This window comes from Glycine max, chromosome 5 (genome assembly GCF_000004515.6).
Source record: "Glycine max cultivar Williams 82 chromosome 5, Glycine_max_v4.0, whole genome shotgun sequence".
Taxonomy (NCBI): domain Eukaryota; kingdom Viridiplantae; phylum Streptophyta; class Magnoliopsida; order Fabales; family Fabaceae; genus Glycine; species Glycine max.
The window spans coordinates 1,048,195-1,120,283 of NC_038241.2; the positions used below are offsets into that span (position 1 = coordinate 1,048,195).

At 31.8% G+C, this 72,089-nt stretch overlaps 5 protein-coding genes across 8 annotated transcripts in view; 2 read left to right on the top strand and 3 right to left on the bottom strand.

Moving 5' to 3' along the window:
• Window positions 1-1,961, bottom strand: part of LOC100806857 (probable inactive receptor kinase At2g26730) — a 3,168-nt gene extending 1,207 nt beyond the window's left edge. Inside the window, exon 1 of the mRNA XM_014775393.3 lies at window positions 429-1,961. Within this exon, the coding sequence (XP_014630879.2) occupies window positions 429-1,713 (1,285 nt within the window). The 5' untranslated portion in view covers window positions 1,714-1,961. The remainder of the gene's footprint in view (window positions 1-428) is intronic.
• A 9,438-nt stretch (window positions 1,962-11,399) lies between these two features.
• On the top strand, window positions 11,400-18,449 carry LOC100816287 (sodium/pyruvate cotransporter BASS2, chloroplastic). Its single transcript, XM_003524475.4, has 13 exons — window positions 11,400-11,724; window positions 11,813-11,930; window positions 13,233-13,353; window positions 13,442-13,483; window positions 13,569-13,682; window positions 13,763-13,825; window positions 15,098-15,225; window positions 15,927-16,008; window positions 16,323-16,374; window positions 16,496-16,593; window positions 16,725-16,883; window positions 17,694-17,783; window positions 17,886-18,449. Exons 1-13 carry the CDS (start codon window positions 11,625-11,627, stop codon window positions 17,961-17,963), a joined length of 1,245 nt encoding a protein of 414 aa, XP_003524523.1. The 5' UTR covers window positions 11,400-11,624; the 3' UTR covers window positions 17,964-18,449.
• A 6,678-nt stretch (window positions 18,450-25,127) lies between these two features.
• Window positions 25,128-34,571, top strand: LOC100806326 (transcriptional corepressor LEUNIG). Of its 2 annotated transcripts, XM_003525605.5 has the most exons (18): window positions 25,128-25,260; window positions 26,032-26,129; window positions 26,239-26,348; window positions 26,813-27,115; window positions 27,204-27,295; window positions 27,409-27,496; window positions 27,590-27,665; window positions 28,998-29,047; window positions 29,700-29,999; window positions 30,131-30,286; window positions 30,376-30,615; window positions 30,888-30,987; window positions 31,137-31,246; window positions 31,469-31,618; window positions 32,552-32,704; window positions 32,800-32,916; window positions 33,798-34,001; window positions 34,116-34,571. In XM_003525605.5, the coding sequence occupies exons 1-18, from the start codon at window positions 25,229-25,231 to the stop codon at window positions 34,263-34,265; spliced, it is 2,529 nt and encodes an 842-aa protein (XP_003525653.1). In that variant the 5' UTR covers window positions 25,128-25,228; the 3' UTR covers window positions 34,266-34,571. The 2 variants fall into 2 exon arrangements, with proteins under 2 accessions (XP_003525653.1, XP_014630880.1); XM_014775394.3 differs by lacking the exon at window positions 25,128-25,260 and having other exon boundaries at window positions 25,421-26,129.
• Window positions 34,572-36,372: 1,801 nt separating this feature from the next.
• On the bottom strand, window positions 36,373-47,699 carry LOC100815410 (ABC transporter G family member 32). Of its 2 annotated transcripts, XM_003524473.5 has the most exons (24): window positions 47,252-47,698; window positions 46,904-47,024; window positions 46,692-46,780; window positions 45,282-45,366; window positions 44,372-44,531; window positions 44,214-44,290; window positions 44,031-44,084; window positions 42,957-43,047; window positions 42,565-42,866; window positions 42,199-42,480; window positions 41,595-41,911; window positions 41,343-41,503; window positions 41,153-41,256; window positions 40,848-41,007; window positions 40,600-40,719; window positions 40,413-40,504; window positions 39,997-40,329; window positions 39,591-39,881; window positions 39,168-39,251; window positions 38,935-39,068; window positions 38,633-38,860; window positions 37,844-38,015; window positions 37,497-37,751; window positions 36,373-36,924 (listed from the first exon to the last, which is right to left on the bottom strand). In XM_003524473.5, exons 1-24 carry the CDS (start codon window positions 47,524-47,526, stop codon window positions 36,655-36,657), a joined length of 4,257 nt encoding a protein of 1,418 aa, XP_003524521.1. In that variant the 5' UTR covers window positions 47,527-47,698; the 3' UTR covers window positions 36,373-36,654. The 2 variants fall into 2 exon arrangements, with proteins under 2 accessions (XP_003524521.1, XP_040871784.1); XM_041015850.1 differs by lacking the exons at window positions 36,373-36,924; window positions 37,497-37,751 and having other exon boundaries at window positions 37,844-38,026; window positions 47,252-47,699.
• Window positions 47,700-65,039: 17,340 nt separating this feature from the next.
• On the bottom strand, window positions 65,040-68,884 carry LOC100814349 (serine/threonine protein phosphatase 2A 57 kDa regulatory subunit B' kappa isoform). Of its 2 annotated transcripts, none has more exons than XM_003524471.5 (3): window positions 68,210-68,884; window positions 65,995-67,178; window positions 65,040-65,814 (listed from the first exon to the last, which is right to left on the bottom strand). In XM_003524471.5, the coding sequence occupies exons 2-3, from the start codon at window positions 67,153-67,155 to the stop codon at window positions 65,428-65,430; spliced, it is 1,548 nt and encodes a 515-aa protein (XP_003524519.1). In that variant the 5' UTR covers window positions 67,156-67,178; window positions 68,210-68,884; the 3' UTR covers window positions 65,040-65,427. The 2 variants fall into 2 exon arrangements, with proteins under 2 accessions (XP_003524519.1, XP_014630881.1); XM_014775395.3 differs by lacking the exon at window positions 68,210-68,884 and adding an exon at window positions 67,578-68,171.
• Window positions 68,885-72,089: the final 3,205 nt, after the last annotated feature.

Consider the following 72,089-nt stretch of genomic DNA (forward strand, 5'->3'; position numbering starts at 1 on the left):
CCCATTGGTTAATTCATTTAATATTAAATTAAAATGATGCCACTAATAAGTAATAATAATACACTAACACACATACTACCCACCTCCATTATCATCTTGGAAAGCAGCCCACTGCCCCCCATCAACGCTAATCACACAACAAACACTTCACTATAATATCAGCAATACTATTAAAATAATATTCCCAGCCTTCAAATTAAAATAATCTAAATTCCACGACAACACCCCACAAAGAATGAATATTCAATTCCCCTAATGAACACAACGAAATGCCTGAAAGGCAAGAGCAAATTAAACATAGTATTCCTACACCAGAACAATCAAATTGCATGAATTCAATAATTAATTAACTATAAACACACGCAATTAAGCGGCAAGGAAAATTCATCAAACAGATAGACGAATTAGGGATTTCAACAACATCGTACCGTGTAGCAGCGCAGACAGGCTCCCAGCGGACATGTAATCGTAAACGAGCAATTTCTCGTCCTTGGAGAAGTAAAAGGCTCTGAGAGGAACCACATTCTCGTGCTTAATCTTCCCCAGAACCTCCATTTGCGTCTCGAACTCTTTCTTCGTCACCACAACATCCTTCAGCCTCTTCACCACCACGGTGGTTCCTTCCTCCAGCACCGCCTTATACGAAGTCCCCACGCTACCCTTCCCCAACACCTCCGCCGAAGCCCTCAACAAATCCTCCAAATCGAAACTGTAAATTCCCCCTTCGAAGAACACGAGCTTGTTCCTCTCCGCCTCCGCCGAACCCCCGGTTATATCCTCCTTCGACGACGACGTCCCCGCCTCCGCCGGCGCGGCGGCCCGCGCAGCCACCACCGGCTTCGGCGGCTTCGCTGGCTGTCCCCGCCGCCGCCGCCTCAGACACAGCAACAGCAGCAGCAGCAGCAACGCCAAGCCGAGAACAGAGCCCACAACGATTGCGACAATGGCGCCAGTGGAGAGCTTCTTGGACTTCTTACGAGTATTCACCGGGGTTGAATTCTCCGACGGAGACGGCGCCGGCGCCGGGAAGAACGGGGTGCAGTCCTTCAACGGCGGTCCGCAGAGATCTATGTTTCCGGCGAAGGAAGCTTCCGGGAACGTAGAGAGTGTCTCGGGGATTGAACCGTTGAGATTGTTATAGGAAACGTTGAAGCTAACGAGCTTCACGGTGATGCTTGGGATTTTACCAGAGAAACTGTTGTGTTCTAAGAAGAGGCCAGTGAGGTGGGTCAAGTTGTTAACAGAGAAAGGGATTTGGCCGGTGAAGTTGTTGTTTGAGAGATCCAAGCGAGTCAAGCGAGTGAGGCGAGTGAGACTCGGAGGGAACTCGCCGGAGAATTGGTTCTTCTGGAGGTAGAGGCTGCGGAGGAAGGTGAGGTTGGAGAAATCGGAAGGGATCTCGCCGGTGAGGGCGTTGGAGCGGAGGCTGAGGATACGAAGCTGGGTTAAGCGGCCGAGCGAGGCGGGTGGGACCCGACCCACTAAATCGACGGCGGGTAAACGGAGCGAGTAAACGAAGGAGCGTGACGCGTCGCATTTCACGCCAACCCAGTCGCACGCGGATTCCGAGGCGTTCCATTGGAGGCGGTTCGAGTGTGGGGTCTGGGAGAGGAAAGCAAGGAGGGCTTGCTTGTCCTGAGTCGGCTCAGAGTTAACTCGGACACTCCAACTCAGATGCAGCAGGAACACGACAACAGTAATGAACAACGCCATTGGGTAATAATGGGTAGGGATTGGTTTCTTCAATCGGAATTAACGAAGAAGATGGCACTGGTTACACGGCGAAATGCCATAAGAAAAGGAGTGGTGGGAATTGTGTGAGTGGAGTTTCGGAAAAAAAGACCCAAAGAGCTTTTCTTATGTACTACTGTAGTAAAGACCAAATATACGTAATGTGTATCATCACACTATCACGAGCTTCAAAGAAAAAAAAAACCACTGTCTCTGCCGCTGGTACTAAAACTCCTTACGTTATTTGCTTTTTGGTTTTTAACTCTCTCGCGATGTGGTTTTACTTACAACGCTTTTTTTTTTTAACCGCTCCTGTTGTACCCCACGCGCTTTTGTCTCGCGTGCATACACGTTTGTTTTTTTACCAAGTTGAATTATGGTGGATTGAGAGAAGAAGAGGGGAAGGAAAATTCCTAATATGACCGGCTTGGAAGCAAACGTGGCATTCAAGGGGGCTAACAACTGCTTTAATTTAATCTTTATTTTTAAGTACTTTGGTATTGGAATGCCAAAGAGAAAACAAATTTGTGGCTGATGTGTTATAGGTTAGAGGGCAGATAGTAAGATAGTAAGATTTTGGGAGGGTTAAAACTTTAACGAAGGGGCCAGGTGTAAAGATTGTGAGTCTCTTTTGTTTTCTTTTACTTTTTGGTCCACACACTAGGAAACGTATGTGTGGCATGGCTAGACGGAAGAAATGTGGGCCTGGTTTCACCAAGCGGTTTGGGTCCGTGAAAAGGTGGAATTGGCTTCTTAAAGATATTATGAGCAACTCTTAATACAACTCAGATAATTAATCTTATAGTCTCGAATGAACGTTGAGCTTTGACTTGCTGAGATGGACAGTGATCAACCATTTTGATTAGAATTGATTGGGATTAATTAGGCAGTGGACAGTTACGCTTTAGGTTTGAATTGACCACAGCAATGTCAGTGTAATGCGGTCGTATTGAATAGCTCAATAAGCATTAATTTTGTGCATTTAATGAACTATAAGACCCATTTTATTTTACATTTAAGAATGTCTCAAATTATATTATTTTTTTATATTAATATCGAATACTTTTCCTTCAGACTTAAATGAAATTTAATAATTTTAATCTCTCATATTTCAATTTAATATTTTTTATCTTTCCAATTTGATTATATCTCACTTTTAATCTTTAAAGTTAACGTAATTAATATTACCTCTAATGTAACTAAGTATTTGATTTATGACGCTTTCAAATACAATTTCCTTCCATTTCAAACTTCAAAGAATTTGCAATTTAGTTAAAATTAACACTTATTAATAATTTTTTACTACCACAAAGTAAAATTTTACTTTTATAAAGTAATTTCAAACTCACTTCCATAAATTCAAACCATCTAAGGATGAAAATGACCCAACCCAATCCAAACCAAGGATGATTGAGAAAGGTTCAAGTTTTAAAAATAGACTTTTTAGACATAATCGAATTATATTTCGAATTGTCTCAATCTAATTTAGTGCTTAACATTATTTTAAAAGTACTTTTCTTGAGTCATATATAAGAAAAAATTAATATTATATATTGAACTTAAATATAAGCAAATCTCACTAATTTTATCTTATTTATGTTATCATTCCTAAAACATCATTCATTTAATTCTAATTTTATTTTCAATTACATTTTTATTCATAATATCAAGTTCTAATGAAAGACATTTAAAAGACAATCATATTTTTTCCTTTAGATTAGTAAAATTAAATGATGTCAACGAACTTTTTTTAATCAATGTAAATTAGTTATTTTTTCTTATATATGAGTTGAAAGGAAGTATATGCTTTTGAAAAATTGTATATTACTAAGAAAACTTTTTTTATATTCAGTAGACAATATTTTGTATAGTAAAGATGTTTATTTTAAAATATGTATTGTAAAATATATCTTAGTTTAAGTTATATACTTATTTTATTCCATAATATAACCATGTGTGATGTGAAGATTGACATGTTGTGTTAGCAAGTCGAGTTAACTTAGTCTTAGTCTTATATAATTTATGTCTTAGTCAGGTTGCGTTTGAGTTTAAATAGATGAGACAATCAAATTTTTTATTCAAGTAAGGTCAAGAATGACCCAATCAAACTCGTCCTCTCCACATCCCTGATCAAAAATCAACCTTAAACTAACATATTAGTTCATCACATGCTTAGTCTGTTCAGAAGAAAAAAGGGATTCATCTCACTTTAAACCCCCCAAATGACCAAACATGGTTCATTATGTTAAATCAATTAGAGAAAAAAGTGCATCATAACCACTACACGAAGGTCATTCATGGTCATTAGGAGGGAAGGGGAGTGAATACTAAAAGGAAGAGAGAAACATAATGAGAGAGAATGGTGGCAATTATGGTCACGAGACCATCAATAGTCGCAATAAGAAGAAAAAAAGAATATAAAAGGAGAAAAGTAGTTGGAAACAATGCTCAATGTTGCTATGGAGAAGATGAAAGATGTGGTGATGAAGATAAAAATAAAAAAACTAGCAATAAGTGTTAATTTTAACATAATTGCAAGTTCAAAATTTAGTGATTTTTTATCATAGAAAAATTATATTTTAAACTGTCATAAACCAAACATTGTAGCCATATCAATGATAGTTTTAACGACATCAACTTTGAAAATCAAAAGTGAGGTATTTCCAAATCAAAGGAATAATGATGATCAAATTAAGGATTATTGATGTCTCATATGGCAAGTTTAATAAGGTTAGTGGTAAGTTTAATAAGGCCTTCATTGTTGTGTAAATGATGTGTTTTATGTGGCCATCTTGCACGTTCTAGCTAGCAAAGAATGATACGCAAGAAGAGAAATTAGTAATTGTCTCAACTATTGATGAAGATGCTAGTAGGCAATTTTCGACAACAATGAGGCCATAAATAAAAGTGTCAACATTAAATCTTAGGTTGAATTATATAAAAGTTGGATTATGACATCAAAACAACAAATATACACAAAAATCCTAACAATTCATAGGTGCATGTAATATATAAGCAAATAATGGGGTGAGGAATGTTGGGAATCATTTTGCAATAAATAATTTCCACATTTTAAATGGAATTGAAAAGTGTGTAAGTCCATCATTTGATACAACTAATAACAATAATTTTATGCATGTCGGGAGCAAGGCAAAAATGGCAAAGGTAAAAAGTCATATGATGATATCAAGACAATGTTGCAAACCTTTGCTATATGTCAATATTCTATTATTGTCAGTACACCTTGCAAATTGTTAAATTCAATATGCAGGTTGCATGTAGCAGTGTATGTCCCAACAAAAAGCACATGCCCATTAATGTTATCTTCACGCTTCAATCCCACCAAATATTCAAGACTTTCATGAGAATGAAATTAAATCAATCATGCAAGTCTAAGGTGTTTGTACTCAATAGAATATTATTCCAAATTAGATGTTACACGAGGAGGGTGAAGTGACTAATGGAAATGAGATGATAGCTAAAACTTCTTTTGTTTGTAGATGATTGTGAGGGTTTCATATTGATATAAGGATTATTAATGCCTCATATTGTGAGTTTATTAGGGTTTATGTTAAACTCGTTTTGATAAACTAATACTAGGGAGAATTTGGTTTTGCTATCATTGGTTTCATGTAGAGTATGAAGGTTTTCCTTTGTCATGTCAATGACTTGACTTATTGGTCATGTTGCATGTTCTTGCTAAGAAAGGAATGAGCAATGCGCATTAAAAGAAATTGATAACCATCCTAAGGGGTGGTGGAGACATTGTCAAGGCCCATGGTGACATGACACATACAAATCATAATAATAATGAGGCCAAAAAATGCAAATATCAACCATAAGTCTTAAAAGGATCCATAGAGGAATTGAATTGTGATATTAGAAAATAAATAGCCACAAAAATCCAAGCAATCAATAAGTGTAGGTAATAAATGAACTAATAATAGGGAAATGAATTTTAGGAAATAATATGCAATAATTCCTATATTTTAAATGGAATTGAAAAGGGTGTGGGTTCCTCATTTGTTGCAACTAATAATGGTAACATTGTGCATTCCTAGAACAAAGCAATAATTACAAGGGTAAAATGCCATGCAATGATATCAAGAAAATGTCACAAATCCATGTTATAGATCATCATTATTGCTAATAACACTTTGCAGATTGTCAAATCCAACATTAATATTCATATGGATGTTACATGTAGCAATGTTAGGCATAACAAGAAGGACATGCCCACCGATGTCATATTAACCCTTCAACCCCACTAAATGGTTAAGCTTATCATGATCTTGATAATTAAATCAACCATGTAAGTTAAGGTGTTTCCTCGTAATAGGTTGTCATTTATTAACCAACCAAACCCACTTGACCAAGGGAAGGAAAGAATGTTATACAAGAAAGCATTACTCCAAAGTTACATAAGGAGGGTGAAATGACTAATGGATATGAAATGGTGGCTGAAAATCCTTTTATCCATAAATGATTGATAAGGTTTCATGTGTCCTTTAATTCCTTTTTTATGTTATTAGTTCCTCTTTTGTTAATATGATTTCATTTAAGAATTTTTTCTTGTCCTCCCTAGAATGTTAAAGGTTTTACTAATAAGAAAAATCATAAATACATTCCAGACTTGGTCGTTCAATATAAGTCTTAACTTATTTTCATTTGTAAAACTTATGTTTTTCTCAAACTCTAAAAAAGTTTTGAAACAAGAAAAATCACTCCTTGGTGGCCTTGAAAGTGTCTTAAGAGAATTCAAGAGTGATTTAAGGATTTTATAGTAATAGAAGTAGATTTTCGTATTATCTAACGAAATCTATATCATTGTCTTATTTTTCAATCATATTTTACAATTGATTCTATATAATTAATTATTAGTGTAATTAATTATAGAAAGATCTATTTTTGTTTGAATATGACTCTAAAAAATTACTTTGCACAACAAACTATTTAAAGAAAAAGTGCATGAAGTTATTTGTTTACATGAATAAACTTGAAACTTCTTTAACTTTTAGACTTTTTTTCTTCTTCCAAAATGTAGTTTTTTTGTGTTTATCATTACATTTTCATTAATTATGTTAAAATTATTTTTTAATTTTATTTTAATGTATTGTTATGTACCAAATTAGAGTACACTTTTTTAAGTAATATTTTTATAAAATTAGTCAATCTTTAAATCAGTTAAGATAGTGATTTAATATTTAGTGATTCAACCGTAATTGAACCAATATTAATAAAATAATAATAATTAAATAGTCTATAACATAATTCTTAAAAAATATAATATCACATAACTCTATAACATTAAAAACTAAAATAAATCAATTTTACAATTTATTTACTTTCAAAATATACATGAAAGCCTAATCAAATTAACCATAATACTTAAGTTTAAACTTTAATAAAATACATAACGTGCATTAACAATAATAAGTTTATGTTTAGAATTAAAAAAAGACAAGTTAATACAATATAAATTTATAAATATAAAAATATGAAAAATATAAATTAATATACATGAGTAAATTGTATGTTTGATGAGAAAAAATTAGTAATACTTGATAAAATTATTTATATCTATTTGAAATGTTTATCAAATATGTTTTTTTAATATTTTATATTAAATTTTAAAAGAATAAAATAAAAAATCATTTTTTTGGAAAGTACCGATTCAAACCTGCTTTTAGCACTTGTTCTTGGCCAATTTTGGTCGGTTTTTGAAAGGATTTTAACAATTCTGAAATCGTTTGTTTTTTAAGAGTGTCTAGATCGATTACCATTTTGGTTTCCGGTTGAATCGATCGATCTGTTTTTACAACTATGCTTTTAAGAGTGATTCAGTCTCAGTATGAATTTATGAATAAAAAATATTTTTTTCCTTTATTTAATATATATTTCAGAATTTTCTTTAAACTTTAAATTGATATGATACTCACGCCACTGCAAACTGCATTCAGCATACAGCTTTGCATCGATTGATTCTTACAATTTGTGTGCGGCACAAGAATGTGCACGTGTAGGGGAATGTTTATATAATTAACTTTATATGAAATTAATTCTGATTCAAATTAATATTAAAATAAATAATTAAATTCAAATGTTTTTGTCAATAATAAAACCTAATATAAATCTATTTAATGTAAAAATTACATAAAATCAATTTAAATTAAAAATGATTATTCAAGATGAATAAATGTCAACGTGAATATAAATATACACTAGTCAAACATGAGGAACTACAAAGTCTACTTACAATAATTTTTGTCAGACATTAAAAAAAAATGTTGCTCAAATTTTCAATATTTGAAATTGGGATATAGAACTTTTCGTTCTCGACGAGATCACTCTTCAAATCTCAGTAAAAGTTAGTTAGATTTTTTTTTTATAGTTTAGAACACACTTTGAAAATAATAATAAAACGTGTTTTATATCATTATTTTTTAAATAGTTTAAAAATTTATTTTTAAAAATTCATTTTTTAACAGAAATTTTTTTTGAAAACAGTTAAATGGTATTTTAATTCTAATTTTTAATTTTCTACGTTCTTGCTTACTTTTTGCCTCAAAAATGTTCTTGCTCACGTAATTTCATTTTTCCCTTTTGCACTATGCTTCTCCCACTTAGCTTACGAGGGGGATAGGTCGTCAAGAAATTTTTATAAACTTTTTGGTACATATTTAACGTTTTTTGGGTACATTTACTCTTTCATAATGTTAGAATTTTTGTTAAGAAATCATTAATAATAAAATTTATTGATGATCACAGGCTTCACAGCAGGGTTATATGAATAATATATTTAATAAAATCTTCTATTTTTAATTTTTAGCCGGTGCTTTGAGAATATTGGTTATTATTTGCCTAAAAATATTTGTTATTACTTTAATGAAAGAGTAAACTTTATGAAAAAAGGTGAACGAATTTGTGGAGGAAAGAGTCTTAATTAATGCATTAAATTGAATTGTTATTTTTATCATCTTACAATATATATTTTTTAAGGGATGTTATTGCAATATAATTTATGCAAGGAAGATACTGATAATTAAGTAAATAACATGGTATAATTTTTAATAAAATAGCTCTGTAACAACTTTCTCTAATGATTGGTACAATGAATTCTCTGTTTTCATTATGTAAGGTTTTGTTAAATGGCATTTTTCTTTATCAAAATGTTGTCCCTTCCCATATCGTCCGGCCTCTCTGGTTTCCTTATAACTCGTTTAGTTCACAAAAACAAATAGATATAGTTTTTATGGAAGTATTTGTCTATTATTGGCCATGCAAAACCCAAAAGCAGTGTCACTATCGACTCATTTCATGGGTGGCTGTGGTGTAAAATATGATGACACCATGTATTTTACAGTCTACATGTACATATATGTCAAACGAATGACACGACGAAAACAAATAATAAAAAGATTGAATTGTTTAAATTTCAATGAAAATTTTGTCTGTCTAATATTTTGGTGTTTTCTTTTCTTTGAGAATTTTGATTTCTCTAACTTTGTTGAAGTCGACTAAATTCGTCGTTCAAAATTTTGTCACATATATAATATCGTCTTTTGCAAATACTAGTTGACATTGTATAGATGAAATCTTTTATTTAACGTGATTTTTTTACTCCATTTTTATTTAAGATGATTGATACACTCGAAAGTGGATTAAATCTATTTTTAGATTTATTATCTTTTTAGTACTTAAATTTTTTATGATTTTTGTTTTTAGTCCTTTAATTGTTTTCGTTCTAATTTTTAGTTTTTTTTAACTTTTTTTATGTCCTTACTTTTAGTTTCCTAAATGAATTAAAAGTAATAATGAGAAAAAAATAAAAGACTAAAAATAAGAATAAAAAAATTATGAACTAAAACAAAAATAAAAAGTCTAGATACTAAAAACATAAATTCTAAAAAATTTATGACTAAAAAATAGTTTATTCTCTTTTTTTTTCATGTGTCTCGTGCTCTCGTCATTAACTTTTGTTTTGTATAGTATGTTCCATTCAATCTCAAATGGATCTTTAAAATGTCAATAAAAGATAAGATGGGTATAACCAAAAACAAGTTTTACTAGGCTCTACTATGGGTGTTAAATGTTCTAACCATCGCCCAATTTTGGTAACAAAGTTGGTCCCATACTTCGATAATATTTTGTCATAATTGTGTTTTGTCTTTTTCAATTGTTAGAAAACATTATTAATCGGTCAAATAACCTATTTGGCTTTTTATTTTATTTTTGTTATTTAATTTAGTATTTTATATTTTAAAAATTTTAATTTAATCTTTTAATCCATTTAAGATTAATGTTATTAATTATTTAAGAATGATTTTTTTTTGTTAAAAATAAAGTGAAGGAAAATAAAAAAATTAAACAAAAAAGTTAATTATATAAATGATTAACGATGCCAATTTTAAATAAATTGATTGATCAAACTAAAATAACAAAAATAAGATAAATGATAAAACTAAATAAAAAATAAGATAAATGATCAAATATTTTTTAAAAAAAGATAAAGAACTAAACATAAATAAAAAATAAGATAAATAATCAAATCAAACCTTTTAAAAAATAAAAAATCAAACTAAGTCAGAAAAATAAGATAATAAATTAAATAGGACATTTAATCTTATTAATTTGATGAAATGTGTTAAAGGTTTATTGGGAATATCATTAATACAATGAGACATATTAAAGGTTAATTGGCAATATTATCGAGATATTTAATTAGCAAGAATTTAAGCTTGATATATGATTGATTAGTCCTTAAATTATAATGTGATGACGTTTGTGAGCTCAATGTTCATTAAAATTATGAACTTGTGTTAAGCAGTTGACTTAAAATTCAATAGAAGTAGAATTTAACGAGATGTAGCTCACTTACTTTAATAATGTGCGTGACTTGTAACTTTTTTGACATCAAAGTTTGACTCCAAAAATAATCAATAGACTTCAAAACCTTTCTTGATCTATCTCCATAGTATAGAAACTCTTGATAAAAAGGCTTAATTTGTGATTCAGATATACAAGTAGAACTCCTAAAAGTTGAGCTCCAAAAAAATTGAGTCTATTTGGTCGGGATGGATAAGCTAAAACGGACTTATAAAATATAGACAAAAAAGAACCTATTTAGCTCAATTTTGTTAATTAATTTTAGATTATGCAAAATTAATTGTCTTCTTTTCTTCATTTTTAGTTACTGGGAAAATTTTGTGGTTGATAGTAATCCTATCAAATTCGGAAATGATTGCGTCCGTAATAAACACTTGTGGCCTAGAAAAAAAAAATTGAGATCACGCAATACACAACCTTGTTGGACCCAAAAGACACTGTCACGCACGTTATTAGAGACAGGGCAACAAAAGACATGGGTTTCTCGCGTTTCCTTTCCTGACCTGGTGGAAAGTCGCAAAAATGGTCCTATTAATAAATTTATTTTTATAAGATTTTATTTTGTCTGTTTTATGTATTAATTATTTTTTGATTAAAATATTTTAAATTATCTTTTTCTCTTTCGTATAAAAATTGAAGAAGATGAATAATTTTTTTAAAGAATAAAATTGAAAAAATATCATAAATTTAATATTAACTTAATTAACTAATTTTTTATAATCTTAAATTTACTAAGTTAATATCATAAATTTTTTTATAATTAAGAATGGAAGAAGTATCGATGAAGCACGGGATTTTTGTGATAATAGGATATCCTTTGGTTTCCACGACATCCTCAAACACCCGAAATTTGACATTCTCATGGTCATGGATAGTGAAGTGTTAGTAAATTCCCAAGTTCCAAGACCCTACCTCGCTTTCTGCTTCTGAATATCAAAAGTGCACACAACATAATCCACACCCTTTTCACCTAAACCCTCTAATTACCCTGTTGCTGCATCCAAACCATGTCTACCATCATCCTCAGAGTAGCAGGGACGTATGATGCACTGCTTAAGCCAAGCTTTCGTACCCCCACTTGGACGAAGCTTCATAATTCCCATCTGGGTATGCTGTATGCTTATTTGGAACATGGTTTCTCTTGTTTCTTTCCTTTCTTTGTTTATAAGTTTCGTATTCCTTTTTGTCTTTATAGAAGTGAAAGGCCACTCTTATCTGCCTGAGAGTGGAGGAAGCTGTGCAATTCGAAGCATGTTGCGGGGTCCAGTTGCTGTTTTAGAACTTCCCTTAAGCCTTCAAGCGTCCAGAAGAAGGTAAATATTTTGAAACCAACCTCTGATTCAAAAGTTAGTATATGCTTATTAAAGAATGCTGTACAAGCTATAGGACTAGTGCCAAATGCTGTTGACTGTAGTGAGAGTCATTGAGATGGAGGTGTCATGGTATGACTATGTCATCAAAAGGAATGTCTAATTTTTTGGTAGTTGACTTCTCAGGAGGGATTTGAGGGAATGGAATCAATAATGCCACTTCTACATTACTTGCGGGCTATGATGGAATTGAAATTCTTTCCAGAGAAGACACATATGTAGGCCCCGTGTTTTAGAATTAAGAATCTGTTTGGCTTATCTCAAAATAATTTGCAAAAGTGTGAAACTTTACAGCTATTATCTGAGAGAAGTTAGGGGAGCTTCTGTTTGCCATTATTGTGTGGAATTGTGGATGAAGTTTTTCAATCATTAGTTTAGGAAAGGTGGCAAATATTCTGTTAAGCTATTGTATGGATGCCCAATCTGTTTTGCACATGCATGGAATTATTGATTGGATTTATTTGCAAGTAAAGATTTGTGCCTTGGGCGAAAAGTTCTCAATTCTTCTATTTTAAAGTAGAAATGGGGGAGGGGAAAAAAAGAGGAAAACTGGAAAAGGCTAAACATCACAGTTAGTGGTGACTGTACACAATTGTGAAATAAAAATTTGTAGCAATGCTCTGCTTTTCAGCTGACGATGATATCCAAGAAATTAAAGTCATGCTTGATTTCTTATAATGAAAATGAAGGTATATTAGATTCCTTATGGTAAAAATCAAATGAGTCACACCAATTGTTTGAGAGTCTTAATTCCTGCGTTACAGACTATAAACTGAGGGTTTTCAATTTACTATGCTTTATTTTGGGCAAGATGGCCAATGCTTTTCCCATTGACTCTCCATTGGATTTTCAAGTTATTTACCTTGCGTGACAGCACTAAGTTACTAGACCTCAGAACAAATTATTTTATAGAGGAATGTATAAGAGCTTAATGTGAAAAAAGCCTGGTAAATCTTGATATCCTGATTTCTATGAAATATTTGTAGTGAGTGATGAAGCTACAATTTCTATGAAGAAGAAATAGTATATGCTTGTATTGAAAAAAACAAAACACTCAAGCCCTCTTTCACATTTCCAAAGGTTGCTTTTATTGATGAGTGTTGCAATGACAATTTGCAAGTGATTAATAACATATAAGCAGCATCTGGTGTTGGTAAATCTTTTTTATCTATTTTCTGGTGCTTGAACATTGACTTTCACATTCTTGATTTAAAGAGCTAATGACTTGTTTGTTGCTATGTTTAGGAACTCTCAAATATTTTGCAATGCTACAACAGACATCTCTGGAGATATTCCTGAAAGTGCTGGTGAGCTGAGCCAGTATGAGAAAGTGATTGAAACGTTAACAACTCTGTTTCCTGTGTGGGTGAGTCCATTTCTTCTTCAATATAGTATGTCAAATTTTTCTAATTTCTTGGTCTGTAGTCTGAGAGTTTGCTAACTTACATGAGCAGGTCGTCTTGGGGGCCATTGTCGGCATTTACAAACCAACTGCTGTAATTACTCTGATTTTTTCAGCTACGTACATGGTTGATTGGAAATATGTTGATTAACTGCTGTCAAGTTATGGCTATATTCCAGGTAACGTGGTTGGCGACAGATCTTTTTAGTCTTGGCTTGGGTTTCCTCATGCTCTCTATGGGCTTGACATTGACATTTGAGGATTTCAGACGCTGTCTGCAAAATCCGTGGACTGTAAGGGACAATAACTGATATTTAAAGAAAAAAATATTTATTTGTTTCTCCTTTTAAAATATATTTTTTTTTTTTTGCAGGTGGGTATAGGGTTTCTTGCACAATATTTAATTAAACCCATGCTAGGCTTTGCCATTGCAATGGTACTTTTGTTATTACCTGAGCACTTCCATGCTTCACTATCTCTTTGCTTCATTTAGATCAATTCTTGAAATGTGTTATGTCCTCTTAATTTTTATATTGCCTCCTAAGATTGTTGTCAAGACTCAAACATTCCACATTTTATATTATCTTTTGATTAGTACTTGTTTAATTAGAGAATTAAAGATATCTTTCTGTTAAAATGAAAATGATTATATTGGCCACTTGTTGGTTGTTTGACCCTTAATTCTGTTGTCTCCAACAGCAAGCTGAAACAAAGGCTATGCTATATTTCCAAGTTATTCTATATCTTCGACAAGGTTAATCCTACCAATTCTAGTGCAGTGGCAGAGTTCTTTCATGACATGATTAAATTTCCAAACCTAAGAAAAAAAATTGAATTTTTAGATAAACATACAGATTCCTTGGAGCTTAACGTAAACTAAGCATGTTACTTCTTGATGTCATTTGTTTTTTTGGTATGACTCCCAGATTTAATTTCTTTGAAGGAGAATGACATAAAACCTAGCTAAGTGTGGAGGATAATTTTGGGCTGTATAATCATATAATTAAGAGTTTTATTTATGTGATTATCAGGGTTTCTTTTCAATTTATTATCCTTATTAAGTTATAAGATCAATGAAAATCATGGTGAAGACATTTGTAGTTTCCATTGTCAAAATATCAAGAGACCAGAAAACATTTTATAGTATGATAAGAGCTTTTGTTTTTGGAAAAACATCTCTGCCTTCTACGGCCTTTCTTTCTTAAATAGACAGCAAAATATATGCTCTTCAAGGAGATGAGAGATTACAAGAGGCATACAACGAAGGGAGGGATTCTAGGAGATTTCCTATTATCGGAGATATACAGGGAAAAGAGAGATTATCGGAGATTTCCTAACAGCTATAAACCTATTAAAACAGTTAATAAATTACAGCTATAAACCTATTAAAAAAGGTAATAAATTACATTAATATACATTAACATCCATGGATATGGGTGTAGGACTTAGTATAGCTATTTAGGCCAAGTTTGAAATCTGAAATGGCTTGTTTTGATAACTGGTTGAAGAGACTGTAGTTCAGTGCTATTGTTGTTCTGTGTGTCGCTTATATTTACTAATCTTGGCTATCTGTGTAGAGAATTTGTGCTTTTGTAGTTAGATCCTAAAGTTTGTAAGATTGATAATTTATCTTATACTAGCTGGTGTATTTTGCACCATAAGAATGTATATCATGCATAATCCTCTAACATCAATCTCTGATTCCCAGACTCTAAAACTTTCAGCTCCTCTTGCAACTGGTCTTATTTTGGTTGCATGTTGTCCTGGATGTCAGGCATCAAATGTTGCAACATTCATAGCCAAGGGAAATGTTGCACTCTCTGTTCTTATGACAACGTATGTTTAACATGCATTCCCTTGTTTGTTTGTCTTTGTATTTTATGTTCTACTCAAAGTTTTATATTTTTTCTCATAGATACTGTTGCTTTTAAAAATATTGGTGATTTCTGTAATCTATATTCATGCTTACTACTTACACTTGTAAAAGGCATTGTTTAGGCTCGTGTCTTTCTTCCAATCTGTAATTTGTCATTTTTGAGTTGAAAAATCAGTTTTATATTTGGTTAAAGATTGATATCATAAATAATCTAGAATTGATGAATGCATTAAAGTCAATAATACTAATTTCTTATTTGTCATTGCCGGTAAACTAAAAACTGAGTTTCTAGTCCTTGTAGAAATTACTTTCAAAATGTGTACTTCTTATCACTTGAAAGGAGAAATAGAAGATTTTGGATTAATATGTTGCTCTAATCGGAGCTCGTGATTTTGTTCAATTTTGGCATTTCAAGGTTAGAAACTTAGAATACAATTTGAAACATGAAGAACCTGTGCACAGTCATCTATGAATGCAGAACAATTCAATGTAAAAATAATTGTGTCATGTTATCCCTAGAAGAAATTATTTTGGCTTTTATCATTTTGTGTATTTTTTAGCAGCAGCGAAGTTATCTGGTGTATATTGATGTTGTTGATTAAGAGAACTGCCATTTTCAGAAATTAGGTTTCTGAAAAATTTAATGTTATTCATTCAACAGGTGTTCAACTATTGGAGCTATTATAATGACCCCACTCCTTACAAATCTTCTTGCCGGTCAACTCGTTCCAGTTGATGCTGTTGTAAGTTGTTGCTTGCCTATTTTTTTGGCTTGAAAGGAATGTCAAAGAAGTCTTCATTTAAATTTTATAAACCAGCTTCCTGTTCGCAAGCTTTTAGGAAAATAAAGGATAGTTGACACTTGACAGTACTAATCATACTTTCTCCTAAGTCCTAATCAAGTGAATTTAGATACTGGATTTTGAATAGGATACCTTGTCTTTCTCAGTATTTTTCTGTTTCTTCTGGGATTTTCACATCATTTCTGTCGAACAAATCCTCTTGTATTTATTATTTTCACTTGTGGAGTGAAGCTGTTATCCTTTCTCTTTTGCAGGGCCTGGCACTTAGTACCTTTCAGGTTGTTTTAGTCCCAACGATTGTGGGAGGTAAGAGATGAATCTTTCAAATTATATGTGAGTTGGTTAGTTTATAACATGTCTTTATTTGGTTTATGATTTCACTCATAAAGATTAGGATGATCTTTAATATCTTTGCTTTATCTGGCAGTTTTGGCAAATGAGCTTTTCCCCAAGTTCACTTCAAAGATAATCACGATTACTCCTTTGATAGGAGTCATTTTGACCACTCTACTTTGTGCAAGTCCAGTAAGTTGACTAAGTTCAAGAAGACGAAGTTCACCAACAGTGTTCTCTGATAGCTAGCTGTTTACTTCATTGTAAATTATCATTGGTTGTTCTAGCTTTGCATGGAAATTTAACGTGTATTAACTTTTCAGATTGGGCTAGCTTCAGATGCATTAAAAGCTCAAGGAGCACAACTAGTATTACCAGTTGTTTTCCTACATGCTGCTTCATTTGCTCTTGGTTATTGGGTTTCAAGAATATCATTTGGTGAATCCACGTCACGCACTATATCTATAGAGTGTGGGATGCAGGTAAACCTGTTCATCATACCTCAATGTCTCATTGTTCTCTTAAATTGTTTTCCTAGGTTGAGTACATTTCTCACATCTGAAAAAATTGTGAATCATTCCACTTTTCCCTATTCATGTTGCTTTTGTTGATTATGTATCAATTCATCTGGAATTGGCAACTTAGCATACAGAAATGCATCCATTCATAGCATATATAAATGAGTTGGGAAATGATTTTGTTCTTGATACAATCTGATTATGTAGAAGGTATTTGAGCTCTCATACCAAGAGAAGCCTGAAATCCACCACTAGCTGGACCGTTCAATTGAGGATAGGCGTGCCTCGTATCTTTAGGCCAAAAATAATGGTTTCTAAAGGTCACACTCAATAAATAGACGTGACCCCTTTGGTCATGTCAGGTCACGCCTAGAGCTTATTGATGTTTCTTGAGTTCTTAACCAACTTTTGGACTCCTGAGTGAGTATGTTCTCAGATGTGAACACTAGTGTTTTTTTGTGTTTGTCTATATCAAATTGCAGAAAATGGACATTAAATCACACATGTGGACTATCCAGATCTTGAGTAGTATAGTGCTTTAGGAGAGAACAAAAAATGATCACATCTATATATTAATAATGTGAGATGACATTGAATTGTGTTTCTGGTGAAGGGTTGAGCAGTGTCAGTGATAGACATTTGTATTCTCAATGCATGTTTAAACTTGTACTATGCTTCATAGATCTCTCTTATCAAAACCAAGTAACTCCTCCAAGTAATGTTTTATGCTTGATCATTTTGTCTAACTTTCTATATTTACCTTTTTATCTGCAGAGTTCTGCATTTGGATTTTTGCTTGCTCAGAAGCACTTTACAAACCCTCTTGTAGCTGTTCCTTCTGCTGTTAGCGTTGTCTGCATGGCGGTAAGATAGGATATTTATCATGCTCTTAAGACTTTTTTTTTGTTTCTTGTAGAAAGATTTGGAAATCTCCATCAATGAATATTTTTCACTGTTTTCATGCAGCTTGGTGGGAGTGCTCTTGCCGTGTTTTGGATGAACAGACCAATTCCCCTTGATGACAAAGATGATTTCAAGGAATGAAAATCATTGTCTAACTTCCCTGCATTGCGAGCCTTAATTAATAATGTTATTTCCCCCTCATTTTTTTGTAGGACAATTGTTTTTATTAGTTGTTTAAGAAAAAAAATGATTTCTGAATTCACGTAGTCATCAACATCTTAGAACTTAGAACATTAAGAATTTAGGATGAGTTTACTACAATTTTTTTTGTAGGACATTTGTTTTTTATTAGTTGTTTGAGAAAAAAAAAATTGATTTCTGAATTCACGTAGTCACTCAACATGTTAGAACATTAAGAATTTAGGATGAGTTTACAACAATTTAAAACAGGGAGTGTCACAACAAGTATGCCCCTTAGTTTGTACTTTGTAATATTCCTTGGGGTTAATGTTTCTTTTTCCCAGTTGTGTTTAGAATCTGAAAAAAAAAGGATTGAATTTTAGGTGATGGCAAGCAAATATTCACCTATGTCCAGTATGAATTGTTATTATGGTTGTTTGTCAGTCATTGACTCTTCAAATTTTCTCCTCAACGGGCTCCTCAAAAGTGAAGAATTTGCTTCACACTCTCTGGCTAGATAGAATCTGCTCTCTTCGCCTTTTCTCCTTGGTTTCCTTTCTATTAGCCTTTGTGGATTTCTTGATCTCTGAATCAAAAATATGTCCCCTGATCCTTTACTTCGTGTAAATTAAAAGCATAGAAACTATTTCCAAAATAAAATAAAATCAAAGAAACTGTGAAAAGCAAAAGTATGGAGCAAAAAGGCAGAATTAATATATATAAAAAAAGATAAGAATCAATCAAATGGATTGTTACTATAAAAAAAATTCTGATAATAATTGTAAGAAAAATACTAGCAACAGCTCTCTTTCTAACACTCTGCAGGGTTAGTAGAAATTTATTAAAAATTATAAATTTTAGTTGATGTCGTTACTTATTTAATAATTTTTCCTCCTGTGAAATTTATTAAAATTGATTATTTTTAATAGATTTTAGTCAATGATTAGGTATGTTTGGTTGAAGGAAAGAGAAGAAATTGAGTAAGTTTAAGGTTACATTTCTTGTACTTTATTTTAATTAAAAAATTATTTTTTATTTTTATTCTCTAAGTCAAATATAATAATAGTAAGCACTGAGAGTGTTAGAGAAAATTGGCGCTATCTCATGGCGTGTGTGTGAGTGTTGTTGAGCGTCTGTTGAATAGGAAAGGGAGAACGCTGTGGAGTGTGTTAGAGAATTTCCACGTGAATAGTGGTTGTGCAGTGCTCGCTAGAATAGTAGAATGCTAGAACAACAAACATTAAAAAAAATCCAAACAAAAACTCTAAATTTAAGAATCACTAAACCCCATAAAAAAAATGAAGAGAGCCAAATGCACCTATTGCATTTGTTTTAATATTTTGATATAGGTCTTTTTGTTCTCATTGTATCATTTTAGGTTTAATATAATTTACATTTGAAAAAAATAAAGAGAGGCGCATATGCTGTAAAATACTGAACTGAATCAAAAATTAAGTTTAAACATTTTTTTATATTAAAATGGGGTATTTTCACCCAACATAAACAAGAAAATGAAAAATCAAGAAGAAAGCTTTTTTCACCCAAATCCTCGTCAGCCTGAAACAGGATAGCCAAAAAAATGGTTGAAGATGAAGGAACGGACAGCCCTCAAATAAAATATTCAAATTCAAAAACAAAATATAGTAATTACCACAAATAGTAATTATTAAAAGCTCATTAATTCTCAAGTTCTACCTATTGGAAATATTTTTTTGGTTTTTTTATTAAAATGTAAAAGACAAGCATAACCTCATTAAAAGTCAAAGTTTGAATCTCTAAAAAAATGGTAAAAGTTTGAAATTATTTATCTACTTATATATTAGACTAAAAAATGATTCCACTAACTCTATGGATACGGAGGTTTGATCAAATTACATCTATATAATTTTTAAAAATATACTCATTCATCTCATTTTTTATCATTTATTTTTATTTTTTTATATCACATCATGTGGTATATATCTTTTTCTTTTTCTATTTATTATTTTTTTATGTCTATCTCTCTTTCATCTATCTCATCCATCCCCAAAATAGGATAAAAAAGTATCATTATTTTATATTTTTTTCTAATTATTAAATCATTTAATAACTTTTAATTAAATAAATTTTTTCTTAAAAATTGTCATTAGATTAAAAGTTTCATTCACATGTATACAAAGAAAAAAATTTCATTCACTCAAATTATATATACAAAATTTTATATTAATTTAATTTAATACCCATTCATAAAATTAAAATTGACGCAATATAATTTTTTAAAAATATATTTGATAATTATAAAATTTGGGTTTAATTCATAGTCAATTTTGACTAAGAATGGTTAGAATTTCTCTATTCTACTATTTATTTTTTAATGAAGTAATGTGAATTTTAATATACGGTGACGGTGACGATGACTGTGGGGGTGGAATGGTGATGGTGATGGTGACGGTAGTAACGGTGAAATGATAATGATAGTGTTTTAAAACTTGAACTGGCTCGACCGGTTGGGTTGGTTCGATCGTGATCTAGATGTCTGGGTGGGTCGAGTTGCCTATTAGATCGCCCATATATTGAACTTAGTGCAATCCGATATGACTCGATTAGGTTGGTGATTAAATCGATGACCCATTCACCCTGTTGGGTGACACTGATGCCCAGGGGAGAAACCACACTGGGTCATGCAGGTCAAGTAAGGTTAGGTATAAAATTTTAATATTTCTAATAAAGATTAAGTCAATTAGTGATCAATTGGTTCAACCATTAACTTGGTGACCTAATACTTTGATTGAGTCAATCACCAGTTCAATTTTTAAAATTATGGGTGGTGGTGGGGTGGAATAGTGACGACGACGATGGAGGTGTGTAACATCTCATTTTTTGTAAAATAAATAATAAAAAAAGTTTTATTTTAAAATCAATAGAGTTTTTAGAAATTAAATAATTGAGATAAAATAGTTTTTTTTTTAATTAAAAAAAAAGTTTCATAGTATTAAAAAATAAATAGAGTAAAATGATGTTTTAGAAAATAAAAGGATGCTTTAATAGATTATTTATTTAATGAAATAGTAAAATATAGTTTCATTTTTATAAACTAATAAAATAAAATAAAAATAAAGTAAATAATAGGCTCAGAGTACCCTAACTATAAATATAGATGTATTAGGTCAGTTTTACATTTACTATATGTTTCTACGCTCTCTCTTCCTCCCATATTCGTTTTCCTTTTTTTCTCTTCCAAAATCCTATCTTTTTTCCACACACACTCAAACTTGTCCTAGTAAAACTACAAATCCAGACTCTTTAACCGTTGGATCGTCCTTAAATTTGGACACCATCTTTGGAATGCATTTTTGCACATTCTCACCATTGGGATTTGGGAATAAGTTATATAGAGAGAGAAACTCCCATTGCATGAAGATAGTGAAATCGAGGCTTCAATCCATTCTCGTTCTTTCTAACGCTTGAAAACTCTAGTAGAGTAACCAAAGGGAAAACTTGAGGAATCTTAGGGAACCGCTAGAGATGTCTCTATTGATGTTCGACTATACAAGTGAGCTCGTTTAGAGGTAAGGGATGAACTTATCGCAATTGGTGTTAGAGTAAACATGTTTAGGGATCCTTAGATGATCAAATTGAGATTAATTTTGGGGTGTTTTTATGTGTTTTAGTTTTTCCTGTACAATGATGACTGCAAAATTTTCATGTTTGACGGGTCAATTGATGCCCTAATGCGAATTGGATGGTTTAATTGAGTGTTTGACTTTGAATGTTAAAAAATTAGAAATTTGGAAATTCTTGATTCTTACATGTTTTCTTGAAATTGATTGACGGGCTTTGTTTTCCATGATGTGATCACATGTTCTATGCTATTAACCGAATGAATAAGAGAAAGATTATATGCCTTAAATATATAAAGATATATATATTTTTATATATATATATATATATATATATATATATATATATATATATATATATATATATATATATATATATATATATGAGAGACGTGTATTGTGAACAAGTGTGGAATTAATACGTTTCTCAATGTGATTATACATGTTATTGTGAAGTGTAAAGTGATGACATTGAGTTGTGAGTTATGAATTGTACAATTACACAATTGTAAGACCCTTTAAGGATGATGAGTTTTTGCATGACGAGTATTATGATGGAATTCACTGTGGGAACCCGACGAATTGAATCACTTTGGCACGAGTTAACATGATTTTGAAAACAATTGAGTATTTGTGTATATTGCATAGTTCATAGGTGAAGTATGTGTTGTGTCATGCATATATTAATACTATGTGATGTGTATATGATTTATGAGGTGTGATAACATGTTGCTTTGTAATTATAACATTGTGATTGAGGTTAAGTGTATGTGATAAGTTGACTATGTGTTAAATTATGAGATTACACGTGTATTGAGATGTTGTGTGCATTGAGTTGTGAGCTATGAACCACACAATCACACAGCTGTAAGACCCTTTAAGGACGACTAGTTAATGTGTGACGAGTTAAAATTATTTTGAGAACAATTGAAAAGCTGTGTTTTTTGTATAGTTCGTAGCTAGATTTTGCATGTTAAAATGTTTTATGGGTTGAACCTAAATCAGGAGGGAGAGGCCCTGACGAACTTTTTGGAGTCTAGGCCTTGGGGTAAATACACCCGGTTTGAGTGTGCATTTAAGCCTATGTTGATCCCACGTGGTTGGAACATTCTCGCAAAATAGCGTGACCATGACTGATCTTCCTATGATTTTACCTGGTGAGAGTGACTTGACTTGCCAGTGTGTGGTCTTTTTTGTCATGTACTCCTAGGCGCCTGGCGAGATTTTTCATTGACATGGTATCACATTGCATATAGGATTGAGTCTTAGTATATTTGTTGCATAACGTCTGTGTAATGATCATTGTGACTTGTTACGTGATGGTGGATAATGAATTGTGTGAGTGTGAGATGTTGTGTTGTACTTGAGATTTGTTGTTCTGAACATGTGATTAATGTGAATGTGCAAAATGTAATTGTTATTAAATCCTTTGGACAAGTGATGTTACGCAATGAGTGGTAAAATGATGCGAATTGTGCTAAGTTGATTTTGTTATACTTATACTATATATGCGTGTCTTTGTTTATTTCTACCTGTTTAAGAATGTGATAACTCACTCCTCGTATGTTGTTTGTGTTTGGATCCTATGATGATCTCGAACCTTGTGTTCGTGGGAGCAGATGACTAGGTGAGACACGATGCTTTGATAGAATGCTATATTAGAGCATTGTTTTAATTGCATGATGTTCCAAACATGTCATTTTACTTTATTTTATTTTGCTACTTAATTTGAATTCTTTTGTAAAGTTAAACGACCTTTGTTTTGAGCTGAAAATGTTTTCATACCCTTATTTGAGAAGTTTTTAATTTGGTAATCAATTGTGAATGTGAACCTTTTACCCATATGAGATCCTTTATATTTATCGAATAAAATCATTTTATGTAATTTCACATTTTTATGTATTTTATTATATAAGGATGTATATCGGGATAGAGGATGTCATATGTGACATAATGGTGGTAGTGACGATGGCGTTGATGTTTGGTGGTGATAACAATGATGAAATAGTGATAGCAACGACAATAGTAGGGGTATGAAATAGTGGTAGCCACAATGATGGTGGTGGAGGTAGCAAAGGTGAAGTGCAATGGTGGTGGTGGAATGATGGAAACGATAGTGGTTGTGGCGACAATGATGAAATGGTGACGATGAAAACAACAATAACAACTATAAGATGACGACAATGGTAATGGTAGGGGTAGGAGTAGGGGTGATGGTGGTGGTGATATGGTTATAATAGTTAAAATATATTTTTTAAAATTAAAAATCAAATTCACAATATTTTTTTTCCTGATTTTGATAATAAATATAAAATTGTTTTAAAATTAAATTAAAAATAAATTCAAGTCCATTTTTATCAAACACATTTTATTTTAAAAATTACATTTAAAAATAAAAAATAAGGAACATACAACCACTCTAGACCTAAGTTTAAAAATGATAATAACTTTCTTATTAGAATTTAGAAGGGATGACAAATTAAGATCTTAATTTATTTTACGTGTCTTTATTTTAAGTTAATTACGTTTTCAATTTAAATTATTTTAGGGAATAATTTATATTTTTAAAAAAGTATTTTAAAAGTAATTATTTCTTAGAAAAACAAATTATACCAAACATGATACAATATGCAAACACATTAAAAAAGTTTATAGACATGAATAGAGATTTATTTAAAATGAGTAATGTTGTACTTTCTTACAGTAGTTTTTATAAAAGTATTATATAAAAATAGGATTAATATATTAAAAACATTTTATTTAAAATAATACAACATGAATAGAGATTTATTTAAAATGAGTAATGTTGTAAGGAAATTTAAGATTATTTTGTTTAAAAGAAGAAAAAAAAAATACATGCATCCATGAAGAAATGACGAACTTCCAAACAAACCTACTCGAATGTCGTAGCATGGGCACTGTTGCGCGGGGAACAAGAATGTGGCGTGACCTGTGGATAAAGACAATATAAAAAAAAAAAACGCAAAATCCCTAACTAGAAATCAGAAAATATTTTTTTAGGTGCATAAAGAAGATGAAGTGAATATTATATTAAAGAAAATCACTCCTTTCAACTAAACTTACCTTTTAAAATAAAAATAAGATATATTAAAAATTTTAAAAAGTAATATTATAATTATAATATACTCTGAAACTGTAATACACATGTAATCCCTCATTTCATTGATAAATAATAATAATAACTTGAAATAAAAAATTATTTGTTCATTTATTTTTATATGCATCTCAAAAAGGTCATTTTATATTAATAGTTAATATTTAATTTAATACATCATTAGTGTTAATATTTTACCATATATCACAATTTATAATTAAATGAATTTAATTAATTTCTTATTATAAACCTTTGAATTAGTTTATTTATAGAAAACAAATAACGTGTAGATACTTTTTTCATTTAAATTTTTTGAAAACTTAAAAAAAAGAGTTATTTTAATATTTTTATTTGTTCCTGAAAAATCTAAGCAAACCTTTTGTCTCTCTCTATTTACTGTGTAGCGGGAAACATATTTTTTTTCTGACGCAGTCTCCATAGCCATACACTGACATAGCTTCTACGCTGCTCATCGCCAATATCAGATTTTTACGCGTTTCAGAGCTCAAACAATGTCTCAGTTCAAGTGGGAAGCCGATAAAATGTAAGGAAACCACTGATTTTTTGAACCTGCTTCCTTCTTTTCTATTTTCTTTTTACCCATTTTCTTGTTTCTTGTTCTTCCTCTTTGATTTCTCTCTTTTGGGTTTTGTTCAGTTTCTTGTATTGGTGGCTTCTGTGCTCCCCGCTTCTTCCCTCGTGTTTTTGTTTTAGGGTTTAGGTTTTTCGTGTGATCGTGTTGGTGTTGAGTTTTTGGGTTTTCTTGCACCCCCTTCTGTTACCTGTTCATTGCTGCTTGTGTTGCAAGCCTTTTGCATTATCTGCGTTTTATTGTTCTCTTGCGTCTCTTCTTTGATTTGTTTCTGCATTTCACTCCAAGCTTTGATTTTTCTTTCGGATGTTTTCAGTTTCGAGTAGTTCATGTGTAAACTTACCCACCACTCGACCTTTAGCCTGCTTTTATTTTTTATCTTTATTTTTTCGTTCTCTTTTGCATTATCTTATCAACTATTTTATGCATGGTGTGCTTTACATTTATGGCTTTATGTTTTACCAGCAATCACATTATTTGGTTGTTGTGCTTGTCTCTGTTATGTCACTTTCGAAAAGAAAATGCTTCTTGTTTCAGGTCATTGTCACGTGGAGTGGATGTTTTGTGTTTGTTAGACTTGACATTGTCTAGCTTGTATTTGTATCTGCACTATCCCCAGTCAGTCTTGTTGGTTGCTGATTGCTATCACTTTGATTATTTTATTATAGTTTTCTCAACATTTCTAATTAACTGTGTTTGCCAATTTTTGGGGTTGGGGAGCAGGTTAGATTTGTATATTCACGATTATCTCATGAAGAGACAGTTACATGCTACCGCAAGAACATTTCAGGCTGAAGGAAATGTTTCAACGAATCCTATTGGTAAGATAATAATATAGGCTTTTTTAGGGGAAAGAAATTAGGTATATGCAAATGCAACTGCTCTTCTAATTTACTGAATTTGACCTTTACTTTTGGCCGCATGCTCCAGCTATAGATGCACCTGGTGGTTTTCTTTTTGAGTGGTGGTCTGTCTTCTGGGACATATATATTGCCATGGTAAATCAGAAGCACCCAGAAGCAGCAGTTTCTTGCAGTAAGGTGTGTTTTTCTTTTTAATATACATCAATTAATCTTTTCCTATTTTGCATGATTAATTCCTTGCTATCCTTCTTAATATATATTCATTTTTATCTTCCTGCTTCTAATATTGGTAAATGGGAACCAAGGTTAAGTATGCGCTTCCTGATGATGCTCTTTCTTTTGTACATATGCCTATATGAATTTTTAAAAATCTCATGAAGCATGTGTGTGTGTATATTAGTGTAACAGTCCATGATTTGGTATTTATTATTTACTAGCCATTATTTTCATTGCATTTCTATTTTCTGTGGTTTTAAGATGATTAGACATTGACATCTGGCAAGTTAAGTTATTAGGTCACTGTCAAAACAAGAACTAGATGTTTGTTTCAATATATCTAGTTAGCCCTTATTTATGTGTTTAATATGCAGTACAGACCACAAATCATTAATGTCAGCTTTGTATAAATTTGAAAATGACAGAATCAACAAATTAAGGCTCGACTAATGCAGAATCAACAGGAGCAAGAGCTTCAGAATACAAACCAGAATCAACAAAATGAACAAATGCAACTCTTATTGCAAAGACATGCTTGGCGGCAGCAGCAGCAGCAGCAATTTCTGCGTGGATTTCATCTTATTAGTGGTAGTGCTAGATGTCCTATTAGCAATGATCCTTTGATGAGACAGAACCTGGCAACTTCTAATGCTATGGCAACAAAAACATATGAAGACAGGTTGAAGCTTCCACTTCAGAAAGATGCTTTAGATGATGCAAACATTCAGGTATCTAGTCTGTCTGGGATTATAACATGGCCCTGCTGTTTTTATATGATTAGAATCACATGTCTGTACTGTTTATTATATTATGCAGCAAAAAGTAGTTGATGATGTTGGTCAGCTTCTAAACCCAAACCATGCCTCATTGTTGAAAGCAGCAGTAACAACTGGTGAACAGGCTAGAGGGTGCGTGCCAATTGTTTTCTTTGATGAGAACACTTATTATTCATGTCGTCTTATTCTTGATTGCTTGTCTCAGTCTGGGCTGAATTTGCTAGTTGTCAAATTTCTGTTTGCAGACAGATATTGCTCAGTGCACCTAGCATTTTACAGGGGGATATTCAAAATGTTCAAAATCTGAACCAGAAACTTCCAGGGTCTACACAAGTAATTGTGAAAATTATTATTGTTTTGATTTGTATACAACCCAATTTCTAATTTATAATATTTTGTATTTACTGGTCTTGGCTCCTGAAACAGGACATAAAAAGTGATATGAATGCAATGATGAGGTCTCAAGCAGTTGTTTCAGAAGGATCCTTTATCGGTTGTCATGGTACTCTTTTTGTTGTTTCAAATTAAACTTATTGTTTCTAAATTTACTTTCACTTGTTAGTGTTTCAATGTAGACTTGGTAAGTTCAATAAGGGATCTTTGAAGATATTCAATCTTTTGTTAATTTTCAGCTAGTTATCACTCCTTTTTTTGGAAGTGCAAGCTATTTGTTTTATTCCTGTTGACTGAACATGATTGTACATAGTATCTATGCTTATCAAGAGTTACTTGGAACTGTTCTTTCACGAGGATATAAATAGTGTTTGGACACTCAAGACATGCAAAATATTTTGAATATTGGGTACGGTCCGTACGGATACATCAATTTAAAAAAATATTTGACTGAATAACTTAATGTTTCTGGTATTTGTTCAAAAACATATGTCGGAAGTCAGAACCTTGGTCATGATTCAAAGCTTTTGAATGGCTGAGGCAATTGCATCATTTGCTCAGGTGTCTTCAGCTCTGTAATTGACTTCAACTGTCTCCAGTTTTCTTATGCTTTGTTTTCTCAACCAACATCGTCTGCAAATGCACCTCCTTTTTTATCACTTATGCAATTTGATTTATAGTTTATTCCTCCCTCCCAAAAACTATCAATTCGAATTAACATAATTACAATATAGTTTAGGAACTCTTTTTAAAGTCTATATATATTTGATAATTGTTCTCTTTGGTTATTGTTCACATCGTTAAAGTAAAAAAAACATTATATTTTTAGAATCTGTTACATCATACCAGAGATATGAAATCATTCACTGGTGACCTTCCCCTGGCATGCTAAGCTTTTGGGTGATATGGTTTTCTGAACATAAGTCCGTTTGGTGTCAAATGGAAAAGTAGAAATTATGATGCAAAATAGAAGTTATGGATTTCCAAAGTCTAAATTCAATTATCTTCTTGCACATGGTTCTTGTACCTTAAAAATTGCTACTGTAAATGAACTTTAAGGAACCTTACTTATTCAATGACATGCTGTTGTTTTCGAAGTTAAAGACATATCATAAATATAATTATGAAATAAGAATGTGATGCATGATTTTTATGCTCATTACTATGAACACATCTTCCTTGTCTTTTTAAGGAACATCTAAATCAATTCAATATTTTCCACTGGCTTTTCTAGGCTTTTTAAGCTATTGGACCGAATACCTCAACACAAATATGTCAGCTTTGATATCTTGAAATACTTAACATTCCCTACTATGAATCATAGTTGCTTTATATGCCATCTTAATAACAATATCTCTTGGATTTGTATTATATTGTAATTGTGATGGTTTGATTTTAGAATTTGCATTTGATTTTTAGTTGACAATTATTCTCATTTTAGGTTCAAATCAAGGTGGTAGCAATTTGACTCAGAAAGGATGGCCTCTAGAAGTAAGACTCGCTTTGACCTAATTCTCCCTAACAAAATTAAAATTATGATGCTGTTTCTATGTTGTTTCCCGGGTCCATCTTTCTTGGATCATTGATTTGTCAAATTCAAATTTCAAACAATAAATCTGAATATATTAGGGAATAGCATGTGGTGAAGACGTGCAATGTTGCTACATTTATTGGATTACATTGATAGATAACATTGTCTTTTTCAACATAACAGTGATTACTATCTTTGTCTAGGAATTCATTAAGGTTGAAGATTGGACACTATCCTTAGAAAATAGGATTGTGCTATTGAAGCAAACTCTCTTTTAAATCCCTTACAATAGAGGGGCATTACCTGTCTGGTTCAATGGTAGGGGAAGCTTCTCTGCTTGGCTTGGGCATAACTTTACTGTTGGCCTCTGTTAAGTTTTAATTTATAATATGAGAGGCCATTGTAAAATTGAAATTGCCTAAATTGGCTGTGATATGGATATTTTAGTTTACTAAGTATTGTGCTTTAAATTTCATCGTTGAGGAAATATAAAATAACAATATAAGGCTATCTATCTCTTCATTTTTTCTTTCATCTAGGTAATGTAGGTACATCAATGTTCTTTCTACTGTCCAAGCAATCCTATTTATGAATTGATCACAACTATTTTAGGGACTGGATGAGCTTCGCTCGGGATTTCTCCAGCCAAATAATTTAATGCAGTCTTCACAATCTTTCAGTCAACTTTCTCTACGGCAGCAACTTATGCTTCAGGCACAACAAAATTTGATTTCTCCTTCTGCCAGTGATTTTGAGAGCAGAAGACCCAGGATGCTTGTTAATGATCAAAACATGGCTCTTTTGAAAGATGGCCAATCAAATTCTGTAGGTGATTTAATTCCCAATAACAGGTCACCTGCTCAAGTTTGTTCCTCAGTGTTGCCCCATCCAGACTCAGATATGTACCTTAAGGTATCACCTAGACAATTTCACTTGTGGCTGATTTGGATTAACTTCTCCACCACTTAGAATGTATTCCATCAGAAATTATTGCCTCTGGACTGCCCCAAAGTATTTATTCTATAGTAAATTGTCTTTTACAGCAACAAATTCAAAAGAGCAGTCAGCAGCTTCAACAATATTCACAGCACCCTCTTTTGAGCCATCAATCTGAGTCTCTCCAGAAGCAAGGAAAAGATGGTCCTGGAAGCATTACAGTAGAGGGCAGTGTGTCCAATACCTTACAAGGAAACAAACAGGTTTTCATCCGCTGCTTTTGAACAGTATTTACTGGCTGCAATGCATATCTAGGTCTTTTAATCAGTTTGCTTGCTCGTGTCATTTCAAGGTTTCCAAAAGTATAACAGGGCAAAAGCGAAAACCAGCATCATCTTCAGATCCTGCCAATAGCTCTGGAACTGCAAACACTACAGGACCACCTACCAATTCACCTTCAACAGCATCTACACAAACACCCGCAGACATGATGACAGTGTCAACTCTGCATCAGAATGTTCCTTCCTCTAAGTCGTCATTTATGTTTGGTACTGATGGTTTTGGATCACTTTCATCAGTGCAGAATCAATTGGTCAGCGTCTCCTTCATAAGTATTTTCTTAGGATTATTTCTTATATTCATTGCCTGATTTGAGAAGAATATTTTCTGAAAAACATGTTTGTGATATCCTAATACTGCACCAAGTTTTATTGAGAATTCCTATTTCTATCTTTGTCACATGGAATGCTTTTTATCTATACTACAATAATGGACTGAAAAAAGATAAGGTTTCGAAGCATGGAAATATCTAGGCACTCTAAAAAAACTACATGACAGCAAGGCAATTGAATTATTATTTCGCAGGCTGATATGGATCACCTTGGGGGTGATGGATGTTTTGGTGACAATGTCGAGTCATTCTTATCTCTCGATGAATCAGATGTTAGCGAAAAAGTTGGCAAAGGTATGATAAATCTGATAGATGAATTATCTGCCCTCTCTTTTCCCCCTTCCAAAAATATCCCAATCCAATAGGCACTTTGTGGTTTGGATCTTATGTGACTATATGGAAAAGCCTAAGATTTCTAATTCAAATGGTTCACTGTTCATTAGAAGTCGCATTCAAGAATATGAAGCATATAATGGCAAGTTCGCATAAAGTTGAGTGTTGTCACTTCTCATCAGATGGAAAACTTCTTGCTACAGGTGGCCATGATAACAAGGTATGTGCTAGATTGATCCAACTTTAGCTATGAAATGACCTCCATTTCAGTAGAAATGTTGCATTTAGTGGATGTTGGAAGAAACTTTGGTTTCTTGATTTGAATTTGAATTTGTTGTGGTGAAATTTGTGGTTATGAATCTTGGACTCCATTGGTTGGTTTGACAAGTGAACCAGCCAGGTAATAACATTGATGAAATTATTTTTCTGCTGTGTGGTGCAGGCTTCTTTGTGGTGCACAGAATTGTTTAACCTGAAATCAACACTTGAAGAGCACAGTGAATGGATAAGTGATGTTCGATTTTGTCCAAGCATGTTGCGTGTTGCTACATCCTCAGCAGATAAAACTGTTAGGGTTTGGGATGTTGATAATGTAAGTCAAGATTTTCATTGGTCAAATTCAATTCTCTTTTTTCAGAGTTAAGTTAATTTGGTTAGTAAAGAAGTTGAGAATTTTCTTATGATGTACAATTTATGTTGTGAAATCACTAAATCCTTTAGCCTCTGTTTGAATGGAGAGAAAATGAGGGGGGAGAGAGAAAAAGGGAAGAGGGAAATTTTGATATTTTATTTTGTAAGGTAAACTTTTCTTTCCTTTTTCTCTTCAACCAAATAAAAGAAAATACACTGTTTTTATCTCCTGTTTTTCTTTCCTCTCTTTCTCCATAACCAAACATAATGTTAAAATATTACATTAGTCTAATCTTTTTTTTTTTTTTTTGCACAGCAAAAAATTAGTCTAATCTTACTTCTTACATGTCTTAATGTTAATCACATTTACACCCTATTTTTTCATTAGCCTTATATTTCTTTTATGATCCCCCTCTTTCATTTGTTGGCCATTAAAATGTCAACAACTTCATAAATTGTTATAGCCTATAATTATTAATGAGTTTGATATGAAAACCTGTTTAGAACAATTGGAGAAGTAGGGTATGGTCATAAATGATTGAAAGTAGAGGAAATAAGTCAAAGATGGAGGGGATTTGGTGTCTTCTATTGCTGGAACTTGTCAATAAATTACCCTGGAGTTGGTTCCTTACTTTTTTTCCTGTATGTATGCATGCTGTTTGATAGCCAGTAAATTTTAGCAGTTAGCTTTAATAATGTAACTGTGTGGTGAAAATTAACTTTGCTGGTATTAGTGTGGAAAGTTGTCTAGCTTCAAAATTTTATGATTTATCATTTGTTTAGTCTAAGGGGTGCATCAGATATTTTTCTTATATCAATTTAGGTGCTATTAATTAGGTGATACTTTCTTTTATTTTTCTCATATAATTGATGGAATTTTGATCATTCTTTGCAGCCAAGTTATTCTCTTCGAACATTCACAGGACATGCAACAACTGTGATGTCACTAGATTTTCACCCTAGCCAAGATGACCTTATTTGCTCTTGTGACAATAGTGAGATAAGATACTGGAGTATTAAAAATGGTAGTTGTACTGGGGTTCTCAAGGTATGAAATCTAAAAAAGTTGTTAAGCACATCCTAATTCTCAATGTATTGTTATAATTTGATTGCAAATAACTTATTTTTCCAATATTTTATCAGGGTGGTGCAACTCAGATGAGATTTCAACCTGGCTTGGGAAGGCTTCTTGCAGCTGCAGTGGATAATTCCGTATCCATTTTTGATGTGGAAACCCAGGGTTGCAGACTTAAATTACAGGTCAGCTGTGAATTTTGTTTATAGTACCCTTATTTACTTGTATTTCTGATGCTAAGTTTTAATCAATCATAAACAACACTAGAACTTCCAGTTTTAGATTATTTTGCTATTTACCTAAAGATAGATTCATTTTACATTGTGTACTATGTAAAAACTTAAAATTATATTATGTCCTCTTTAATATTAATGTAATGAGATGACTGTATAATTAACATCTTTTTTTGGTTTCATTAAGCTTCAGTTTTTTTTTTTACTTGATAGAACATTATGGCGGAAGTTGATCCATGTAGCCGACCCCACCTAGTGGGATAAGGCGTTGTTGTAAGCTTCAGTTTTTTCAAATATCTAATCTAAATTTTTTGTTTTATATTATTTAGTCATTCCAATTTTAATTGCCTGTATGAAAGATTTATTTTATATTGTATACCCCATATAGAAACTCAAATTATAAGTCCTCTTGGTCATACTTTACTTATCTCCCGATCGAACTCCGAATTAGTCAGGATTTTTTTCCCTTAATGAATCGGAGGGTTATGAACAACAAATTATACTAAGTCCTCTTTAATAACATCTACTACATGATTAAATTAAAGGTTCAATATTAAATAATAATAATTATTATTATTTGTTTGAAAAAATAGTTGAATATATGTAAAGGCCTGTGCAAGGCACAGGTGGAGAGCTAGTACAATACAAAACAATAACGTCTCGTTCCATTTTGTGTTGTTCGTGTGCCGGACATTAATTTAGTTATTTTTCTCAACATGATCTAGAATTTATCCATTGATGCCACCTTTCTCTCTTTTTTTCTCCCCCTCCTTGGAGTGAAACTCTTGACTATTGATTATTTATCAATCTTGTTCTGGTGCTCTCCATTTTAGGGCCATACTACTGTTGTCCGATCTGTGTGTTGGGATTTGTATGGAAATTTTTTGGCTTCTCTTAGTGCTGATATGGTTAGAGTATGGCGTGTTGTGTCTGGTGGCAAAGGGGAATGCATTCACGAGTTGAACGCATCCAGGAACAAATTCAACACCTGTGTTTTCCATCCCTTCTATCCTTTGCTGGTCATTGGCTGCCATGAGGTATAAGTTATCTTCTGTCTTGTAATTACTATATCAGAATAAAACATGTTATTATATCTGTGCACCAATATAAATTATCATCCTTTTCTTGATGTGGAATCGTGGGGATTTCAGACTCTTGTGCTGTGGGACTTTGGTGAGAAGAAGACAGTGACTCTGCATGCACATGACGATGTTGTATCTTCCTTGGCGATGTCTAAAGTTACTGGGTTGGTGGCTTCAACTAGTCATGACAAGCATTTCAAGATCTGGAAGTGTGGCTAGCACTTTTGCCTCGTGGTGCTATTCACAATGTAGATAGATATTCCTTAAGGCTTCACCAAACACACTATCTGTTTTTTTTTTGTTGCTTCTTCCTTATATAAAGGTCCTGTTTAACAGTGAAAGGGATGTTTTGGATTTTGACCTGATCCCTGATTGCTTATACCCATACGACCCTTCTGAAAAGTTTCCCTACACTTTGGTTTAGAAATAGAAAAAGGGTATACAATGAAAGTGGTAAACCTCAAAATACATATGCTGATACATGTTTTGTAATTTTACTAGGGAAATATCATGCTTTTTTCTTTAGCCCCCACTCTCTCGATCCTATTTATATATGTTTTTTTATTCCGTCCGAATTGATAGTGTGCTTGAGAGAGGATCATTGCTATTTAGTTTAGTAAAAAAAAAATATATTCATCAAGTTGTTTATGGAAAGAAAGAATGCATACATATTGAGTAACATGTTATTCAGCCAGTTACGTTTGGTTCTGCCTGAAATTATTTATTTAGATTTAAAAGAGGAGAAAGAAAGGAATGATAAAGGGGGATTGCAGTTTATTTCGTAAAAGCTTTCTTTGTGTTGGGCTTTTCATTGAGTTTTTTCTTTTGGTCCATCTCCATTGTGAATCGAAATCGATGATTATGTGTCACGAGAGCATTTAGGTAAATGCACACCATAGGGTTAGATTGACGGTGTATGAGTATCGTGTCATGATTTCAGTCTTTAAGTTCAACTGTTCAAGGTTGTTGATGACCTATTGTGGTCCTTGGTACATGCATTGGTTAGATTTGGTGGCCGATTTTAATGTGAATGTTATTTTATCATTATTTAAGAAATTAAGTTAGAAATTGATTTATTTTGTTGGTGATAGTAACGAATTAGGTTAATTGAGTTAAATTGCTTCAAGTTTAACGTGAATACAAATGAATTTAAAAATTAATTATATATTTTTTTATTGAAAAATAAATTAATTCAAAAATAGAAATTTTTAATAATTAAAATATTTTTTTTATCACTACAATAATATAATTATAAAAAAAAAATGCACAAATCGATATTAAATAACAAAAGTTAAATTCCGTTAACCTCTATCATGCACGATACAATATAGACAAAAAGTAATTTTCTATGGTGCATGATATAATATATATTATTATTTTATTATTTATGTGATGATTTTGAAGTGTTCTTCTACAAGAATAATTTTGTTTTATGAGAGATTAAGTCTCTCCCTCAAAGAGCAAAGTTTTTACATCTAGGTATAATAACACTTATTGAAGGTGCTCTAATGATATAAGGAAAAAAGAATTAAAAAGAGCTTTTTTTTTTTTTTTTATATTTGAAGGATTAAGAAAAATAAATTTAAATTTGAAGGACTAAAAAAAATATCATCCATATTTAAAGAAAAAACATATTTAAGTCAATTAAATCTATATTTAATTGGGTAGGATTGATTCACATCTTAAAAACTTTTTTGGGCAATCTAAACTATCCAATCAACATATTTTAATACATTTTTTTTCCTGAGTTTTTATCTATAGTCATTGTTTGTTTATCTATATTTTTTTTAATTTATACTAATTCAAGATAAGAATATTCATTGTCCTATAATAACTAATATTTTTTATTTTAATCTTAATTCATTCTATAATTATCACTTATATCATTATTTTTTAACTAAAATATAGTAAAAAAATTACTCAATAAACATGACCAAAATAAAACACTTGATAAGATGATAAGATCAAAATAAATAAAAGAAAAAAAAAGAAAAATGCAAGTACCAAAAGTCTAAAATTGATTAATAGAAAAATAAAAATATAGATAACTGGATCACGGTGTTAATTCGAGTGAAAAAGATTAGTTTAAAAATTAAACCATATGGTTCAAATTTAAAGTAAAAAATAATCAATTAAACTAATTTAATTAGTTTGATTTAAATTGTTGGATAAACATCCGTTGAAATCCTCAATAATATAGTAATGAAAGAGAAAATTCATATAAATTTTTAATACAATACATTTTTGACGAGATAAGAAAAAGAAAAAGAAAAGAAAAGTATGAAGAGATAGACAAAAAATATATAACTTATTGAATATTATTCACTTTCACCAAAATCTGTCATTACCAACCAGTAATCTGATTTCATGTCTAACAGAAACCCTATAAACCAATAGTACGTCACTTTACAACAATTTGTCCCTGAATTATGTAAAACAAAAATAATTTGGATAATGTATTCTTATTAGTTTACAAACCCTAAAAGCACACTAGTGCTATGCTATAATCATATCGCTATACAGATGTCACGCTTATTTTTATGAGGTATCGAAGATCTAACATACAATTTGGTTACAATGTCTCTAGTGGCTAGCAAGTCTCATCCCATCATCTCCTTTGGAAATTGAAGGATTTAATTGCAAAGGCAAATATAATTGCAAAAAATATGCAGAAGCCAGCCACCATAACAGCAGTAACGCACAAGAAATCATGCCTGTACCCAAACACGTGTTTGAGTACCTCTCTTATAGTCATCGAGTTTCCATTAGAGAGCTTCACTAAATGAGTATCACCACCATACTGTGAAGTTAGGAGACCATACAGACTCCAGGCTACAGGGTTTGCCCAGTAATACCATCTCCACCAAATAGGGATTCTCTGAGAAATTAAAGAAGCAGAAAAAGTTATTAGATGGCAGATTTTAGTGCACAAGTTGATGTATTTCTCACTCCACATATAATAACATGCCAATCAAAGTGTTCAGAGAATATCAAAGAATTCGTTGTTCAGGTATGCAATGGATCTGCCTAAAAGTTGCATCTCTTAAGTTTCGCAAGTAAGATACACAATTATTAAAAAAAAAAAAAAGCACTTCATATTTGAACATTCTCTAGAATTATGCATCTTGTCTTATTGCCATGTAAAATTAGCTGATTTGTTTTACGGTGGAACTATTGTTAGATTAGAACAAAACACTAACACACTAATTAAATAAAATTCTTAGGGAATCACAGAAAACATAAAGTTAATAGTTATTTTTGAGTAAAATCCTTTAAAACATTTTGGAATATCAGTTTAGTTTGGAGGATTTTACACCATTATAATACCCGATGATAAACTTTTGACATCAAAATAGTCAAGAAGTTATTGTTTATTGGGAGCAAATGGATGAATGCAGTCAATGACAAAAAATTATCAATTGAGTACCAATGAAGTATCAGTTTCCATACCTTGTGAGGAATCATAAAACCACTGAAAAGGTTCCACAACATATAAAATGGAGCAGCAATGATGGCAGCAACGTTATGATTTGGTGTGACAGCCGTTGTCATCATTCCATAGAAGGTAAAATATAACATCGTAAAATACATGAAGAATAAGTACCAAATGAACCTATCGAAAGTCCAGACAAAGGAAGCCATGGAATAGAATATTGAAGAGTATATAATAGCCTGTGCGAACACATAAGGGAACTCAATCACAACCTGCACATTGTAGGATAACAAGTGAGTCAACTTACGGAATCCTGCTATTTCCATGAACTAATTCTAAATGAATGTTATATCTGAAAAAATACCTGAGCAAATGCAAATGATAAAGCTGAATACATCCCTGCAGCTCTTTCTCTATAAGAAACAAATCTTTCCACGGAAACAACAGGCTGGACAGCTGTGCCATTTGTTATACCAATGAAGAGGATTGCAGAATACATCGATCCCATGGCATTGAATAGATCTTGCTGCGTCTCCCTGCAAAAATACTAACATGGTTGTTACATTGGTGATGTTGGTACTGTTCCCCAATCAGATTTGAAGTTTCACCTCGATAATAGGCATTGACATTTAATGGAATCCTTATTGCGGAGATTATCAAGATGAAACTCCAAATCTTTTGGTACAACATCTAAGTTTTCTCCAAACAGAGAATACATCAGACCCAGTGACAGTATAAATAAACCAAAATTAGTATATAGTTGCCCGACTGGAGTCTAACCATGCCATGAATATCCAGACATCTTGAATAGCACTTGGCCAACTATTATGGCCTCTCTTTTGGTGATTTAGAAAAAAAAAATACCGGTTACATTAAAACTTAAACTTTGTAAACTAATCTTCACGGTGTTCTAACCAAAACTTATTCAACAAGATGATAAAGTCTGTCAATTGCTCATGTCTAGCAGGGGTTTCTTAATATATGTTTACACATTTATGGCCTGGTTAGACATTGCAGGAGAGCATTGCAGAGATGTACCTAATAATGAAAATAAATGGAAAGTGCATAGCTTCCCAAATTTGAAACATTTGAAACAGAATGTTACTTGAAATTAAAGATCCATAGAAGAAAAGAAAAATGAATAGAGAAGGACCTTTTAGCACCAAATCTCCAGCATATCGACCCGAGCATCAATGAGATTATGACAGTGTAAAAAAAGCGAACAGCAGTGTACTGAGGGTTACGCCAGTAACAAAGATTTTGCTTCCATAGACAAGTTAGGAACTGCTCAAAAGATGACCGGCAATACTTTGTTGGAAAATGCAATTCTTTTGAATTACCACTAGGCTTGCTCAACCTTTCAACCAACTCTAGGTTATATCTGAAGAAAAACATGGTATGTTCATATAAATAAAAAAATCATGTACAAAATTTATCGCCAAAAAATATACATACTGATATAAACTTGATTTTCGGTAGATTTCTGCAAAGTCCACTCCCAGTCTGTTTTCTTCAACTGAAGAAGTAGCCTCCAGCATCCACGTAGCAGGGTTATATCCAGACCTGATCTTTGGAACTCCTTCGATTGCCTACATAGATAATTGATTTTTTGAATAATTGAGGATTGCTTTATCACCATTCGACCATATACCACTTGTTCAGTGAAAGCTAATCTTGCATCAACTGACCTCGAAATAACTAATAAGTTCACAAGATTTAGGGCCAAGTGGACCAGCATAAATGAGCTCTCCTCCCCTTTTCATAAACAGAAGCTGTAAAAGTTGGGATTTCATCAGACTAGTGAAGAGAAAGCAAGTGTTGAAAGAGCAATTCAAATAGAAAGATAATATATGATGCTCTCTTCGAAACCACCAATCATTTCATTATAGACAGGATCAGGAAAACTGGAATATACAACAGCTACGGGCATATGTTACATGTACACAAACAAAATAGAAAGAAATTAGAGTTTAACTATATAACAATGTCAACAGAAGAGTAAGTTGCTCCATGAGAGAGAGACATATGTTGCCTATTTTGATCATAAGTACAACTCCAAAATATCTATGTTTAAAATGAATGATTGAAAAGCCCTCTGCTAAAGAGAATACCTCATCAAAGGATTCAAATATGTCTATGCTAGGCTGATGGATCGTGCACACAATTGTTCGCCCAGTATTCACTATATTCCTCACAGTTCTCATCACAATTGCTGCAGCCCGGGCATCCAATCCAGAAGTGGGTTCATCCATGAAAACTATAGAAGGATTGGCAACCAATTCAACAGCTATAGTCAATCTTTTTCGTTGTTCAGTTGACAGACCATCAATTCCAGGTAGACCCACTAGTGCTCCACTTAACGGAGTGAGCTCCACAAGCTCCATGACCTCCTCAACGAAGGCCTGGTTATAAAAAATCTCCAGAAGTTATTTATTTATTTTTTATTAACAGAATACCAAAAGGTATTGCATGTGCCTATCCCTATAATATGCAGAAAGGCCATACTATGTCTCACACCTTTTGTGTCTCCAAGTCAACATCTGAAGATAATCGAAGCCAAGCAGAGAACAGTAAGGATTCCCAGACAGTCAAACAAGGTGAATGAACGTCAGTTTGCTCACAGTAACCAGAAATTCTTGCAAAAGAGTCTTGCCTTTTGGGATAACCAGATATATATACACTCCCTTCTATGACTCCACCAGTTTTTCTTCCAGCTAACACATCCATCAGCGTTGTTTTTCCGGCACCACTTACTCCAACCAATGCTGTCAACACACCAGGCCTAAAGGCTCCCGTAACATTAACAAGAAGCTGTAGCTTGTCCTCTACTATCCCTTGTTGTTTCAATTCCTGAAGCAGTAATTGAATAAAATAGCATTTCATGTACCATAAATTGTATTTTATAAATTAAAAGGTATGATCGGTTTATATACCAAAGGGACATCCACATAGTAATTGATATTGCTGAAAGCCATGGCAAGTGGTTGAAATGGGAGAACCATTCCTCTTTGCTTAAAATGCTTTCCTGGGAATATATGACAATTGGATGAAATGTCACGTCCCAGCTATTTAGTAACGGTGAAGTACAACACACACACACATAATCCATAATTTACAAACCACTTGAAGCCGAACGCTGCAAGTACTCTCTCAGCTCAATAACAACACTTTCCCCTTTTCGTCTCTTTTCTCTTTCTTGCAGCTCATCCTTTGAAACTACAGCTTGTTGTCTTCCCAAGGCTGATTCAAATATTAGGGAAATGAGATATATGGAAACACTCCTCTAAACAAAAGTTAATTTTGGTCTATGAAGCACAGATGGCACCGCAACATTAGACAAAGGGCTTGTAATACAGAATGTGTCTTACGATTAAGGTTAGCCAAGAAGATTGTAAATAGAATGTTGAACAAAATTGTGTATCCAACCATTGCCCCAAGACCAATCCAATACCAATAACTTTCTGCATACAAACTTCGCTCTTTTAATACTGCCTCACCCAATGAATAGGTGGTCTGATTTCCAGCTTTCTGCAAAGAGATTAAATAGTGAATACATTTTCAATGCAGTAAGGAAGTTAACATTTTCATCTGCATTTCCAAGGTAGCAAAATATTTACAACGGTTCTAAAAGAAACACTTGATTATAAATTTATAATAACGAGAAGGATTATACCTTATCCCAAGAATGTCCAAGGAACTCGTTCACAGAAGCTGAATTTTGTGCATACATCAAAGGAGAAATCCAAAAACCCCATACCCACCAAACAGGTATACGGTCTGCCCAAAAATAAGATATAAAGTCAGAAAAATTACTTTACCAAACCGAATTTAGAAACACGAAAATATTGCAATTCATGTTCGACCTCTTGAAATTATATATCCACCAAGAGCCATTACAACCAACATGGCAAAGGATCCAAAGGTATTGGATACTATCATATTCCGGCCCAAGGATCCTATCAAACGAAACAGACCTATAGACATCTGGTGCAGAAAGAAAAAAAGCAAGAACTGCCGCAAAAATCTGCAGGTCCAGTAGTACGCAAAATAGTCACTTAAAAAGAAACTCTAAGAATGAATGAAATTTGAAATCACAAAGTGAACATAAGAGTTACCTAGTAAATGCAGGATCATATCCACTTGCATAGTATGAGACCGCAACCCAGCATCCTGCCTCTATCAGGGAAGTTGGGATACTAAGGAACCAAGATGGGAGTGTATACGCCCAGCTAGGATAGAAGTGCAAATCTCTGTGCTTGTAAAGAACTGGAAGCTTTGCAACTAACATTGACACCTCGGTAAAACCATTGAAAAGAATAATAACCATAGAGAAGTACAATGCTCCAAGATATAAGCCTCCATCGTCAATTGTATTATGGTGCATCGTTGTTCGGAAGAAAACACTCATTGTAATCAACGCAACCAAAAGCAGCTGAAAGTAGTAAACAAGGGTCAAAATCAGCTACACAAACCTTACATTGTTACACCCATCTTAGAACCAATAAAAAGTCAAACGTTACAGTTAAACATATAAAAAAGATTATGAGATGGCTAAAACAATTTTTCACGACAAGTTAAAGAAAGAATTATCTAGTTTAAGAGACTACAAGAATTATTGTTTTTTCTTGAGGTGATTTTTATCACGAGAATTACTTTAAAACATCTATAAATCATTAACTCTTTTATGCTTTAACCGTATATTTATACCGGTAGGATTACCTGAACAAATTTAAAAACATAAATAAATGAATTCCGCTTCATAAGAAGCTTCTGCCACTGGTAATTAGTCTTGAGAAGTTCGAGCCTTTTCGCGCCATAGCTAAGAGTTGCCAAGGCGGCTGGATGATTATAGCGTCTATCGAAAGGTATGTTTAGCTTCTCAGACAAAATCCTTCCCTCACGATACAAGGAAAATGCTTCCGCGAACTTCCCAACAGGTACGTATCGGTAAGGGCGATCGAGAATGGACCAGTACTGCTCTTGGTCCTTCTTTGACGTAACCTGTTGACAAGAATTTTAAGTATGAAGTGAGCTGTCACTAAAATCAAATATAGTGGAAAACATAAATTAATTCCGATTACTCACTTCTTGTAAGAAATCTGCTACATTTTTTCGCTCAGGACAACTGAATCCCATTTGTTTGAAAAAATCAACAGCAGCTTCACGGGGGCCCTGATATACAATCTGACCCTCGCACAAAAGAATAACATCATCAAACAATTCATAGGTCTCTGGAGCTGGTTGAAGAAGAGATACTATTGTGGTCGCATCAAGTGCACGGGTTGAATGCTTAAGATATCTGATAATTTGATAAGTTGTTGAACTATCAAGACCAGTTGATATCTCATCCATGAACAGCACTCTAGCAGGACCAATTAATAATTCACCTGTATATCGGACATAAACTGATTAGCTTATACCTAAAACATCTAACGTGCTAGTCCACAAGACAAAGATAATGCATGTCCTTCCTTAACCTGTTGTAAGCCGCTTCTTTTGCCCCCCTGAGATGCCCTTGAGCATTTCATCTCCCACCAATGTGTCACCACATATGTCCAAACCTAATATCTTTGTGAGAAATATTTTAGTACTTGGGAGTTCGGAAGATCCAAAAACAACTAAAAAATGAAATAACGATATAATAATTCAGACATAAGACACATATACTAGTGGCTAATGAATCTTCATTGAGATTACTTGCTGAAAAAGTTAAGCTGTTTCGCATTTGGCCTTAGTGGATAATTTTGCATTAAAATGTTAACTATACTGATTTGACAAACCCTCATGTGACATCTTTTATAGTTTGTCACATGTCATCAAGTCAACAATGTTAGTGTAGTAAATGATGGAATGAAAGGACAACATAATCTAATAGATATTTTAAGAGATCAAAGTTAAATTTCTTAAATTCAGGAATTAAACTAAAGCAAAAAATATAAATGAGGGATCAGATTTTTATTTTAAACTTTTATATTTTTTACATTATTTGACATTTTATTTTAAGATTTACTAAAGTAGATCTACTTATTTTTTAAAATAAGTATTTTAGCAAATTATAATTTTGATTTTCTTAAAATATATCTAATATGTTGCTCACTAAAATACTCCTTCCAAAAGATGAGTATATATATATATATATATATATATATATATATATATATATATATATATATATATATATATATATATATATATATATATTATCATGTGAATATTACTAGGTTTAATGTGAGTATTTTAGTTAACTTGTTGTGACTCAGTTTGTGAGTCGTAACAATAACATGATCGAAAGCTAGCTAAAGAATTTTGGCCTAATCCAAGCTTTTGTTAATCCACCGTTCAATTTTGGCGACTTATGCGGGCCTTTCTCACCTCATACACACACACTCACTTGTTGTATCACACAGAATATTAACTCTATAAATAGTAAATATATTAATAGTAAAAATATTTCAAAAAAAAAATCCCAAGCCAAAAATATTTCAGGACCTCAGGTCACAATCACAAGAAAACTCGTTGTGCATTCAAGAGTAACAGTACTTAGAGAATACCTTCATGATGTACTCCACCACAAGATTTGTTTCCTGTCCCCCGAGAGCTAATGACTACAAAAAGAAACTAGAGTAGATTAATTTGTATCCATACATAAAGTTTGATTATCATTTTTAGAAAAGAAAAATGAACAAGAGAAATGCTTTCCCTTACAAGGGAAACAAAAGAAAATGAAAAGGTACCTTCATGAATAGATCAAGATCTTCATCTGGTTTAATTCCAGCATTCTTTTCTCTTCTTGCAAGTTCCAGCAACATATCTGGTAAGAGTCAAAAATTAAGTAATTAGCATAGAAAAGTGCAAATTGAATATATGTTAACACAATCACGTAAAAGCCTACCAAATTTAAATCCAACGCCTTGACAGCGACCAGCAAACTGGAGAGTTTCTCTTACGGTCATCTCTGCCACATGCCAATCTTGTTGGCTAACATAAGCAGAGGTTCTCTGAGGAACGAATTCTTTCAGACTATGTCCATTGTATGTAATGTCCCCTGACATCTTCGAAGGGCATAAATACATATATGAGATGGGGGAAGAACCAAGGTTTAAATCCAAAATGGAGCATAGCAAGTATTGGCCATTAGGCCAATTATGCTATTTATTTATTATCAAGTATGAATCAAAATAGAGAAGGCATTTATTGGCTTTTTTATCCAGTTGTGTATACTGAAAATAAAATTCCGTAACATTAAAAAAAATTCCGTTAATAATATAAATATAGAAGTATTTACTTGCATCAGTTACATGATGCAAGTTAACTTTGAAGAGGAATTTTACAATGTCATTGTCGACTTCTTCAATAAAAATAATAAAATAATAATAAGTCAACCATAACATTGTCGACTTTACCTTCGACATTGAATTTTGTTATCAACTTTTTTTTTTGAGGTAACTATTTTTGTTATCAACTTACACCATACAAATAAATAGTTTTGTAGTTGCAATATTACTAAATCTTGACATTCTATATACGCAAAGTCTGCTTTATAGATAACTCCAAACAGATTGCAGAAAATCCTTCAGAATGAATCTCCGATTATTAGGATTTCGGAACGCTGTTCTTATTAATTCCAATCTCCAAGCAGCCTATTAATGCATTCTTAGTTGCGGGTACTCAGTTAAAACTTAAACAGCATGTCCGGCAAAAATTTCCAATACTATTGGCATATATAGTAGTTGGGTGTCCAGCCATAAAGAAACTCCATTTTAATTTTGTTAATCTAGCTAACTGGAAAACTTAATTAGTACCTGCAAACCAGGTCCTAGCCTACCAGCAAGAGCCAATAGTAGTGTTGTTTTTCCAGAGCTTGGTGGACCCAATAGCAACGTTAGCCTGCAAGAATAACAAAACCAAAATAATACATGCAAAAAAATTACAATTTGATTTTGACAAAATTACTATTAAAAATAGTATTTAATACAGTACGTGACAACTATGAGAACAAAAATTTTGCCAACAAAAATAAAAAGTAAAAAATGACAACGACATGTGTGATGTGTCTGCCTGCGTAATACCATGCATGTAACGTACGCAATTATTAGGAAAACAAAGTTGAAAAATATTCATCAATTTTGAATAAAATATAAGTATTAAAACAATGTTTTTGGAATCAATTTATTTGTTGTACCAAAAACGAGAAATCGGTTCGTAAATTTTAGGATTTTATCCATGTAAATTTTCTTTGATGAAAAAAAGTTACCCTTTTCTTTTCCTTTTGATATGTCAAACAGTCAAAGTGCAGTTAACGCTAGGTTGAACTATTGCCTCAGCAGTCAACAGAAAAAGGAAAAACAAAAAAACCAGGGGAATTAAACCGTGCATTTACCTAATGAGTAGTAGTAGTTAATACATGAATACGCTAAAACTTTATAAGTTAATGGTGCACTGATAGTACAAAATATTATTATTCAATTTTAAATTATTGAAATTATCATTATATAATTTTTAGATTAATTATTATAAAAATTAATAAATTTATCATATATGATAAATTATGATTAGATGATAATATAAAATTATTTTATATCATTAATACATAGTATATTTTATCTATTACTTTATTATACTATTTTTTGCTTTATTAGCGGTTCTTTCTTCTATCTTTTTTCTCTCTCTCCTTATATGCCTTGATTGGAGGGGATGAAAAAATAAAATGAACAAATATATAAATAATATACAAAAATGAGTGAAAATAAGTCAAAAATTAAAAAATATTGAAGATAAATTTAAAAAGGATAAAGAAAGACACAGGGAGATAAGTGAAATAAGTGAGAAATAGTAATGTTGATTTTATTATTTTAAAAATTATTTTAACTCTTTTATTTATTAAACAACCAAACTTAATTTTACTTTCCCCCCTCTAATTTCTCTCTTACCAGGCTGTATGTGTTTACGCATATGGACAAGGGGAGTCCAATACTAAAAATTTAGGTTTGACTTACGAAAATAAATAAATTTGTAAGACGAGAAATTGACTCATCTGAATAATTAAACTCAATTAAATTAACTCGTTTGTTTTTTTAATTAAGCGCAACGAGAATAATTGACAGTTTAACGAGTCAAAATCAAATAATCACATATAGCTCCACTCGTTCTCACAAATGGGTCCATGAATGATTTTTCTTTGCCTAATAAAATAATCACTTCTAAACCCTGACCTTGAAGGTCTAATAATCCCACTGATGTCTGCAAGAATTGTCAATTTGCTTCTCTTCCTTCTGTATATCCGCAACTGTCTTAAAAGAGCCTAATGACAAAACGGAAACACATTAGAACTACATCCAAAACAAGCTAAGAAACAAAATATACATAGCACAATCCAGATCAAAGCAAGGAAACGAAAGGAAAAGAAAAGTAAAGAAGAAAGCACCTCAGTCATATTGCAAATGAAATTGGGAATCGTAGGCAGAGCTCTGCTACCGACATGTACGTAAGTCTCAACGGTCAAGTTCTGAAATCGAACTTCGATCTTCGGAAACTCCAAAGCTACTCTGCAGAGATCACCATCGAGTAAAACACATTCAATAAAATTAGCCAGTAGCCACCTACATTCTCTTCCAGGCATGAAATATACATAACAGACTCTTTCCATCTTCAATTAATGCTCAGAACTCTTTCTAGCTAACAGAGGAAACATAATTGACGCAATTGCTTTTGAATCGCAAGTCCTGTTACTCAGTTACTCTACAAGAGAGAGAGAGAGAGAGAGAGAAATTACGCGTCAAATCGGCTTCTCATGCGTTGGAAGAACCTCTCAGGATCGTTGTCGACACAGTCAACGAGCCTTTGAAGAAGAAGGCGCTGCTCCTGCGCCTGGAGATCTCTGACGTCGATCTCTTTCATGTCGCCAATGACATTCTTGAAGATTCCACGGCGCGCTCGCTTATACGTCGGGAGCCTCTGGAGCGCCGCCCAGCGCAGCGCCTCCTCATCCTCCCCTTCCTCCCTGAAAGACGGCGATCTGGCGAAGGCGTTCTCGGCGGAGTTCCACATTGCTTAAGAAATGAGGTGAGTGATTGGGGATGAAGCTGCAGCGCTTCTACTACTAGTTGTTGTTGTTTTTAGCGTTGGTTAGTAGGTAGTTGGGACTTGAGAGTTGTGCATTAATGGGCGCACCCTTCTCCACAGACTGAGTTGGTGCCTTCGTTAAAGTGCATCATAGTGTCTGCGGACCCTCATTTAATAGCCGCGGGAAAGACAAGCCCATGGCCCATCTAATCTCCACACGCGCTCCTACTCCTACTCGCTCTCACTGAGGGCATCGCTGTAATTTTAAGATCCCCTCATGCCCAGTGAGTACTTTTTTGCAACGCTGGATATGCTGATTTGCTTTTCTTGTTTTGGGAAAATAATTGATACTTGGAGACCAAGATGGAGCACTTGCTACTTTCACCTGGCGCTAGCCTTCAGCTTCCATTCTTGCTTTTTTTTATATTTTTTTACTAGGGTATAATTCGAAATATCATTGATTTTTTTTTTTATAAATAAAATTTTAGGTGAGTTGGTCTTAGGAATTTATTAAAATCAAGACAACCTAAAAATTCAAAAAAACTTAAAGAAATATTTATTGATTATCCACCAATAAAATCTTTATATCAATAATGAGAATCCAATTCCATATTTTTTTTTGGAATTAGTTTGTTTCTTACTAATTAGATAAATCTTTCTTAATATATCATTGATTTTATTGGTGACTAATCGGTCATTTTTAATAGAATTTTTTTTATTATAATTTTTTCATTCATAATACTTGAATTCAAGATTTTACCTAAAGTATTTAAGTATGGTTCCACTCAAATTAATATCATTTATAAAGTGTATGAGTCTTGGACAAATTATTTTTACATCTTATCTTATTTATTGAAATTACTTGTGTTTTCCTAATTTAAGAATGAGGACTACATGGATTTCCCTCTTGTAATAAAAAAAACTACACATGAAAATAGGTCATACTAATCTACATTTTAGTAGGCTTGAGCTTTGTATGCTAAAAAATAAAGTGAGTCTATTCTATTATTTATTGTAAATTATTTTTGAATGTATGTTCTAAGTTATACAGAAATTTTTTGCTTAAAAGTCTATCTTTTGATAAGACTTATAAAGTTTGAGTTTGTTCTATTATTTACTTTTAAATAGTCATAACTTTTAATTGGTGTGTTTAATTTGTAGGTTTTACAATTTTCAATGCACTCAAACAAAGAAATATGTGTCTTGCGAATTAGCTTCAATCAAGATTTTAACATTTTCTTGTGTGTTTAGTTTGTTGTTTGCCCAATTCCAAACATTGTTCAGGTGTGTTCCAAAGTGACAAACAAAGAAACAAGTATATGAATATTTGAATTAAAGTTTGCAAACTTAAGTGTGTTTGGATTTTCAATGGGAGAATTTTAAAAGTATGTTTGAGAGCAAAATAAGTTTAGATAATGTTTGATTATTCCTCAAAAGTATGTTTCAGAGTAAAAATTTGTCTAAAAATTTCAGTTTGAAAGAAGTAAGACCGAAAGAAGTAAGATTTGAGATACTTTTGTGAACTTAAGTTTAACCCAAACCTAAGTTTGTAAACTTTTAATCCAAACATGCACTTAGTTTGCAAAAGTATTCTTATTCTTTGTTCTTACAATATCTCTTATGGTTGAACTATATAACTTGTCAATTTCTCTTATCTCTTTCTTGGTGTTAATATCCTTGTTGGAAGTGGTGGGAGTACTTGTAAAAGGAACTCCAACACTCAATGGATTTGAGGAGTTTTGGACTTAACGCTTTGATTACTTACTTGAAATTTCTCTTTCTCCTTAATAGTTCAAGCAATTATCAAGTTGATAACAACGGTATATCTTCCTTGTTTGTAAGTCGTGTGGGATCATTAGATCATGGGATGAGCTCATAGATCTCATTCGGTATAATTGATAACTACTAGATATGAGCTATTTTTGATAATAAAAATATATTGAAAATATCTTTTAAAATATTGATTTAGCAGTTATTTTTGGCTTAAATGTTAGAAATTAATATTTTTCTTATTTATGGCTTGCAAATATGAAAATGAGAAATTAAAAGCGAAAAAGATCCAAAAAATATCAAAAATATGAATGAGGGAGATTTTTGGCATCAGGCCCAAGTCTACTCTAACAACTATAAAAAGGAAGCCAAAACAAGGAGAAAAGACATCACACTGAGTCTCAGAGCACTCTAATACACATTTAAAATTTGAGAACTCTTCCTTAGGAAATTCTTTTTTCTCTTTCATCATTTTCTATTTCCTTTTTCCATCCATTTTCCTCCATCAGTTCCTATACCCATTTTTTAATGTAAGGCCCCTTATGGCTATGAGAGACTAAAACCCTTAGTTAGGACCTGACAGGCTTAAAAAGTCAAAATATGTATTGTACACTTCATATTTATCAATGCAAACATGTGTTTTCTTTTATATTATCTTTTTTTACTTTTAATTTCATGCATTATTCATCCTTGCATCATATTTGGGGTTAAGTGCTTGACAAAGGATAATCCTTAAGGTCTTGTATGCATCTGTTTTAGGAATTAGTCACTGGACAGAGAATACTTTTTAATAGAACTAAAAGGAAGGGGTATCTTAATAAAATCATTGTTAGGCATAGAGTGATTGCATTATGTCCATGCATCAAAACAAGCATCTACACTTAGAACTTCATGCATCGCTTGTCATCGTGAGACATCAGGGACAAATATTCTAACCGATGTGGGTATGATAAATTCACTGATTGGTAGAGAAAAATCACAAATAATACATCTTAGACAAATAAGACATGCTAGATCCTAAAATTCTCATCCCATTGAATTTCTTATTATTTCTTTTGTTTTAATAGTTATTATTTTACACTCTGTTATTTTAAATTTATCTTTTATACCCCATCTTATATTTTTTTCTTATAAATTAGAAATTATCCAACATAAGTACAAAACAAAATTCCTGTGGAAATCGTTACTTGAACATTTGATACACTTACCAACGAGTTAACAACAATCTTATTCCTCCAAAACTAAGATTTTAGACAAAATTTTACTTTAAAACATACTTTTAATTTGTAGGATAATCAAACATGATTCCAAACTAATTTTACACTCAAACATATTTTTGGACTCTTCCACTAAAAATCCAAACATACCCATACCATTGGATTGAGAAAAACGTAACTTATTTTTAATCCAACATTTTTTTCAAAGTATCCTTCAGCAACAAAACAAACACACTATTATAATCGTTGACTACTAACATTTAGTTGACACTTAACTCGAATGTAACACAGCCTCGACTTTTAATCTACTAACATTTATGTTTGATTTCAGGTTGGAACATTTCAATTTTTACCACATAAGTCTTGGGTGACAGGTAAGGCCAGACTAATAGACTTACAGTTTGTTTAGACTTTAGACTTTTGTGCCCACCGGAGGTTATTGAGTCGTTTGACAAAGAAGGCAAATGATGAGTTCCACTCTAAGCTTGTGTTAGGAAACGCTAACACAACAAAATATACGAAATTGTATTATACAGGTTCTTTTTATCATAAAATCCATAACAAGCAATTGACTGGTTCAGGCTTAGCTATATCTCGTGTTTACATTGATACTATTGGTTATATTTATTGCAATGTTATTCCTTTAAACAATGTATTAATATTAAGACTTTAGCGAATCGTGTCTTAAAAAAAAGACTTTAGCCAATCGAATCATTGAAGTCCCATTAGTTTTTATCGTTTAGTCTCAATTTCAATAATTACCCTATGTGAAATCTTAGAAAATGTACAAAGGAGTAAGAACTCAATAATCATTTCTTTAAACTTTTAACCAGTTAATTTATTTTTGGGGTTAATATATATATATATATATATATATATATATATATATATATATATATATTAGCTTTCAGTTATTAATTAGCTGATACATCTGCCTTTGGGGCTTCTAGCCTCTTAGTTTTTTCCTCTTTATCTCACCAAAAACAAAAAAAAAGTGTAGGTCGATCTTTGTCGTACGTCCAAAAGTTTGGTAGATTTGATTTAATCTTCCTCTATTTTGCAAGGGAGTATGGTCACCCACTTGAAAGTAGTGTCTTTCTAAATTGAAAAAAGCATATATCCATGGTAAGTTACTTATGAGTTATGAATTATGATAAATGCAGAGATGGCTCTTGTTCCTTGAGTTGGGGATCTGCTGTGGACTATTCAGAGATGTATTAGGTCGACTAGTTTGTGGATTTCCAACAAATTAAAGAATGCGAGAAACAAGTAGTTGTCGCAAAGACCGAACTGTGCACTTTGAAAGAGATGGTTTAACCCTCTTTCCCTTTTCTAAGTACGATTTGTTTCAAGTGATTAATCCTATTAGTATTTGTTTCTTAAACTCATTTCTGTGCTAAATTTTATGTTCATTTTATATTTATTTTTTCTAATGTAATATAAATTTTAAAAAAGGCTTAAATAATATTTTGGTCTAGAAAAACAAGAGATATTTTATTTCAGTCTCTTAAAGATTTTTGTTCTAATTTCGGTACTGTAATTTTTATTTTTATTTTGTTTTAGTTTCTACTATGTTGTCAACATCAGTTAATGTTGAGTAGAGACTTAAAAAAAATCTTTAAAAAACTAAAAAAAACTTCAAAACACTAAGATAAAAAACACTCTATCTTACAGGAAGTGAATAAGTTCAAGCCAAAATTATATTTATATATAAACCTGGTAACAATACGTTTATACTGTTCATGAACAAGTGGGACACGTTATGATGAGATTGATATTTTATATGTTCGATTTACATCACATTTATCGCATATTATGAGTTGTACAGTCGTCTTACTGCTCTCCAAACATGCAAAAAAGCATATGTACACAATAAAATCGTTATTTATGATTCACATGGATGTGCTTCCCCTTTTAACTGAACCCTCCACACATGATTATTGTATTTGTACTTGTACAATTACAATCCCCGGCCCATTTAATTTCCCTTGCATGGAAGAAAAATCTTCTGGTTATGAAGGGCTACCAGTGAAAAAAGAAAAGAGTGAAACTAATTATATATATATAACTTGATAGTGTTGCCACCTATGTTTCTGATTACCTTGTAAAATGCTACATGTAAACATGCTTCGAAAGATCTGATGGAGCTAAACTATATTTAGAGTCATTCTGAAATCTTAGCGGAAATTTTAAAAAGAAAAATCTATATGACCATTTTCCATTTCTTATGTTATTCTTGTACAATTTTTATATTTTTAACAACCCTTTAGCAGAACAAAAGATAGCAATTTTAAATTCTACGGTTTTTGTTTTGTCACGACAGGGAAAGTCTACCAAAAGAAAAGAAAAATACTAAAAAAAATAGCACAAACTTGACTATTGAAACTTGCTGTTTATTTTCTTTAATACCAACCCCTGTCTATAAGTATTAAGGGGGGAAAACATTATTCAATGCTCATCTATCTAGTTGCCGGGTTAGGACCTTGGGGTAGAGTGGGCCTACTTGTATTTGAGGGAGATTAATGCGTTTCAAATTTACATTTGAACACACACTACACATTGAGACTTGTCACAGTCATCATATTTTATCACCATTTGAAACTCGTTTTGGGTGTTTGCTACACTATATTTTCTATGTGGTTTATTGGGTGATAACGGGGAATGAAAATTGCTAATAATAGTTAAACAGCTTGCTTTCCACATTTCATGGTTTTCCATATGGTTTAATCAAAGGAAGATTACATTTACATGATCATGATCAGTTTACCCCAAAAAAGAAAAATGAGACCCTCTCTAGAAAGTGGTAAGGCCAAGTGCATTATTGTTGTAGGTGTTAATGGTTTGATTAATGAGAAGGTACCCCACCGTAAAATGTAGCAACCCTAATGCATGTACTTGCCTCGAAATTTTTGGTGTTGGAAACCCGTTGCACACACTTCTTCCCTATAGTCCCACGCTTTAATAATAATATTAGTCAATCAAAATTATAAGAAACTTTACCCAAGTATTAAATGCGTTGTCACGTCTCTCTCACAATATATATTATATAATGGATAAACTGTAATTTTGATCTCCTATAATTTAAAATTTACAATTTTAATTTACTTATTTTTAAATTAAGAAATTTAATTTTTGTATTTTTAAAATAAGGAATTTTGGTCATTTTAGAAGTTAATCGTTCAAAATCAAATAGACATTGATATGACACTTATAGTTATATAAAATTAACTGATGTTGAAAACAGAAAAATTAACTTATTGAATTATAAGTATTTGATAAAATTAATTATGGACATAACTGAAAAGTGTAAAATAACATAAAAATAATAAAATTTTGATTTATTTTAAAAGGATAATATATTGAGGATAAAAATAAAAGAAAATATAAAAATTTAAAAGATAGAAGCTAACAAATTAAAAAATATTACCTTAAGTAGCGTTCAAAAGAAAAACTAAAATCTAACTAAAATTTCTTTTTGAACATAACTTATGTGGCAAGGGATTCAATAAATTAAAAAATAAAAAGCATCTTGATCAGAATTGAACTCATGATCTTTTATTAAAAGATAAAGAAATAAATCTGCAAGATAGTTGCTTCATTTAATTAACTTTATAAATACTATTTTAAATACTAGTCAAGAGTTATTAAATTTTTTAGTTACAAAAATTATAAATTATAAATTAAAACAAAATATTTAATATTCAATTTTAAATGTATTTATTTTTATTATAAATTTTTATTTTAATATAAGTTAATAAATTATTAATATAAAATTTGTTCTTATTATAATTATTAAAAAATTGCATAAACTAATATATAGATTATTTTTTAAAAATGATTTTATATAATTTGTACAAATTACCTAAATTTAAAAAATCTAAAAAAATTATTACTTTTTATAATTAAATAAAAAATTGTATTATTTATATATTAAAATAAATTTACATATTTTTTCTAAATTACATAAAATAATTTATATAAATAATTTACATATTAACTTATATAATTTTCTTGATTTATATAATTGGTATTAAAAAATTATTTACTAAATAATTTTTTTATAGTTACAACAAAAATATTAACATGTACGTTTATTGAAAATAAAATATTAAAATTTTATTAATTTATATAATTAGAATAAAAATAATTTACATATTAAAATAAATTTACGTAATTTTTTTAATTTACATATTTATTCGTGCAATTATATTGGTTTATATAGTTAGAGTAAAAATAATCTGTATATTATAATAAATTTCAAAAAAAAATTATATATTAATTTATGAAATTTATTTGTAACTTGATAAAATTAAAATAAAAATGTAAACTATTTAGAATAAAAAGATATAAAATAAAATTAAAAAGATGTCTATATGAAATATTTTTTAATTTATAAATTTTTATAATTCAAAAAAATTAATAACCGTTGGCTAATATATAAAAAATGATACTTATAAAGTTAACTAAACAAAAGTATTATAATGATTTATTACCTTATTTATAAAATAGAAGATCATGATTTTAAATCTTATCAATTTTATTTTTAATTTTTACTTTATTTAATCTCATGCTACAAAATTATTTATTCTAAAAAATAGGAAATTAATTTTTAAAAAATAAGAGAATCAAAACCACATATGTTACAGTAGGCCATTCTAATGATACATCCTGTATCTGCAGCTGTGTTATTGAACAACAAGAAAATGAAGACTTTTACATCAAACTAGAGTGGCTAACAGGAAGAAACACAACAGGGAAAGTGTTAGAGCATCCCGAACCAAGGAGCTAATTGGGGTTCTTGATATTCTTTTTATGGGTCCTTAATTATCACGTAATATATAAAAGCTTTAATGACACTTTTTATCTTAATTTTTTTAATACGTGTGTATGTTCTGTTTGGTGTCTAACTGTCTATACCTTTTCTGTAAACGACTTTACAATAAAGTTGTGAGTGATCAAACCCACAACTCTTCACCATTCACATCATTTCTGGAAGGAATATATCATCATAGATTAAGAATATATCTCAACTTTTAAAAAGGAGAGGATATATCTCAGTTCATAATTAATAACTAATTCTTTTGAAAACAAAATATATATTTTACATACAATTAGAAATAAAAAATATGATTAAGAGATCTATTTATCTTGCACTAAATTGAAAACAAAAAAAAAAAACATACAAAGTTGCACTGCAAATATAAAATACCATAAGCGCATTATGAGTTTTTTTCTTAAATGTTTTTGGTTCCCATAAATTTGTATTTTTCAACTTTGATCTGTGTAAAAAAAATTGTTTATTTTTAATCCTATAAGTTTACATTTTTTTAATTTTGATCCCAGTAAAATATTTTACTCATTGTTAATTCTTATGTGTTTATGTTTTTAATTTTAGGTAAGCGCAAACTTTTGGGACTGTAAATAAAAAATTGAAATTTTAAAACAACTAAATTAGAAAAATGGCAACATATGAAGATTAAGATTAGAAAAATAAATTTGGAGAAACCAAAAATTTAAAAACGATAACTTACATGCATCACAAAAAAAATTTGTGCCATCAACTATTGGACTTTGGAGCAGCTATATAGAATATGGACTTAATCTTCAGGGTGAATAGTGGTTGTTATATTCATGGATACGTGGCCCAATTTAAGCCTACACATACAATAAGGCAATAAGCAGATCTTTCATATTTATGCTCATATTTGTGGAAAAGAGCTGCACATGTGTATAGAAAGGAGAAATGAAAGATTTCCAGTTTTTGGACTTCCAGACAGTTTTCTAAGAAGGGTTTAGATCTATTTTGATGATCCACGTCCTTATACAAATAGCGACTAAATTAAAAACATGTTAAATATATTTGTACCAAATTAAGAATATGTTATATGTGATGAACCAAATTAAAAATATGTAAGAGAGTTAAGTGTCAACTATCAATATATGACACTATCTCTTCAAAAGTCAATATATGACAATAGGAACTAAACTAGTAACGTTTGTATATATAATGATCAATTTAATAAATTTTCATTTTCATGTATAATAATCAAACTAAGAATCAACAAACACATGTAGAGACAACTCCCTCCATTTTCTTACAAGTGTATTATTTTTTATGGAAAACAATTCTATTTTAGGTGGATACTCTTCTTTTAAATAAATATAACTATATAATTAAAGCTTGAACTCAAAACAATTAATTAAACTGAAATAATTTTATATCAAAATGTTAGATTCGGTAATATTCTAAACTTCATTTTCTTTTTCATAAGAAAAAAAAAGCTTCATTTATTTCTTTAATTTAGAAACTATTTCATTATGATGAGAAGCCTCGTCTAATCACAACCTTTAAGGTGAATAATCGCTTGGTCAAACTTCTGTATGCTTGGACCATTCTATCCATATTTGGTGTTGTCTTATTTAATTTAGTTCAACTTAAACACAACTTTAATGCTTTGTATCAGCCAGAGGGTTTGGTGTTTAAACTGTCGGAAACATTCATGAATGTTTGTCAAAAGCCTCTTGAATTTTCTCAATTAATGTGTTTGGTAATACTTCAAGCTTCATTTTCCCTGTAATCTCAGTTATTTGTTTAAATCACCCTTGTTCAATTTTTAATAAAAATTCAGTTTTGGTCCATCATTAAACTAGGAAGAATGGACGCATGAAAGTATTCATCATACCCATGTCAGACGCATTCCCTTATTAAAGCACAAACGGACACTTGGATACTTGTTACTTCATTTTGCAGTTTTATTAACTAATGCTAACTTTTAAAACATTGGTTCTCTCTTTTCATTAAAGATTTGTACTTTTATGCTAATTGTATATGTTGCACTATAGCCATGTCATGTCTTACAATTTCTAAAATTTGCCATATCCCTAGGTCCATGTTGTATCTTATCTGTGCCCAATGTTGTATCCATGCTTCCTAGATCATTAATATTTTTGCTATCAATTCAGTTTTCAGTAGATCATTTTTACAATCTAGTTGCTTGCTGATCCCTATTAGTCCATGAACCACCACCAGTTTGTGAGAAAGATGGAATGTAGCCAAATTTAGCCTCACCTATAATATATTATTTGATATTTGAATAATCTTTACAAGGCTAAATTTAGCTTTATATTAGTGATAAATTGCAGAATTGGGTGACATGTACAAGCTGGACACTGTGATGCTGCATAGGATTCTAATTATGGCAGGTAGTTGTTCCATTTTCCTCATGTTGCTATGAGATTGAGGGAATTTTGGTCGGTGAGGGATTTAAAATGTGAAACTTGAAAGGTGAGGGACTAAATTGAGACCAAAAATAGGCTAATGAGGGAAAATAGGATTTTTTTTTTCTTCAAAATTTCAACCTAATGACAATTTATTGAGTGATGGAAGTGACAGTGACATTGACAGTGGTAGTGAAGGCTATCCAATGGTGGGGATGGGGCATTGGGGGGGCTAGATCATTAAGGGTGTGAGCAATCATGTCTTTTTACAATGTCAGTATCATTCACATTCCCGGGTAATGTGACAACCCTACCCAAAATAAGTCATGAATAAGGAAATTGCATTCCTCAAACTAACATTGATTCAGAGCCTCCCTAAAATATTCCTCACATTCTGTTCTTATGTCTTATTCTGTTAGTATCTGTGTAAATCGCATGGCTACTTAGCTAGTGTTACCAAACTCTGCCTTGGTATACCATGCTATGACAAGTGGCTTATTACATTTGTGAATCTTTAAATAGAAAATTCATGTAGAACGTTGCTACTGAGTTTCAGAAATTGTGGTTACAAATTTGTTTCTAGTGATTTTCAGTTTGTGAAGAAAGGTACAAATGGTGGTGTGACAAAAAGAGGACTTCTAGCAGCTGCAGCAGCTGGAAGTGTCATTGGACTGTCATTTGTTCTTTTGGGAATCTCAGCTACCAGATGTGAGGGTAAGGGTAGTACAGTTCTTAAGCAACTACCGGTCATACCCGTGGCCACCCTTGCAGGACTGTGTGGAAGTGTCATTGACTCTCTCTTGGGTGCAACATTGCAATTCAGTGGATTTTGTTCCATTCGCGGCAAGGTAAATTTACGTACACCACCACCACCTCCTACAAAGGATACTTTCTCTCCTATTGGCATAATGTTTGAATTCCTATATTGCGTTGGGAGTTTGTTGAACAAATCTCCATGCAAAATCCAATGATTAATAGTGTGAGAGGTACCATCATATAAGGCACCACAGAACTCTCCTATTTTAATTCTTAGATATCTGATACCTGAAATTTCTCACTCCATTTTGCAGATGGTTGGAAAGCCAGGATCAACAGTTAGAAGGATTTCAGGTGCCAACATTCTTGACAACAACGCAGTGAACTTCGTATCAATAATGTTGTATTCTCATTCATCAATTGGTAAAGTGGATTTCACCAACATTATAATAAAAACTGTATTTGGTTCTTGAGCATAATCCTTGTTTAGGAGAATGATTACGATACATGACATTTTTATTATGTTTTGTTATTAATAGTCAATCCCAAAGAAACATTTGCCGCGGCAAATTGATTTTGTTGTCAGCAAATTTCCAATTCATTCTGAATATAAAAGTAGTAGATAAAAGGTAAACAATCAAAAGGCTTATGTGGTTGGAAGTGAAAGATTCATCTATCCCCACATATGACCTGCCTCAGTTTGTAACCTTTTTCTTTTTTCTTCTTCTTCTAAAATTGATGTCAAACTTTGCTTTCCTCTGTTTCTGACTGGCTGCTGATGTGGCCGTTGCTTCGTTTAACCTAATCTTGGTATTCTTGTTGGTGCACTATGAAGTACTATAAACTTGCTCTCATCTTACGAATCAGATAGTCATTGTGGTGCACAACTAATGGCCTGCCTTTTGGGTATATATTTATTTAGCAAAAATACTTTTTTTATTATTATGAATTTTTTTTAAATGTGGGTTTTTTTTAAGTCACAGAAATTATCATGTAACATCAATTATTGACTATTTATATATGATTACAATTTCATACTTGTATTTCTCATTCTCACACAAAAAAATATATTCTCACAAGATATTCTACCATTTCATATGGTACCTTTTTAACATGTGGTCATGGTGGTTCCGTGAACTATTTCTATGGCAGATGGATCCAGTTAGCACTTAACAAAATATGATTATTGCAGGAAACATCACATGAATAATTTGTAATAGCATTAGCAGACCTAGGTTGATCCCTGATTTGAACGAGATAAGACTAAAAAGAGAAAAAAGACCCGTAAGGTAAGATTAGAAGGCCTGACACAGAGGTTAGGCAGGGTGTTAGGGGCATCATTATCGTGGTCATTGTATGGTAAGATATCGTTGAGACAAAGTTGATGGGATCCAACGGGTCTTCTTATGCGTTTCATGTTTGAAGTTTGAACAGCTCAACACCATGGACGACTCAGGAAAAAGACAAAAAGGCCGAAACCTCATTTTTTAATATTTTATGATTTTATCCATGTTAGAGAAATAGTAAATTTTACGACTATATTTTCCAAAAAATACTATAAACAATCGTAACAAGGTAGTATCTTCTAAGTCGATAGTCAAAGTTTTTTTTTTTTTTTACCTTTGAGGTTACTGAAATGACTTTCCTTTTCTTAAATCTTAATACTAGGGCCGTGCCTCTCTCCATATTTTTAAATAATAAAAGAAAAGGGAAAAAAGATTTAGAAGTTTAAAAAAAAACTAATAACATGAGTAGTGGATAGTTATTATAAGAGAATAGTAAAAGTTTAAAAACAAAGAGTAAAATTGTCTAAAATTTATGAATATCAAAATGGAGTATTCTCTTTATTAATAATATAGATAATCTTTTTCCTATACACAACCAAAAATCATTTTTAATTCATCTTTTTTTTATCGGGGAAAAGTCATATACATCTCACTAAATATTGTGAGTCTTATACCTTATTTAATATATTTAATTTATTTTCAATATTATTTGAGTTCGATCTTTGATAAATCGAATAAACTCTAAATTAATTAGTATTTTTTTATGAAGCAGAGGGAGGGTTAATAACAAAAAGATGTATTTCATTCGTTATTTAAAGAATTTCATGAGTTTTACATAACAATTAATAAAGATTGTTTTGCTAATATTTTTCAATGGGTAAAAAATATATACTTCTATCTTCTCTATTCGATTGTCCCAACTTCAAATTCGAAACTTGGCCATTGGTTGTACTTACCCTCTAAAAGATGTCGAGTAGGACGTAGTTGTTTCTTGCTTTCCTGAAAACTCCTTTTCTGTTTTAAAAGTAAATAAAAAATTATTAAAAAAAATCGTTTGATAAGAGTAATTTTTGAAAGCTATGTTAAATTTACATCTCATTTTTACTTTTAAAAAAAATCAGAACATCTGTAGTTTTTAATTTTTTTACTTTCAATTTCTTTTTATTCTTTGTTTTATTGTACTTTACATCCTCTTTGGAATAAAAAAATCTAGGAATAAAAAAATCCTCTTTTTCTAAAATTTAATTTTTAAAAAGTATTTTATAAATTTTTTTAAAAAAACTTAATAACAAATCAGCACCCACAATATACTATAACTAATTAGCATGCTATTTCGTTTTCAATGGTAATGTCCTGACTTAAATTCAAAACACGACCACAGTCTGTACGGAAAGGTATAAAATTTGAAGATGCCTTTAACTACATTACTATCATACCAAACAGAAGAATGCATGGGACAGAACAGCTAAATATAAATTCTGGATCAACTTTCGAAAAAGACCTGAGCTGTTTTGTGTAACCCATTTGGTAATACAGCTAGCACTTCTCACAGGGCTTTACTTTACACTGGTCAAAAACAAATAAGCATTGTTCAACCACTATTAAATATAAATTCAAAGTTCAACTCATAGAAACTGTTGGATACCATGCCTATTAAAATTTTGGCCCCAGTTCATCAGTCTGCCTTAGAATCAGCATGCCTTTTGCCGACATAACGAAAAAAAAGGGTCCCCAAAATGTTCATTTCACCGTTATATTATCACTAGAGTAACTTGCCCTAAATTGAAATATTCAACAAGGAAAAAACCGAAAAAAGGGTAGCACTAGTTAGGCCTATGCCTCCTTGATCATAAAGTAATTTTACCAAGAAAGCATATCACAAGCACATCAAAAGTAACATACTCAAAAAGTTACATCTTCATTTGTAATTATTACTCTAGGTAGATACACATAGAAGAGACTACGAATATGATCATGTTTTTATTATGTATAGGACTGTTGCAGGCATTGATCATTCATATCTAAGGGCAGCAGCAACATAGCACATCCAAACAGCACTCACAGGTCTCATAGCAGCAGAAGCAGCAACACAAGGCAAACAAGCTGCAATTGCAAATCCCAGTGAACATCTCCACCAGTCAACAAATGACAGCAAAAATAAAATAAAATTGATGATTAATTTGCACGAATGAACACTGTGAAAGAATGAAAAAGGAAATTATTGAGTGTCGAGAACAAAGAGCAGAATGATGAAATTTAAATCATGTATGCGCTAGAGTGGCAACAGCAATAATAACAAGAAATTTAACAACAAAAGCAACAATGATAACTATATATACAAACCAAGCATAAAGACAACCCTTTTCTTCGTGGCGTCTGCGAACATGTTCCACATAAGTTATCTCTTGTTATGTGGGAGGTGCATACATTTTTCCTTGTGTGTTGGGGAAATTAAAACTAGAAGGTGAAGTTTGGTTATGTAACAAGCACAATCAATAAGGTGATGAAGTCATGCACAGAAAGATAGTATAATATATACATGGGGGTTGGATTTAGACTGTTTGGTTAGGGTAGGAACCAACCATGTCATTTATTAGAGTATTATCTTTTTACTACGTTCATTTTATTTTTCCTTATCAACTAACTTTCCTCTCTGCTAACTGTCATTCAACTAATTTCTATTTAGTTTCTATTCCTTTTCTGAATGGAGGATTCTTTGGACTTTGAAGTGCTCAACTGCTCATTGAAATATAGTAATAAAACAGAACATTGACTAAATACTATATAAACTTAATGGCCGTCCCTTGGATTATTGAATACAAGCTATATCCAGATTCAACATATCCACGTGTAGCTAAAATGAAAAACCTACGAACATACTATATATATTGGATATGATAAACAATTCAATTGAAAATGTATATTTAGATGTTATAAACATATGGTATGATTGGTATCAAATTACGCAAGGTATATAAAATTCAATATCTCCCTATCTAATATAACTATTAAAAAAAATATTTATACTAAATTTGTAATTTGGATGTTTGGTAGCTAATAAAGTTTTAAACTCTCAACTAAAATTACCACATATAATAATGACTAGTGTATTAAATTCTCATTTAGTTAATATTTTTTTTAAAGAAAAAAATATGATCTTAAAAATTTGCTGGTACAAGTCTCTATACGAGACCTCTTATTTATAACACACTTACAAATAAAATATAACTTCATGATGTACACTTTTTAATTTTTTTATTTAAGCAATAGAATTCTGATGATTGATTCTGAATTTTGAGTTTGGAAATTTGGCTTCATGCTTGAAGAGCATCGTTGCAAGTTTAAATACATGTTGATTTTTATTTCAAATTTAAAATTTGAAGCTTCTTCATAATTTTATTTTTTTTTACATGATATGTTACTATTTGACTAATGACCACTTGAATTTTGAGGTGTCACGTAACTACTTGCTTAATCATACATCCCATAACAATCATATTTGTTGTCTTGCAAATATATTAGATCTTTCATTTAATATTAACTACACTAACAACTGTATAAACTCGTTCAGATATAACAATATGAGTATTTGATAAATGTTATATTCACATGGTGTGGCACGAGAGTAACTAATAGTTTATGTTTTTCAGATGTATGACATGAATTTGATTTTACCTATGCGTATATAGTTACATTTGTGAATAAAAAGGTTGTTCCTTAACTAACTGATACTTTATATATCCTTAGAGATTAATTCCATGGTTATCAGATGTGAAAATACCCTGGCCTTGAAGAAGAAAAAATGAGTAATGTGATATCTTTCTATAAATCTTACTAATATTTTATGCAAAAAGTATTAAATAAAAAAACTAAATATATTTAATGTTTTTTAGAGGAATATTTAACGTTTATTCACAAAAGAAAATATATTTAATGTATTAAAAACATATAAAAAAACTGTTAATACCTACCTTATAAAGCAAGATAAGAATCAGTAAGATGTTGTAAAATGATTTAATATGAAATACAAAACAATGTAAAGATTTTGCATTCATCATGAGTAAACTTAGTGTTCTCCATCAGCTCAAAATGGTTCCTACCTGTGTCCCACCGAATCAAACAGGGTGTTAATGTTTACCACATAATAACAATGTACACCAAATACAAAATGCGAACAATCTAAGTTTAGCAGAAAAGTTAAATTTTTGAACATCTTAATTTGTCAATCCTTAAGGTCATAAACGTCTATATCTAGGACGCAAAAGTTATGACATTAATTATAAAAAGGGGAGTTGAATACATTGATTAGTCCAAAGAAGAGAAAATAAGAAACGAAGATCGGTGTAAAGGGTGAACGCATTAAATCTAAAGTAAACTTTAGGGGTCGGATGCAGTAGGTAAGATATAGAGATGTCCCATTAACGACGTGAATAGGCGTTTGCCGTGAAAATGAAACATAATGGACTCGTTTGATTACAATTTTAGAATTACGTATAAATAGAAGAAAAAAAAAAAGATACTATAACTAAACACCACTGAAAAAGAATTTGAATCTTACAATCTTCCTTTTAACTTTTTTTTTTTGAAAAAAGAAATATAAATTTATATTCCAAAAAACTATGAAGTACAGAAAACGATCCTAGGGTCCGGTTTAAAAGAATCTTCCTGAGGTTTACATCACTCCCCATCAAAGAAGTCAATCTTTGTCTATGTTAAGTTATCTGTGTTCAAGTGGGTGACTCATTTATTATAACTTACTTTGTTTAATAATTTTTATAAATATTAAATTTTATCAATTTCACAACTAAATTGATAATTCTCATAAAATAAATCATATTAATAAAGTTTTGTATAGTTTAAAAATAATTAACATTTTTATAAACTAATTCCATTTTCAATGTATAAAAGCTTTTCAAAATGTAAATAAATATTAACTACAGAACTCCTTACCAATATAAGGTTAAACAATATCATGATACTTGATTGATGCAATTTATTTATGTACTTCAAGATAATTGATTATAAATATTAATTGCACCAATCATATCATAAGATTATTTAATCCAATAGTCGTTCCAAAATAATTATCTTGTAAAAAAGTTGTCTCAAATAATTATTATTGTTTTTTGTATCTATTTATTAAGTTTCTTTTTGTCTCAAATAAATTATATAGGATGGCAAAATAAAACCCAGGAGAATTTTACTTGGAGTTGGAGTAGAGGAGCAGGTAAAAATAGACAAGGAATGAACATAGATGTAACTTTTTTTCACTTGGCATATGGGCAATGAGTGTGGGAAAGTAGCAAAGACACCGCATAGTTGCAGGGGAAGGGACTAGAGTGGGGTCCAGCAGGTAAGAAAAACTGAATAAAGGAGTCAGGGTTACGGTGCTGACACTGCAAATAATTGCACGCACGAATAAGCCACCGACACACACACCCCCACACCTGCTCTCTGCATCTGCATCTGTTCCTCCAAACCATAAATAAATAACACTTTCCCTCAGTCACCACAATTTCATTTTCTTTGTATACATACCCACCACCCTATTTTTGCCACAAACAAAAACTCAAGAACCACACCACTATTATGTAATATTAATAGTAATTAGAACCTTATCCTTACAAAGCAATTAGAGCTTAGCATGCCACTGAGCATGTAGCAGATTTTACTGGGACTAAAACATCTCCACCTCCACCTACAGAAGAAGATTGGACACAACTAGTACTTGCAGCAGCAGCAGCAGCTTCTATGCGTTCCCATGTTACTCTTCTCCTCTCAGCTGCAGCACTTGCACTAGAATCTTCCTCCTCAATCCTGCGTTGGCATGCAACTACCAGCTCTTCATCCATCTGAGACAGCATCTTCCTTATGTTCTGAGTCAGGTTCAGCACTGCTTGGTTCCAATGACTTCGAGCATTATGTACAAGTGCTGAGAACACCAGAGGCAGAATCACCTGTCTGTTTTGCGTTATCAGGTTCAGAATGTGCTCATTGTTCCATAGCAAATGTGCTCTTTCAGCCACCTGAATAAACCACATCAATATATTAAGCTTCACCCATCACAACATAACCATATTGCAACACATGATTCAACATAGTATAGTCAAAAATGCCACAATCAATTACATTATTAAACCATTTCATCTATTTATTCCAAAAAAAAAAAAAAGATTTATTGGAAGCCAATGGAATCAAGTGACTACCTGATAATGAGAACTATTGAGGCAGCAAGCCATTCGTCGGAACAGTGGGACCATGATCTTCTGAAACTCAGCCATGCTAGCCATTTCCAAAATCTCTTCCAACTCACTAATGAACATGAGCTCCTTTTGGCTATTTGTCACTGGCCAGAACTTCAATAGTCCCTTTATCACAGAGCTAGCCAGTCTTTGATCCTTGTCAACGAACTGTACAACACAATATGTTAACTGCTGGTGATAAATACCAACAGATTTTGGTTTGTGCAAAGGAATTAGAGCCCTCCACAAAAATATCTTGTGCTCTTCCTTCAATGGCAAGGCAAACCCACTAATGACACTCCCAAAAATCTCCAACAGCTCAGCGATTCCGTTATGCCGCTCAGTCTCAAAAACAAACCGGTAGATGATGTTGCTAACAGATTTCCGTATGAAAGGCCTATGAACCATGAACTTCCCATAGATTCTATGCAGAATTGTTTTCAAGCAATCTCTTTCTCTAGGGTCCTCTGAATCAAAAAGATCAAGTAATCTTAGAACAAAAGCATGATCTACATGTGCTTTTGCCAGCTTCACATCAAGAGAGTTATAATTGATGAATTGAAGGAGTAGATCATAAACAACTTGTAGGTGAGACCAGGCAGGATCAAACATAGGTTCTTCATCTTCTGTTTCTCCACCACTAGTACTTGTTCGAAACTTTGGTGGGAAAACCCTGAACAAATTAGTTGCACACATTTTACACAATGCGGCGATTGCTGGTTCTGTGAACTTAACAGATCCAGAAGAAACAAAATCAACAAGTTCCAACAACGTTTGTCGTTTGAGATCTTGCTCTGCAGTGTTCTTATCAGGATCACTCATGTCATAAAGTTTGCAGCAAAGATTCAACTTACTAATGAACAGGCTTTGCTTCTGTGTATTTGAAACATCTTTGAAGGACAGACCTGGGTCAACTGCTTCCACTCCAGCACTCATGCTTGCAGGGAAAACAACAGAAGATACCCGCTTCACAACATTTAATTTGCTTGAAATGGTACTTCCAACATTTGTACACTGAAAAACATTCCCAAAAGTAGTTGTATTACTAGAATCACTCCTTGCAGAATCTGACGAGTCAGATTTTGGCACCTTCTTTGGCAATTTGCTAAGAATTTGCTTTATCATGGTGGCAACCTAGCCAAGAACACCTGCAATGAACTAATCACTCAATTACATGCTCAAAGCCTAGGAATTCTTTGAAGTTGATTTGCCATGTAAGCTCAAGTTAATGTAATCATTCAACAACATAGCAAAAATGGAAAACAAGGCATATATGTACGAGACTTACACAGTGTGACTAAGACCAAATTAAGAGATTATACTAGAACATCAAAAGGTAAGAACTAAAGAAAATGAGCAAATCCTGTGCAAGAAAGAATATTAAACCAGGGATGAAGACTACCAGTACAATATGCCCGAGAAGGTTGATAATCAGAAGATTAATGCAAATAAATGGGATAAAAGCAGAGACAGACAAGATCAAGAGAGAAACAATACTCTTTGGAGAAGGGGATGTGGCAAAGGAATTGAGGGTAGTCAAGACATACGTTTTTGAAACATGGTATTTGGCATGTCTTCCATGAACTGTTAGCAGCATATTCTAGCCAGATCTAACATCTGTTTATGAATTTGTGCCAAGAGATATTATAGAATTCAGCACGATAGGATGAATCTCAGCAATTTTTCAACTACAAACAACAATTAAACACCCAAAGCTGTTGTAGAATACAAAACTAGCCATTCCCTGAAGCACTAGCTGAACAAAAAGCTAGAACAAGTTCATCTTAACAAATTTTGGAATCCAACAACAAGAGAGGGGAAGAGAAAATACAAAAAAAAAAAAAATAAAGAAAGAAAAATGTAAATGACCCTTTTAAAGCAAGAAATTGACAAGCATACAATCAATACAAAATTAAAGACTTCACAGAAGCAGCAATAGTTGGCGGGTAAAACCGAGATCTGGGTCTGAAAATAGAAGAAGAGATAAGAGAATCACAACCACTTGAGGAACCATTAAAGACCTTGTACCTGACAAGATCATTACCAGTACTAGAAAAAAAATTAATACTTCAGTACTTAACAATTCAGTTAAACGCCAAGGTGAGTTCAAAACAGGAACCCCACCAAAATTAGTATATTTAAGAACAGCTGTTGGGAGAGAGAAGCAGAAAAGACCAACCTGATGATTTCTCTGCGACAGAAGCAAACCCACTAAAGAGAAATAGAGAGAGAAGAGAAGCTAGTCAGAGAGCAAGTTTAACTTTAACGGTTTGCATAAAGATGGAGCAAGTCACATAGGTGAAAACTGAAATGGGAAGAGAAAGAAAAAAGAAGAAGAAGAAGAAGAAGAGGGACAGAGGTGGGAGTGAGTGTTGTGTTTCTTTATTTTGTTTAGAGGTGGGAGTGAGTGTTGTGTTTCTTTATTTTGTTTAGAGGTGAAGAGTGAAGAGAGAAAAATGGCGTTTGATCCAAAGAAGAATGCTAGATTTGGAAAATGGATGGAGAGGGAGCATTTTGATGCATCAAGATGGATCCCTCCATGAATGGCACTGTGCTCAGAAATTGCTCCCTCCTACTTTCCTCGATTCAAGAGAATAAACGACGCCACATGACACATGTTTTGTTAAGTTAATGTTGTAAGTTGTAACTCGCAACACAACCGCAGCTACAACTACCACAACACGCTCCAATCCAACTTAAACTCCATCTTAATCTATAGTTTACAGTACCATCTCTTGCACAGTGAACTGAATTATATATAAATAAACTTTATGTACATTTATGAAAGAAATCTAATTTTTCTAATTCCAAACTTCTGTTGGCCGAAAAAGAAAAAACTTTATCGAAACGTATTATCATATATGACCACGTAGATACTTAATTAAATACCTTGTTAAATAAAAATATTCTAGTGAACTTTATTTTATTAAAATATAAGTTTTTGGGTTAATTTATGGTAATTTTTATTACTTGTTTTGGTTCGGACAAAAAGGTGCATAGGGGATAGTCCTATTATACATAGGGTGGGATTACGTAAAGTGAAGATGGGAGATTTTGGATGCCCGATTTCGAGGCTAGATTTTTGGAGTTGGGAGTGACAGAGCGGCGGGGAGGGGAAGATCAAGATGAATGAATGAATAATGAGTGTGGGGTGGATGAGAACAAAATAGAGAATCACGAAAAGTAAGGGACAGAATCACAGCAAACACACAGAGGAGGGGGTAAAAAGTAAAATATGGCAATTATTATCATCATTCAAGAGGAGAGACAAGACATAAAATACAAAAAATAAAAAAGGGTTAACTAATGCTTCATATTTGATATGCGAGTAATTTAAGTTATAAATACCAGCGGAAATACAGGTATTATCATGTCCTGTGTGTTGACATCTTTATTATGTTATTATATTTTTAATATGATAAATTCAATATATATATATATATATATATATATATATAATGTATGTTGAATCAAATTTTATATAATATGTATATACAGAAAATAAACATTGATATATTACATAAATTAATTTTATATAATACAAAATGCATTTGACAAATTCTTAGTATATGCGTTTTTATTGTGTTAAAGTATTATTATAATGGTTAAATATGTGAGTGGTTGTATCATATATTTTTAATAAAAATAAATTAAAATTAATATACACGCCACATTATAAATTAAAAAATCGTAATTTGTTTTTTTAAAAAATAATTTTTCTTATAAGGATGATATGTAAATATGACATGTCAGATTAAGAGATAGTATATAATTTAGATAGGTACAAAAGTTTAAAAATAAAAAAAAAAAATTGGGAGTTTAATTAATTGTTAACCGATTGACAAGTGCATCAAGTTGTCCAAGTAATAATTTAAAATGATAAGTTTGAATATTGTGTTTAAAGGGAATTTGGTATACTTAGATGTCGCACAGTTTGTAAACATTTTGAATTGCAGTAAAATAAAGCAGAGGAACTCATTCATGTTTCAAATTCCTTAATTAATTTTTATAGACTTAAAAACACATAACAAAACAAACGCAAAACTGTATAACAGAACAAATATCAAGATAAAAACGTCAAAGAATATTCTACTGAACTTTCTCTTGACGTAACTAAATAACTTTTTCTCTATTTAATATTACTCTAATGTTCTTGCACCGTCAAATTACTCTAACTGTAATTCCTCACATGAAAGAGTCTAACCCTCTTAGTTTTATTCTTGATTCCTCAATAAACTCATTTTAAGCGAGCTGCACTACGCACAAGGTGCAACATTTACTAGATTACTGCACATTATACCTAGAAATGCAGACTTCTAGCTGCTCTACCAAGTTCTAAGGACTTTAAGCATTTTTCAATACTCAAAACCTAACAAAGCATATAAATGGGTGATCAAGCCACAAATATGTAAAATAAACATAGATAGAAGCAGAGAACACTAACAGTAACATTAAATAGATAGTTAGATATTTTACATCAAGAATATTCAGTAGAAAAATTCCCCAACAATGAAGTGTTTAACAAGGTGAAATGATGTTGAAATGAAAGAAAATAGTAAAAGTATGAAGAAAATGTCTTCTCTTCAGCCTTGGTGTCTTCTTCCTTCCTTCTCACTCCCCTTTCTTCTTAGTGTTTTAAAGACTTTTGGGATTTGCAGCTTACGAAGGCGTGCTCAGCGAGCATGTCTCACTAAGCGAGAGTAAGTGGTAGTGCACTAAGCGGGCTTGGACGCGCTAAGCGCGAGAAGAGACAAGGGCTGGCTACGCGCTAAGCGTGCTGCTCTCTGGCTCAACATTCTCTAGGATTTTGTTCTCGCTTAGTGAGTCTGGCTGCCTTGCTAAGCGGATGAGCCCTTCTGCAGCATTTCAAAATCTTCTCTTCTTTAGTCTAAAAATCCAATTAAGTTCAACATTAGTCAACAAAAATGGAGTTTCCACTGTATAAATTTACACAAGAATAAATTATTTACAAATCTCGCAAAAGAAACCATAAATTAGAGGTGCATTGCTACTTTTTCTCTTATTTTTAATGCATTTACGACTCATGAATAGCAATTAACATTAACTAATTGGTAGATTTGTAAATCTAAAAAAATATTATTACTTAAAGTGTGAGAGTATATAATTAACACAAGAAAAGATGAAGTTAATAAAGATTGTCAGAGATTCAAGCGGTTAAAAAAAATATATCCCCTTTTTCTATTATTATAAATCATAGATAAATAGATTTAAGACTAACTTAGGCATAATAAATATTGAGGATAGAGATAATTTCAACATTGGTGATATCTCTTTAACTATCTAATCATATATTCTTTAATTATTTAAAACATAAAAAAGGTTTGTTGGTTTTTTTTCATGAAAATTTATGCACATCCATATTTTTTAAATATGTATTTTATGCTATATTGGTTGATATTTACGGTTAAAACAATCATTTGATATTTTTTAATTGATTGATTGAATTAAGTTATTTTTTCACATTTTTAATGATGAATAATAAAACAAATCAGTATTATGTAAAAACTTCCTTTATATATATATATATATATATAAACCACTATTATTTAAAAACTTTTATTTTTTATTTTAAAATTCCAAACTACTATTTGAAAACATTCATTTTCTTTAATTTTAAAACGCCAAACTACTAAAGATGTTTTTGAATTTTTATATTTTAAACTACCTCACTACTCTCTTGACTTATTTATTTGCCATTTTTTTGAATAAGCTGAAAAATTAACTTATCAATGACTTGAGAGAGATAAAAGAAAAAATATAGATCAAACTCAACCACAAAGGAAAAGTTTTAAAAAAGAAAGAAAGAAAGAAAGAGGGACAAAAGTTTGAAAGAAGTGGGATAAGTTCCATGGTTATGTCATAGTGTCATTTCACACAAAAATAAATTAAATTGCAATAAGTCAATAATCTAAATTCTATCGCAATCCCATATTAAGTTACCTTAAAGCTAGGACCAAGAGGTTGAACCCTTGTCGCTTAAGCATCACCTCCACTTGGAGAGAAATTTGAATTTATAATAAGATGACGGGTTATTTTAC

Coding starts and splice junctions, on each gene's coding strand:
- LOC100815410 (XM_003524473.5), bottom strand. CDS start 47,526: ATGTGGAACTCCGCCGAGAACGCCTTCGCCAGATCGCCGTCTTTCAGG. Junction 41,504..41,594: donor TATGATCCTGCATTTACTAG/GTAACTCTTATG, acceptor CTGGACCTGCAG/ATTTTTGCGGCAGTTCTTGC. Junction 40,505..40,599: donor GCAGCGTTCGGCTTCAAGTG/GTTTGTAAATTA, acceptor ATATATTCCCAG/GAAAGCATTTTAAGCAAAGA.
- LOC100814349 (XM_003524471.5), bottom strand. CDS start 67,155: ATGATAAAGCAAATTCTTAGCAAATTGCCAAAGAAGGTGCCAAAATCT. Junction 65,815..65,994: donor TCAATAGTTCTCATTATCAG/GTAGTCACTTGA, acceptor TGGTTTATTCAG/GTGGCTGAAAGAGCACATTT.
- LOC100816287 (XM_003524475.4), top strand. CDS start 11,625: ATGTCTACCATCATCCTCAGAGTAGCAGGGACGTATGATGCACTGCTT. Junction 13,354..13,441: donor CAACTCTGTTTCCTGTGTGG/GTGAGTCCATTT, acceptor TTACATGAGCAG/GTCGTCTTGGGGGCCATTGT. Junction 13,484..13,568: donor GCATTTACAAACCAACTGCT/GTAATTACTCTG, acceptor GCTATATTCCAG/GTAACGTGGTTGGCGACAGA.
- LOC100806326 (XM_014775394.3), top strand. CDS start 25,736: ATGGTGTGCTTTACATTTATGGCTTTATGTTTTACCAGCAATCACATT. Junction 30,616..30,887: donor CATCAGTGCAGAATCAATTG/GTCAGCGTCTCC, acceptor ATTATTTCGCAG/GCTGATATGGATCACCTTGG. Junction 30,988..31,136: donor TAGCGAAAAAGTTGGCAAAG/GTATGATAAATC, acceptor ACTGTTCATTAG/AAGTCGCATTCAAGAATATG.